Consider the following 64,978-nt stretch of genomic DNA (forward strand, 5'->3'; position numbering starts at 1 on the left):
ATATCTCTCCCTATTTCCTGCCACTAATGGAATATTCCAACACCAGAACAGCAGGTATTTATAACCCTCCCTTCTCATTCCTCTCTTTGTATTTGCATCTTTCAGTAAGGACCACATTTCTGTCCATCTCACCTGGACAATCCTGAGTCACTCTTCAAGACTAAGCTCAGACAAGCTAACGACAGGCCCCCGAAAGGTAGAGGTGGCTAGCCCCATGGCAGGAGAGGGCTTAGAGGCTGTGATGAAAGATTCAAAGCCACTAGGACCTTGGTTTTAATGTTAAGGGACCACTTAAACTTTCCTGAAGATGAGGCTAATTCTGGCTGAGGGAAAACAAAAGCAGCCAGGAAGCTTCTCAGGACATGAAACTGAGGAACAGAGCTCGAATCTGACTCAAGAAAGCGAGTTTGAAGAGACAGAACACAAATAAGTTCCTTGAAAACAGATTCCAAACAAATGATAGGAGGTGGGGTTCAGGAGAAGGTCCAGGCAGCCTCTCCTCTTTTCTTTCTTTTTCTTTGAGATGGAGTCTTGCTCTTGTCGCCCAGGCTGGAATGCAGAGACACGATCTAGACTCACTGCAACCTCCACCTTCTGGTTTCAAGAGATTCTCCTGCCTCAGCCTCCCGAGTAGCTGGGATAACAGGTGCCCACCACCACACCTGGCTAATTTATGTATTTTTAGTAGAGACAGGATTTCACCATGTTGGCTAAGCAGGTCTCGAACTCCTGACCTCGTGATCTGCCCCTCTTGGCCTCCCAAAGTGTTGGGATTACAGGTGTGAGCCACCGGACCTGGCCACCTCCCTTATCTTAACAGACAAACTCCTCAGATTGCAGGGTTTTTTTCATTTTGTTTTTTTGTTTTTGAGACGGGAGTCTCGCTCTGTCGCCCAGGCTGGAGTGCAGTGGCGTGATCTTGGCTCACTGCAATCTCTGCCTCCCAGGTTCAAGTGATTCTCCTGCCTCAGCCTCCCGAGTAGCTGGGACTACAGGCGCGTGTCACCATGCCCAGCTAATTTTTGTATTTTTAGTAGAGAGGGGTTTCACCATGTTGGCCAGGCTGGTCTCAAACTCCTAACCTCAGGTAATCCACCCGCCTCAGCCTCCCAAAATGCTGAGATTACAGGCATGAGCCACCATGCCCAGCCTGTTTTGTTTTGTTTTGTTTTTGAGATGGAGTCTCCCTCTGTCGCCCAGGCTGGAGTGCAGTGGTGCGATCTTGACTCACTGCAACCTCTGCCCTCTGGGTTCAAGCAATCTCCTGCCTCAGTCTTCCAAGTAGCTGGGATTACAGGCATGAGCCACCATGCCCAGCTGGTTTTCTTTTTTTCTTTCTTTTTTTTTTTTTTTTTGGAGACGTAGTCTCGCTCTGTCGCCCAGGCTGGAGTGCAGTGGCTGGATCTCAGCTCACTGCAAGCTCTGCCTCCCGGGTTCACGCCATTCTCCTGCCTCAACCTCCCAAGTAGCTGGGACTACAGGCATCCGCCACCTCGCCTGGCTAGTTTTTTGTATTTTTTAGTAGAGACGGGGTTTCACCGTTTTAGCCAGGATGGTCTCGATCTCCTGACCTCGTGATCCGCCCGTCTCGGCCTCCCAAAGTGCTGGGATTACAGGCTTGAGCCACCGCGCCCGGCCTGTTTTTCTTTTTTTCTTTTTTTTTTGAGATGGAGTCTGGCTCTGTCGCCCAGACTGGAGTGCAGTGGCATGATCTTGGTTCACTGCAACCTCCGCCTCCCGGGTTCAAGCAATTCTCCTGCCTCAGCCTCCCGAGTAGCTAGGATTACAGGTCCCCACTACCAAGCCTGACTAATTTTTTTTTTTTTTTGAGACGGAGTCTCGCTCTGTTGCCCAGGTTGGAGTGCAGTGGCCGGATCTCGGCTCACTGCAAGCTCCGCCTCCCGGGTTCACGCCATTCTCCTGCCTCAGCCTCCCGAGTAGCTGGGACTACAGGCGCCCGCCACCTCGCCCGGCTAGTTTTTTGTATTTTTTTTTAGTAGAGATGGGGTTTCACCATGTTAGCCAGGATGGTCTCGATCTCCTGACCTCGTGATCCACCCGTCTCGGCCTCCCAAAGTGCTGGGATTACAGGCTTGAGCCACCGTGCCCGGCCCCAAGCCTGACTAATTTTTGTATTTTTAGTTGAGACGGGGTTTCACCATGTTGGCCACGCTGGTCTTGAACTCCTGACCTCAAGTGATCCGCCCACTTCAGCCTCCCAAAGTGCTGAGCTTACACGAGTAAGCCACCGTGCCTGACTTCCAACCTCCACTTTTTAAAAAATAATTTCTTCTCATCTAGTTTCTGTTTTGGGCACTCCTGTTCATAAAATCTTGAAACTCCTGGACTGATAGTCTTTGCTTATTTTCCATTCCTTACATTTTTTGTTCTACTTTGTATATTTTCTCAACTTTATGTTGTACCCATTCTTCGGAATGTGCTATATTTCTGTGATTATATTTTTTTTAAAGTCTAAGAGCTTTATTTTCTGAATATCCTTCCCCCCGCAACCCCCCTCTTTTTATGAGATAGAATTTCACTATGTTACTCAATCTGAACTCCAACTCCTAGGCTTGAGCAAGCCTCTCACCTCAGCCTCCCGTGTACCTGGGATTAGAGGTACACACCGTCACGCCTGGCTTGAATATCCCTTTTTATGCTTTTTTGCTCCTGTGTGTTAAATGAAAAATCTGCTCCCTGGGCCGGGCGCAGTGGCTCACGCCTGTAATCCCAGCACTTTGGAAGGCCGAGGCGGGTGGAGCACCTGAGGTCGGTAGTTCGAGACCAGCCTGACCAATGTGGAGAAACCCCATCTCTACTAAAAATACAACGTTAGCCGGGCATGGTGGCACATGCCTGTAATCCCAGCTACTAGGGAGGCTGAGACAGGAGAATCGCTTAAACCTGGGAGGCAGAGATTGTGGTGAGCCGAGGTCGTGCCATTGTACTCCAACCTGGGCAACAAGAGTGAAACTCCATCTCAAAAAAAAAAAAAATCTGCTCCCTGAATATAGTGTATTAATCTTAATCTTTTATTTATTTATTTATTTATTTATTTGGGACAGAGTCTTGCCCTGTCACCTAGGCTGGAGTGCAGTGGCACAATCTCAGCTCTGCCTCTCAGGTTCAAGTGATTCTCCTGCCTCGGTCTACGGAGTAGCTGGGATTACAGGCACCTGCTACCAAGCCCAGCTAAATTTTGTATTTTTAGTGGAGACAGGGTTTTACCATGTTGACCAGTCTGGTCTCAAACTCCTGACCTCAAGTGATCCACCCGCCTTGGCCTCCCAAGGTGCTGGAATTACAGGCATGAGCCACCACGCCCGGCCTAATTGTTCTCTCTCTCTCTTTTTTTTTTTTTTTTTTTTTTGAGACGGAGTCTCGCTTTGTTGCCCAGGCTGGAGTGCAGTGGCGCGATCTCTGCTCACTGCAACCTCTGCCTCCCAGGTTCAAGTGATTCTTCTGTCTCAGGCTCCTGAGTAGCTGGGACTACAGGCACCCACCACCACACTGGCTAATTTTTCTATTTTTAGTAGAGACGGGGTTTCACCATGTTGGCCAGGCTGATCTTGAACTCCTGACCTCAGGTGATCCGCCCACCTCAGCCTCCCAAAGTGTTGGGATTACAGGCGTCAGCCACTGCCCCCAGCCCTGATCATTCTTAATAAGTTATATTATTATATTATTAGTAGTCTAGTTATATAAATTATATTTTTATATTCCCTGTATTTACCTGTTTTCCTCCCCACCACCATTTATGTCTTTATTTTGGTTTCTGTCTTTCATAGAAGAGACTTACCTCCAATCCTGGTTTGCTCCTTCATATTTGAGCACAGGCACTTAAAGGCCAACTGAATGCTCTCTAAAACTCAATGATTTGCATCTTCCCTGCAGGGGGAGGTGGCAGAGACAACCGTTGTGTTGAGATCCCTCAATGCCCAGAGAATTTTTAGGCTGCTCGGTTCTCCCAAAGAAGAACCCTGCAGCCTCCAGCCTGGGGACCATGAACCTGGCTGCCAGTGCTCTACAGCCAGGAGAAAGAAGCTGCAGTTTCTCTCCCTCTCTACCTTCAGCTGCCCTGAAGCCCAGGGCCCCACTGGTTCATTCTCTCCAGAGAGCCCATGTACCTCCTGCCTTTCCTGGGGCGGGGGCAGTGGGAGAGGGGCAGTCACCCAGCTGCCCAGGCTGAAGGAGGGAACATGGGGGTCTAACTGCTCCTTATGTCGACTTTAAACTCACCCTTCATTTCCAGCCTCCTCCTTCCACCCCCACCTTTGGAAAGCTTGATGCTCCCAGTCCCAAGCTTTTCAGCGGCTCCAAAGTCAACACTGGCCTGCTGATTGTTGTTCGCACCGTTTCAACTTCCTCGGACCCCAGTCAGTTTTTCTTCTTCCATCAGCTTTTTAGCTCCCAAAATGTTTTTGTCATATCTTCATGTATTGTTTTCGCTTCTGTTCTCCTTATTGTTTTACTGTTATTTCGGTGGGCTTTGGGAAGGAAGCAAACATAAAATCATATGCATTCATTTTACCACATTTTACAGAGTCTGTCTTTCACCTCTCGCCTCTTGCACCCTCAGACTCCTCTAAGCTCTACGTGAAGGTCATCCATAACCTTTGCGCTGCTCTCCCCAGGCCCGCCTCTGGCTGGAGTGCATTTTGCATCTTGTCTGCCTGGAGCACTCTTACTTTGCCTCTCCAGCCTCACTCTTGGCCATTACTGGCTCCCATTTCCGTGTCCCGCACCTTCCCATTAGAGTATGGGTTTCAAACTTGGAGTTATGAAATTAGTGGGCTGTGAAATCAATTCGGTGCAGCTTAAACAACATTGATTTTATATTTATATACATTGGGAGGAGATGTAAGATATATTTCTTACTGTGGGTCAAAGTTGAAATACTTGGAAAGCCACTGTATTTGGTCCTTCTCATTTTGAACTAGTTGCTGCATCTAAGACCTGATAACTCCAGTTGGTATTTAGCTGGAGTTAAAAAAAAAATATATATATATATATATATACACACACACACACACACACACACACACGCACACACATTTATATATTTTAGTGGATTGAATATATATGAAATCACTTTAAAACCTGTAAAGTTCTATGAATCTGAACTATTTGTCTAAACTAGGCATCTAAAATGAGCTCACGGGAGAGCTAGTACACCTAAGGACAAATGGCTGAGTATTGTCACAAAGATTGTGTATCACACATCCAAGGGAGCAAGGCAGCTCAGGGAAGGCAGTCATGCCAGCCAACTAATCTCCTAGGATCTGAAACCAGCTTCAATCAAACAGCTTCCCCATCTTGGTTCTCTCACTTAGATATTTAAATACCTTGCACTGATAAGGTGTTTGCTTTTTGATAACCCATGGAGAGATTTGGGATTTTCTACAAACACTCTGAGAAAAATCATCACTTAAGATTCCTTTTTTCGGGTCGGGCATGGTGGCTCATGCCTGTAATCCCAACACTTTGGGAGGCAGAGGTGGGTGGATCACAAGGTCAGGAGTTCTAGACCAGCCTGGCCAAAATGGTGAAAACCCATCTCTACTAAAAATTAGCTGAGTGTGGTGGCGGGCACCTATAGTCCCAGCTACTCAGAAAGCTGAGGCAGAAGAGTTACTTGAACCCAGGAGGCAGAGGTTGCAGTGAGCCAAGATCATGACACTGCACTCCAGCCTGGGCAACAGAGCTATACTCCATCTCAAAAAATAAAAATAAAAAAACCAAATTCCTTTTTTAATTTGTTAAGGAGGGGCCAGCAGTAGATTTTTGGGAGGCAAATTTGTATGATGGAAAGAACATAGAACTGAAGACAATACAAAAATTTGGGCCCAGATTCTGACTTCATAGCAAGTAATGTAATCTCTCTCAACTTCAGTTTTTTTATCTGCAAAATGGGGATACATGATATCTACTTCAAAAGGTTTCACAGGGGATTAAATAAGCTAACACATGAGGAAGAGCAGGACTCAACAATAAGTGCTAGTTTTTCTTTCCATTTCTTTTTTTTTTTTTCCTATTTATTTATTTATTGAGACATAGTCTTGCTCTTTTGCCACCATGTCTGGCTGATTTTTGTATTTTTAGTAAAGACAGGGTTTCACCATGTTGGTCAGGCTGGTCTTGAACTCCTGGCCTCTGGTGATCCTCCTGCCTCAGCCTCCCAAAGTGTTGGGATTACAGGCATGAGCCATCTTGCCTGACCTTTTCTTTCCATTTCTATATGCACTGTTTCACTAAGGGTCAATTGAGAGGAGAAAAACCATTGAGACAAATACCATTAAACTAATATTCAAGTAGAATTGGAGCCAAGACACCTTTTCTGACTATCCTCACTTTGACCTTGTCTGCTTTAGACCTGCTAAAGCTAAGATAACTGGTATCTGGCTATAACTATGCCTGCGAATTTATAGGGAACCTATGTCTACTATCCCAGTGAGAGGCTGCAGCTCATAGTTACCCACAGCTAAAGTGCAAGGCTGCTTAGCAGGTCTGTGTATGCTTTGTTGGTCTACAATAAAAGAGACTTAAGCAATGCTCAGTTGTTAATTGATACCTCCTGAAACAGCTTATTCAAGTTGCAAAATGTTATTTGATTTCTCTCTCAGTGTTCTCCTGGATTATTTTATTCAGGAAGCAAGGAGGCTACATCCAAACTGTGTATTGGGGAATAGTGACTTTGGTTTGTGCAGGCACTCTTTTTAAATCGTGGGACGACAGCATCACCCAATGAGAAGACCCCTGGGCTGGTAATCAGCACAGAGAGCTTAGTCAGGACTATAACCCATCAGTCAGAAAAATGTTTGCCTGGGAAGAGAGAGAGTACTGTGAGAGCTTCATTCACTTTCATTGTGGTCGCTGGGGTCTCTGAGGTAAGTCTGTTATGGCATGGTATGGTCTTGATATGTGTCCCCTCCAAATCTCATGTTGAAATGTATTCCCAATGTTAGAGGTAGGACCTGGCAGGAGATGATTGGAACCTGAGGGTGGATCCCTCATAAATGGCTTAGTGCCATCCTCTTGGTGATGAGTGAGTTCTAACTCAGTTAGTTCACATGAGATCTGGTTTCTAAAAGACTCAGGGACCTCCCTCTTCTCTCTCTTGCTCCCATTCTTGCCATGTGACATGCCTGTTCCCCCTAGGCCTTCTGCCATGATTAGAAGCTTCCTGAGGCCTTACCAGAAGCTGAGCAGATGCTGGCACTATGCTTCCTATACAGTCTGCAGAACCATCAGTAAATTAAACCTCTTTTCTTTATAAATCAACCAGCCTCAGATTTTCTTTTTTTTTTAAAGACAGGGTCTCACTTTGTCATCCAGCTGAAGTACAGTGGTACAATCATAGCTCACAGCAACTTCGACCTCCTGGGCTCAAGTAATCCTCCCACCAAAGGCTCTCGAGTAGTTGGGACAACAGGTGGATGCCACCATGCCCAGCTTTTAAATTTTTAAAAAAATTTTCATTTATGTATGTATGGATGGATGGATGGATTTATTTATTTATTTTGAGATGGAGTCTCACTCTGTCGCCCAGGCTGGAGAGCAGTGGTAAGATTTCGGCTCACAGTCGGGCGCGGTGGCTCAAGCCTGTAATCCCAGCACTTTGGGAGGCCGAGACGGGCGGATCACAAGGTCAGGAGATCGAGACCATCCTGGCTAACACGGCGAAACCCCGTCTCTACTAAAAACACAAAAAAATTAGCCGGGCGAGGTGGCGGCGCCTGTGGTCCCAGCTACTCGGGAGGCTGAGGCAGGAGAATGGCGTGAACCCGGGAGGCGGAGCTTGCAGTGAGCTGAGATCTGGCCACTGCACTCCAGCCTGGGCGACAGAGCGAGACTCCGTCTCAAAAAAAAATAAATAAATAAAAATAAAAATAAAAAAGATTTCGGCTCACTGCAAGCTCCGCCTCCCAGGTTCATGCCATTCTCCTGCCTCAGCCTCCGGAGTAGCTGGGACTACAGGCATCTGCCACCACCACTGGCTAATTTTTTGTATTTTTTTTTTTTCCCAAGATGAAGTCTCGCTCTGTCATCCAGGCTGGAGTGCAGAGGTGCCATCTCGGCTCACTACAAGCTCTGCCTCCCGGGTTCACACCATTCTCCTGCCTCAGCCTCCCGAGTAGCTGGGACTACAGGTGCCTGCCACTATGCCCGACTTATTTCACCATGTTAGCCAGGATGGTCTTGATTTCCTGACCCCGTGATCCGCCCGCCTCAGCCTCCCAGAGTGCTGGGATTACAGGCATGAGTCACTGCACCCGGCCAACTTTTTTATTTTTTGTAGAGAGGGAGGCCTTGCTATGTTGCCCAAGTTGGTTTCAAACTCCTGGGCTCAAGTGACCCTCCCACCTTGGCCTCCAAGGGATGGGATTACAGGCATGAGCCACTGTGCCTAGCGAGGTATTTCTTTATAGCAACATAAGAACAAATGACTACATGGCACTTCAAGCATTCTGGCTCATGCTCAAAAATGAGATCCGAAGATTTTTATTTTTTGAGTTCCACAAGGCTTTGGTTATCTGAGCATTTGTAAAGTGGGAGTGGGGAGAGCAGCAGTGTTTATCTTTGCTTAGTCTGCTCCATACACGTTTCTCCAAACTGAAAGCCTACAATTCTTTTTATTTTTGTAGAGACAGGGTCTCACTATGTTGCCCAGGCTGGAACTCCTAGGCTCAAGTGATCCTCCTGCCTCAGCCTCCCAAAGTGCTGAGATTACAGGCATCAGCCACCATGCTGGGACTGGAAGCCTACAATTCTAAATTGTACTGATTAATATATAGAGAGAAAAAAAGGAATAAATGAAATTTAGAATCAAATGATTATAATGAGACTGGAAAACAATTATTTGAAATCTGACAGTTTATATATTGAAACAAAATAAAAGCATTTATAAAGTCCTGGAAGTAATTTAAAATAAAAAGAATATTGGCCGGGTGCGGTGGCTCAAGCCTGTAATGCCAGCGCTTTGGGAGGCCAAGGCGGGTGGATCACTAGGTCAGGAGTTCGAGACCAGCCTGGGTAACATGGTGAAACCCCGTGCACCTGTAGTCCCAACTACTTGGGAGGCTGAGGCAGGAGAATCGCTTGAACCCAGGAAGCAGAGGTTGCAGTGAGCCAAGATCGCACCACTGCACTCCAGCCTGGGCGACGGAGTGAGACTCTGTCTCAAAAAAAAAAAAAATATATATATATATATATATAGGTCAGGTGTAGTGCCTCACGTCTGTAATACCAGCACTTTGGGAGGCCAAGGCAGGAGGATCACTTAAGGCCAGGAGTTCAAGACAAATCTGGGCAACAAAGTGAGACCTCCATTTCTACAAAATAAAAATTTAAAAATTAGCTGGGCATAGTGGCTTGTGCCTGTAGTCCTGACTACATTTATTTAATGATCACTGAGAATATTCTAGGCTAGTGTTGAGTGTGGTGCATGGGCAATCTGTGTCAGAATTCCTTTAGGTGCTTCCGACTGAATTAGAAGCTCCAGGGCCCGGAAATCCGCATTTTAAACTTGCTCTGTAGGCGATTTGGATTCACACTAAAGACTGAGGACCACACTGTTCTAGGCACTGTTAGGTGCTGGGACCTAACACGAAACAAGGTAGACGTGGTTCCTGACTTCCCAGTATACTTATATAGGGGCTGGGGGACAGCTCATTAGTGATATGGGTGCTAGAATGGAAGAAGGAAGATCACATAGCAGGTGCACCTAGTTCAGACTGAGGAGGGTACCAAAGTCGAAACTGGAGGAGGGATCTGCAGCTCTAGAGATATCTGTACTTCAGGGAAATATGGGAGCTGTCAGCTGGTGGAGACGAAGGGCAGCCGTGACCGTGAACAAAATGGCCAGGAGGAAGGCATCGTGTGTGAAGCGGGCTAAGGACCGAATTGTGAAAGACCCCAAACCACCCAGCCTTCCATCCCCTAAGATATCTGTCTTTGCCTTCGCTGGCCCTTTCGCCCGTCCCTGATCCCTCAGAGAGACCCTCTGCGGAATACGCCCTCGCCCAGGGTCGCGGAGCAGCGCACTAACATCCTGTCGCTTCGGGACAGTCTTCCGGCTCTCAGCCTCCCCAAGCAAGGCGGGGTTAAGCTCGACCCAGGCGCTTCCCGGCTGCCAGGAGACAGCGCCGGACGCGCCAGCCCTGCGTGATGACGTCAGCGCGCCGCGCGCGCCGAGGGAGGAGCGGGCGCCGTGGGCCGGCTGGCGCGGGGGCTCCGGTAATACGGGCTGGGCGGGGGAGAGGAAGGGGCGGGGCAGGGAGCCCGCCAGAGTGCGGGGTCGCGGTCCGGACCCGGAGCACGAGCCCTAGAGCCTCTCAGCACTCGTCGCTTCTCCTAGCAGACCCCACCCGGCCTGGCGATGGAGTTTCCGGACCTCGGGGCTCACTGTTCGGAGCCGAGCTGTCAGCGCTTGGGTGAGGGGCGGAGCGTGCGGGGGGCGCGGCCCAGCGGAAAGGGACTTTGAACCGCAGGTGGGGAGGGAAGGGTGGGTTCCCAGGCTGGCAATGCCGGGGGGCGGGGCTTGAAGTTGGGGGGGGGTCGGGGCAGAGGGGGCGGGGCCAAGGAGGTAATGGACTTGGGAAGGGGCGGTGTGTCGCAAATAGGATGGTGTTTTCCTTCCGCTGAGTGGAAGGCTTGAGTGAGAGAGAAGGACATCGAGGTCCCCCTGTACCTGCAATCCGACCAACTCTCTGCAGATTTTCTGCCGCTTAAGTGTGATGCCTGCTTAGGCATCTTCTGCGCAGACCATGTGGCCTACGCCCAGCATCACTGTGGATCTGCTTACCAAAAGGTGAGGGGGCGATCCTCAGGGTGAAAACGGGCAGATGGAGAATGCGTGCAGAATCCCCCAAATCCGTGTCTTACATTTCTTCTCCCTTTTGTCTTTCTGAGGCTGTCAGTGCTGGGAAACACTGTTTTTTTGAGTGTTTGTGTTGGGTCCTATCCAAGTTCTTTCAGGACCAGAGATTTGTTGGACTGGGGTGGGCCACACACTGACCCTTGCTCCTTGACTATAGGATATCCAGGTACCTGTGTGCCCTCTCTGTAATGTGCCTGTGCCTGTGGCCAGAGGGGAGCCCCCTGACCGTGCTGTGGGAGAGCACATTGACAGAGACTGTCGCTCTGATCCAGCACAGCAAAAACGTAAGGTAAACATTGTAGGGGTCGGAACTACGGATGCCTGGAAACCCAAACAGCTAGTCAGAGTCTCAGCAGGGACAACCTTCTCACTTCACCTCAGATCTTTACCAATAAGTGTGAGCGCACTGGCTGCCGGCAGCGAGAAATGATGAAACTGACCTGTGAACGGTGTAGCCGAAACTTCTGCATCAAGCACCGGCACCCACTGGACCATGATTGCTCTGGGGAGGGGCACCCAACCAGCCGGGCAGGGTAATTGCAGCCAAGTCTTCTACTTGCCTTTGGGACTATTGCATTCTTTTGGAACTGACTCAAGCTCTGTCGTTACAAATTGGGGAGCTTCAACCATATCCCTGTCGGCTAGGGGAGTCTTTTAGCTTCCTTTTCAAGTGCATGTTTTTCCAGAATTCCCCTCCTGAATTCCTGGGTAAGGCTGGTTCTTGGAGACATGCCAACAATATCTTTCCCTACAGACTTGCTGCCATCTCCAGAGCACAAAATATGGCTTCTACAAGCACTGTCCCCAGCCCAAGTCGAACCATTCCTTCCTGTCCCTCTCCCAGCAGGTAGGCCTGCCCGTTTCCCTGCTCCCTGTTTTTCCCTTTCACACCTCTGACCTCCACCTCTTCAATGTTTGGTCATAGAGCCACAACCCAGTCTCCATCCTGGACAGCCCCTCCAGTGATTGCTTTGCAGAATGGCCTGGTGAGTTGGGCAGAGGTTGGATGGACAGAAACAAACACACAGAGAGTGAAGTCCAAGGACACTGGTCTTCTTTCTCCCTTTGCAGAGTGAGGATGAAGCTCTGCAGCGGGCCCTGGAAATGTCCCTGGCAGAGACCAAACCCCAGGTTCCAAGGTATGCTACCCTCTTGAGAAAGGGCAAGCTGTGGGCAAGGGTTTGATCTGGAGGGAGGTAGGTGGGACCACTCTGACACAATGCAAGATAATTGCTGGCAACTTGGGCTCAAAATTAAGATGAACTGTATCATCCTTGACAAGTTATTTAACCCATGGAGCCTTCATTTCCTCTATAAAAACGGGGACAATACTAACACCCACCTTGTAGTGTTGCTATGAAGATTGAGATAATCCCCAGCAGTGCTCGGCACCGTGAGGCCCGACACACACAGAGCAGATGTTCAAATTTTAGATCCTACCATCATCCAACTTAAACTGTTCCTCCCTCCCTCCCAGTTGTCAGGAGGAAGAAGACCTAGCTTTAGCACAAGCACTGTCAGCCAGTGAGGCAGAATACCAGCAGCAGCAGGTATGAGGCTGGGGTGAAGATGGGTGCTGCAGTGGGAGGGAGGAAGAAGTCAGGGATGGGGGTTCTTCTGAGTGGTGCAGAGTTTTGGAATGGTGGTTGTCCTTTGGTTTTCAGTATGACTCCAGCCTGTGCTGAGCTCTGAAATGAGGGTCGTCCCCTCATTTCCTTGACGTTGCACCCTGTCTTCCCTTCCTTCCCCTCTCCTTGCTCCAGGCCCAGAGCCGCAGCTCGAAGCCATCCAACTGCAGCCTGTGCTAGGGCCCTGGGCTTGGGGAGGGAGGTTCACCTGAGGAGGACTGTGGCCCTCACACCTCTAGGGTACACAGGGAGAGGCGGCCCGGAGTAGCCTGGAGGGCAGAGACAAGCGAGAGTGATGTGGAGGTCGCCCTGGGAGCCTCTGGAAGGCCTTGCTAGTGTTCCAGCTGCATGGGAGAGAGCAGCTAGCAACTGTTGCCTGGTTGGGCCCTCGGTGGATGCTGGCCAGGCCCTGCTCTCAGTCCTATCATCATGTCATCTCCCTTTTGCTGGAGCTGCCCTGACATGGAGTGGGCAGGAAGGGTCCTGGAGAAAATAAAGGATCTTGGCAGTTGATAGGATATACAAGTGGTGTGTTTCTCTCTCCTCTCTAACCTCAAACAGAAAAGCCGCATCAACAGTGCTCACCTGACATACGGGTAGAGGCCCACTGCAGTACCCCACCCCACAAAGCCACAGTGATCCTCACACAGGCCACATTTTTATTTCCCCAAAAGGTGTTTTTCTGAAAGGTCCCTTTCCCTTACTATAGCTAGCACCGCACCCCAAGACCAGGATGAAATAAGCTAGGGAAGGGGCGTACATCTTATTCCCTTCTGGGTTAGTCTTTGAGAGGGAAGTGGCCAAACTTTTGTCATCGTTCCATGGTCTGAGGCATAGTGTCTTCAGAGGTTTCTTCCTGTCCCTGCTGCTGCAGCTGCCACATGTCAGCATACACCCCACCTCGGGACAACAGAGCCTCATGCCTGGGGTGAGGAGGAAAGTGAGTCCCAACCATCAGTTTTACCCCAAGGGTCCTTGCCGCCAGCCCGCAGAGAGGATGGGATGGGCAAGGGAGGTCCCCTCCAGAAGCCTCTGGGACTTCACGCCCCCTTTCCTGGAGCTCTCAATTCAGAAGACCTGTCCTTTTGATCTATGTCTCTTACCGTCCCCTCTCCACGATGCAGCCATCCTTGATGACGAGGATCTGGTCAGCATTGACCACAGTTGAGAGCCTGAGAAGTCAAAGATCAGTTGCCTACTACCCCACCCAAAGCGGCCACACTGCCAGCCGCCCCAGGCCTGTAGTCCTGTACCTGTGTGCCACTACGATGGTAGTGCGGTTGGCACAGACTTTGGCCAGAGAAGCCTGGATGGCCCTCTCATTAGATGTATCCAGCGCTGACGTTGCCTGTAGAGAGGGTCCAGGTAAAACTGTTCCTGCCACTCAAAACCCCAATGGAAGGAGGAGGCAGGCTGCTGGCTGAGGCCTCAAGAATATACAAGAGCCTTGTTTGGGCTTGAGAACTGTAAAGTGTGTTTTGTGAGACGTGGATTCATGATATCTGTTCTAGGTGGGGACAGTGCCCAGCAGGAATGGCTTGAGCATACATAAGGGAGGAAGGAGGGGAGGAGACCCAGGGCGCACCTCATCCAGCAGAATGATGTCCGGAGCCTTGAGGATGGTGCGGGCAATGGCGACGCGCTGCTTCTCCCCACCGCTCAGCTTCAGTCCCCGCTCACCCACCTGTGTCCTGTACCCTGTGGATATTACCCACCACACGTTTCTTACGTGGAAGAAACAAGAAACGGAGGGAACAGGGGTCAGAGATTAACAGGACAACACCAGGAGGGGAGGGGACTCTCTGCAAAGGAATCTTACCTTCAGGGAAAGCCATAATGGCATCATGGATGCCTGCAGCCTGAGCAGCAGCCTCCACTTCATCATTCCCAGCTGTGACACGGCCGTAACGGATATTGTCAGCGATGGTGTCATTAAAGAGAACAGTATCTTGGGGCACAACTCCAATGTGAGACCGGAGAGAGGCCTGGGTCACCTAGGGCCAAAAGACCACACAATCTGCCTTGTGAGATACCCCCAGGGCCTGGGAGGTAGGGTGGGCTGGCCAGAAGCACATGGGATAAGAGGCCCTGTTAAGAATCCCACCATCACTGCCCCAGACCTTAGCCGTGTGGGCAAATCACTCCTCTGTGTTTCCCCATCTTCTCTTCCTGCTTCACCAGATTGCTGCCAATGTTTGGTTTGGTTTTGGGATAGAGTCTCACTCTGTCACCCAGGCTGGATTGCTGTGGCAAAATCTCGGCTCACTGCAGCCTTGACCTCCTGGGCTCACGCAATCCTTCCACCTCAGCTTCCTGAGTAGCTAAGACCACAGGTGCTTGCCACTATGTCAAGCTAATTTTTAATTTTTTGTTGAGATGGGGTTGTCGGGATATGCTGCCCAGCCTGGTCTCAAAATCCTGGACTCAAATGATCCTGCTGCCTTGACCTCCCAAAGTGTTGGGATTACGGGTGTAAGCCACCACACTTGGCTACAGAAGATCTTTGTACCTTTGTTTTTGTGTGTGTGTGTTTGTTTTTTGTTTTGAGACAGGGCATTGCTCTGTCACCTAGGCTGGAGTGCAGTGGCATGATCACAGCTCACTACAGCCTCCTGGTGGGACTACATGTGTGCGCCAGCATGGCCAGCTAATTTTTGTATTTTTTGTAGAGAGGGTGTTGTGCCATGTTGCCCAGGCTGGTCTTGAACTCCTGGGCTCAAGTGATCCACCTGCCTCGGCCTCCCAAAGTGCTGAGATTACAGGCATGAGCCACCTTTGTAGCTTTTATGGCACCATACAAATCCTTCATAGGACTACTTTACTTGTGTGACTGTAGGTTATATCATGCTAGAATGGCCCTATTTTGTTACAAGGGTGACATCTACTCTCTCTGGACACCCAGCCCTTATCATTCCTCCACACACAGACCCCTAAACTACAGTCTTCTCCTGAGCAACCTTACCTGTGAAATGTCCTGCCCGTCTATTCGGATGCAGCCAGAGCTGATGTCATAGAAGCGAAACAGCAGGCGCAAAATTGTGCTCTTCCCTGCCCCAGATGGGCCCACCTGTTGCAATGGAAACAGTGGAAAAAATCTCAGGGCCACTGGCTTTTTTTTCTTTTTTTTTGAGATCAAATCTCACTGTCACCCAGGCTGGAGTGCAATGGCACAATCTCAGCTCACTGGAACCTCCGACTCCCAGGTTCAAGTGATTCTCCTGCCTCAGCCTCCCGAGTAGTGGGATTATAGGCGCTCACCACCACGCCCAGCTAATTTTTGCATTTTTAGTAGAGATGGGGTTTCACCATGTTGGTCAGGCTGGTCTCAAGCTCCTGACCTTAGGTGATCTGGCCACTTAAGCCTCCCAAAGTCCTGGGATTACAGGCGTGTGCCACCACACCCGGCTGAGGCCCACTGGCTTTTAAGGTTCCCTCTCCAAGAGGTCACCGATGTCCGTGGAGGCTGCACCATTCAATCCTGTTGCCTGTCGTGACTGGGCTCTCTGACTCCACACCCTGGGTCACGAGCTACCATGGGCACTGAATGAGGGAAGCTTGAGGCATCTGGGCCAAGTGGCTGAGTCTCCTCTCACCAGGGCCAGTGTCTGTCCAGGCATCACAGTGAAAGACACGTCCTGCAGAGTCTCCCGCCTACAAGGAAGGGTGGTTGCTCAGCAGGCGCCTTCCATCACCAGAGCTGCTAGTAGGCCCTGCCCCTCCCCTGCCCAGGCTCTTTTCCAAAAGCAGGGATTCAGAGCAGTGAGAGGCAGGAAGGCAGTGTGCAGAAAAGCACAGAAAAGCAAAGGAAGGCCTCACCCATCGGCGTAGCTGAAGTGCACGTTCTCAAACTCAATTCGGCCCTTCTGAAAGCGAAGGGGCCCTGCTCCAGGAAGGTCCTTCACCTGGAAGGGCACCACCCATGTGTGCTGAGGTTCTCAGCTTTGTATTTTCCAAGCACAAGAAACACCACACAGCTCCTCCTTCCCCAAATCCTACTCCTCTCCCTTCACTCACTTCTGTCTCCTCTTTAAGCAAGTCAAACATGTTCTCCATGTCAATGAAGTTGGTCTGGATCATCCTGCAAAAAGGTGCTGGTTAGGACTTCTCTGAGTAGCCAGGAAATAGTAATGTGCCCTGGACAGGTGAGGGCCAGGGCTCAGATTACCTGTAGTAGGTGCCAAACCAATTGAGGGGCATGTACAGCTGGATGATGTAGGTACCAAAGAGCACATAGTCCCCAACCTGTGGCGATCAAGGAAGCGGACCACGTCACGGGAGGCCTGCAGGCTGCTCTTCTTGTGTCACCCTGCCCACTTCCTAGCCAAGAGCCTGGTGGCCCAGACACAGGCCCCAGGCCCCCTTTTCCTTGTGCCCCACTCTCTCATCCAAGATCCTGCCTCACCTGTAGTTTCTGCTCACTGACAAAGTATGCACAAAGCAGGGAGCCGGCGAGGAGCCCAAGCCCAATCACCAGGTTCTGGGTCTGATTTAGTAAAACCAGTGAAGCGCTGGACTTCCACTCCAAACCCTGAGGGCAATAACACAGGAAGAGGAATGTCCTATACACGATGGCCATCAGTGAGTCCAAACCTGGGCCCAGGCCCCTTCCACCCCAACACTCGACTATTACTCCTGGCCCTGAAAATTCTACCAGGCCAGGGCATTATTCTCTGGAGGCCTCAAACTAGCATCCTCACCTGATATTTGATGATGGCCTCTCGATAGCGTTCCACTTCATAACTCTCGGCGTTGTAATACTTCACCTGATGAATTCAAACCAAAATTATTTGGTATGGGCACAACACATGGCACTTGGGTCATTCCCCCCAACTCTCAGTCCTCCTTCCTTATTTCAAACATCACACAAACATCACACCCCCAGCTCTCTGTCAGCCCCAGTGGTCCTAGCCACACTCCTCCACATCTCCACACCTTACACCACTGCCACTGGGGCCTCTGTTACCGTCTCAAAGTTTAGCAGAGAGTCCACTGCTCGTGCCCGGGTAGCATTTTCCTGTGTGTTCATAGCGCGGCGAAACTTGGTTCTCCACTCAGTGACCACAATGGTCAGGGCTGGCGGGTGACAGGATGGGGAACAGAATAGGACATCATCCCCAAAAGCAGAGACCAAATGTCAACGTCCACTACCTGCCATGTACACACTAAACCTATGCTCAAGCCCAGAGACCCAGATTCCACAGGGAGGCATCTCTGCAACCTGCACAAAGCCTCATGTGTAGAAAACGCTTTTGGTAAACAAATGAAAGCAAGCTGCATCTTGTTACACAAATGAAGCTTCCTTGACCTGTGTCCACAGTGCAGACTTAACGTGACAAGAATGTCCTTCCCCAGCCCCCTCAGCTAGATTGAGCTAAGGTTTGATTTGATAGAAGAGACCCGCCCATCACATGAGGAGCACCAGGAGCCCGTTCAAGTCCACCAATCCAACACCTCCCATAGGTGGGTCACTTGAGTGGGGACAGAGCTCATGGCCAAGGGAGTCTCTGGATAGTTCACGGAGATGGTGTCACCCAGCAGCACTCACTGAGGTAAAGACTCATGCACAGGAACACAATGAGGCCAAACCAGGCGTTGAAGAACATGCTGAAGTAGATGATGCCAATGACGATGTCAGCCAGCGTGGGGATGACATTGAACACCAGGTAGCTAGGAGGGCAGGTCAAGTGAATAAGAAAGGTTTGGGGGCTTAAACCCAGCAACCCTGCCTCTAGACATTTCAGGGTAGTGTTTTATTTTCAAGCAACAGACTGGAACCAGTCTTAATTGATTCTACCCTCAAGAGGTGGGTGGCTAAATCAACCATGCCCAAACTACAGAATTCTCTGTATCAATTACAATGAATGAAGGAGACCTTCAGGCATGAAAGAAAAACATATCTCCATAATGTTCTGGTAATAAGCAACTCTGAGAATGATGGCTATGTCACAATACCATTTGTTTTAGCAAAAACCTCCACGATACCATATTAGTTATGTGAGTCTGCATATATAGTATGTATGTAAAAATGCAAAAAAGCAGAACCCAGCCGGGCACGATGGCTCACAGCTGTAGTCCCAGCACTTTGGAAGGCCAGGTGGGCAGATCACGAGGCCAGGAGTTCAAGGCCAGCCTGGCCAACATGGTGAAACCCCGTCTCTACTAAAAATACAACAATTAGCCAGGCACGTTGGTGCACATCCGTAATTCCAGCTATTCAGGAGGCTGAGGCAGGAGAATTGCTTGAACTTGGGAGGCAGACATTGCAGTGAGCAGAGATTACACCACTGTACTCCAGCTTGGGTGACAGAGCGTGACTCTGTCTCAAAAAAAGAGCAGAACCCAACATACTAAACAGTGGGAAGCTCTGAAGAAGTGAGGGCAGCTCGAAAGAGATTTGCCCTCTGCCTGCATTACCTGAGTTATTAGGAGGGCATGTATACAATAATCCTATGATTTAAAAAACACTAAGGTGGGAGGGGCAGCTCCTCAGGCAAGGTCTGTTCTCTTCCTCCTACAGGCTCCTCTCCCTGCTTCTCTGGCTCCACCCTCCCACATGCCCTTTCCACTGGGGTGGCACCTGAGCAGCCCTGTGACACTGGATGTGCCCCGATCCGCGATCCGCAGCACCTCCCCTGTGCGGCGCCCCAGGTGCCAGCGCAGTGAGAGCTCGTGCAGGTGGGAGAAGATGCGCAGCTCCATCCGCCGAGACGTGAACTGCTGCACCCGGATCCACAAGAAGGTGCGCAGGTTGCTCACGAAGCCTGTAGGGAGCCAGGGGAGGCCTCAGTAGGGCCTGGGAGCTGAGGGATGTCAGCCCAGCACCAGGAAGTGAAAGGTCTGAGAGCACATGGGGGCTGGGGAGGAATGCTGACGGAGGTGGATGGTGAGGGAATGCCTGTGGGAAGGGACTGTACCTAGCAGGGTGAGGGCGGAGTCTCTCATACCTGTACTGCCAGTGCCACCCCCCTGGAGGAACTTGAGGAAGACGTAGCTGGTAACAGTCCAGGCCAGAGAGCTCCAAGGTGCCTTCTCAGTCAGCAAGTTCACTGTGGAGAAAATGGGTCAGAGCCCACTTATGGCACCCAGGACTCTCTTCAGGCAAAATGGCCCCAGGTACCAGCCACAGCCTCTTTCTGACCACCCAGCTCTGTCCCACCTCCCTAGGTAAGGACCACCCCAGCCACCAAACTGATGAAGGACCAGCACACTGAGCTGGTGCTCCTCCTGCTCACCAATGTTCCTATAGAATATAGGCACCAACACGTTGAGTGCCCTTTCCAAACCCATGAGCCCCAGGCAGATGAGCACCACCAGCTGCAGAGCTGGACTCCCTCGAGGCCACAGGTAGCCACTCAGGAGGCGGAGCTTCCTGCCAAAATCTCGCCAGGTAGACTGTTGGGCTGTTGACTGAACCTAGGATGGTGAAACACATAGGAGGGGAGCTCAGAAATCAAGCAAGTGCACTAGCCAGAAACCCATTAGGGAAAAACATATTGGGTTATAGCTCCCAGGTATCTCAGACCCACAAGTGATCCTTGATGGGGTCAGAAAAACTAAGTTGCAAACTGATATTTGGAAAAGAAGCATTTCATTTTGCAGGGAAGGAATGATGACAGGGAATAAAATGAAGAGACTCTAGGATTCAGAAACTGAGGTGAGGCCTGGTGCAGTGGCTCATGCCTGTAATCCCAGCACTTTGGGAGGACGAGGCAGGTGGATCACCTGAGGTCAGGAGTTCAAGACCAGCCTGGCCAACACGATGAAACCCCATCTCTACTAAAAATACAAAAATTAGCTGGGTGTGGTGGTACACACCCGTAATCCCAGCTACTTGGGAGGCTGAGGCACGAGAATTGTTTGAACCCAGGAGGCAGAGGGTGCAGTGAGCCGAGATTGCGCCACTACACTCCAGTCTGGGCGACAGAGCAAGATTCTGTCTTAAAAACAAAAAGAGGCTGGGTGCGGTGGCTCACGCCTATAATCCCAGCACTTTGGGAAGCTGAGGCAGGCGGAACACGAGGTTAAGAGATCAAGACCATCCTGGCCAACGCTGTGAAACCCTGTCTCTACTAAAAATACAAAAATTAGCTGGGCATGGCGGCATGCGCCTGTAGTCCCAGCTACTCAGGAGGCTGAGGCAGGAGAATCGCTTGAACCTGGGAGGCAGAGGTTGCAGTGAGCCGAGATTACGCCACTGCACTCCAGCCTGGTGACAGAGCAAGACCCTGTCTCCAAAAAAAAAAGAAACTGAGGTGTACCTGGCTCCTTTCCACATCTTGGTCCTCTTCATGAACCTGCAATGTATAGGACTGGGGACGAAGTCCAGGGGCCCAGAGACCCAGGACAAACAGCCCTCCAGAGACCACATACCGCAGCACCCACAGGCTAAACTGAACCTAGAAGGAAATATAAGTGGAGAGAGTATCATTGAGAATAAAATTTCATTGTATTACTACTTATAATAGGGCCAGGGACTGGTGTCAGGAACACATGCAGCACTTACAGGCTTAAAAAAAAAAAAAAAAAAAAGCAAAACCACAGTGACTCAGCAAAGGCACACCCCACCAGCTGGCTATCAGCTCCCCGCAGGACTCAGCCCCTCCCTTCTCCCTTTGCTTAGAGGCATCCTAAAGCCTGGAAGCAGTGTGACTGGACAGGCAGTGCTTTCTCCCAGGCCCGGCCTGCAGAGGCTTCCCCCTCCCTACAGAGTCCCTCACCTGCTGGCCCAAGTCCGCCCTTGCCCACCACCACTGTGGGCTGTTCCAAGACACCAGTGCCAAGTTCTCGGCTGCAAACGCCACAGTCCAGAGAAGCAGGAGACCCGGGCTGTGCCTGAACTTGATCCAAATGCCCATTGCCAGACGCTGCCGTGCCTGGCTCCGCTCCACGACGAGCAGCCACAGGCCACAGGCGCCGGCCAGACTCTCCAGCACGGAGGCCAGCAGTAGGTAGCTTGGCAGTGGGGCCCCCCGGGCAGTGCCCACCCGGCCAGCCAGGCCGGCCAGGGGCAGCGCCACCTGAAATGTGGCCAGAAGCAGCTGCAGCACGTAGGGAGAGACGCGAGGGCCGGCCCCCCAAGACAGCGAATCAGTACCAGCGGGCCGCTCCCGGGGTCTGCAGGGAAGAGCCAGCACCAAGGCCAGAGCCCCCAGCGCCATCCGCGTCGAGGGCACCAGCGTGAAGAAGAAGCAGGGGCTCAGGCCATCCTGCATCCAGGCCGGACCCACGGGCCCTTCGGCCTCGCAGTAGTTGCCCACAGTCACCATGGCAATGCGTGGACGCCGGCCAGGGCTAAGGGCACTGCGGGACCAAAGGACGGGACTGATCACTCGGAGAGGGGCGAGGACATCCGGGTGCTCGGCTCACGTAGCCGCTGGGCGCTAAGCTGCGGGGGTCCCGGGAAGGGACGCACGTGGACCAGGCCTCACTGCCCACTCCCCTCGCGCACGCGCCGCCGCCACGCACTCACGCAGGGCACGTACGCCGTCTGAGCCCAGCCCCGCTCGCTCTGGGCCTGGGACCCTTCCGCCGACTGCAGGCCCACGGGAATGCTCGGTTTTGGACTCGCACCGAGCTCCACAGCTGTAGCCCCGCCCACATGACCGCCTCCAGCCCCTACCAGGGTTCCCATTGGCCAAATGTCTCCGAAGGGGGGCGGGGGAAATGGTGCACGCGAGGAATGCAAAATAGAGGGGCAGAGCCGGCTTGTTTACGTGCTCAGAGAGGGAAATCTGACCACCACGTTCGGCTGGAAACCTCCACGGAATCGTGGCTTGGGGCTGGAAACAGACCTCCACAGAACCGGGGGTCGGAAGCTGCCCTTCCGCCAGCCGCCTAGCTCAGCGTATCTGAGCAACGGCCTAAACATAACTTTCTTCTAGACCCCGGCCGAGTCCATCCCATTTCTCTTGTTCCCAGGATTCTAACCGCGCGAGACAAGAAGAAGTCTGGTCAAACTCCCTTTTTATTAAGGGTTATCAAGCTGTACACGGTCCGTACCCTGCTCCGCTCCGAGTTCGGGCAGCGCAATTCACCACTCTCCCAAAGCCGGACCACAGCTGGGTGAGGGGTGGGACAGAGTAGGAGCAGTCCCAGCATGCAGTGCAGCAGCCCAAAGCCTCGGGCGAGGCATCGCCCTTCATCCCCCTCCAGGGGACAGCGAGATGCGGGCCAGAGCTCTCTTGCTGGGACGTACACAGCTGAGGTCACCCTCCAGCCCGGTATGTCCCATGTGCAGGTGATGGGGGGTACGATAAGCAGCAATGAGGGCCCAGGAAGACCTTAGTCTCCTGGGGGCCCATCCTAAAAGTTGGAAAGGGCAGCAAAGTATTTCCATCCTGCTCCTACAATTTAGAAACCTTCTTTCTTAGTGTCAAAAGATAGCGTTGAGTGGAGCTGGAAGCTAGGGCCTTCACCCCAACGCAAAGCAAAAGCCGAACGGAATGGGAGCAAGCAAACAGAACAGGAGCAAGCAGCACACACAGGCCAGTGATGTGCAGGAAGCGGAGAGAGGTGAGCCGGTTGCAGCACTGGGCGAGAACTGCGGGTGAGGTAAGGGCCACAGCCTGACCTGCTCATCTATTGAGGGGGCTAGGGAAGGTTGCAGGGGTTGAGGGTCCAGGCCCAACCTCCCCACTCCACAGTTGGCACAGGTTCTCCCTGCTTGGCAGCTTCTGTGGTGGGCAGCCCTCTGGAGACTTGCAGGGGTAGGTGTAAAGGTGGCAGTACTGGGGCTGGGCTGGGGACCGGTTTCTAGCACCACACTCTGAGCCAAGGGGGTCCTGGGGATGAGGCTAGAGTCCTGTGTGCCCTCGGTTCCTAGGCCCCAAATTCCTCTCCTGGGGCTGTGGCAAGCGCCCAGTGTTGGCACCTCCATTGGCCAGGCACAGACACACAAACACCACACACGTGGGGCCAGGCAACACTCAGAGGAGCCCTCCCATGGCGGAAAGACGGGATGGGATGGCAGGGCAGCGGTGGCCTCCATCCTGGGCCATAGGAACCCTGCTCAGCTTTGTCTATACCTGTGGAGAGAAAGGGTTGGTAACAGAGATAGTCTTCAGCTACTGGTTGATACCTGCTAGCCCCATAGAAACCTAGAGATAAAGGGACAGGAAAGGTTGATTCCTGGGGAGGTAAGGAAAGGAAAAACCAAGCCCTGCAGAGCAGCTGAGAAAAGAAGGGGTAGTGTATTTTGGAGGGGAGGGTACAGAATCTCTGCGTGGGGGTGGGGCATACCTTCCTTCCCCTGAAAGGCTGTTACCTCACCCTGTAAGTTACTACTTCTGGCACTTGTTCCTAGGCCCTGGGGCCCTTACCTTGTGCACCTGAGGGGGTAGCTCATCCTCCGAGCCCTCTTCGGGCACGGGCTCAGGGTGCCTTGATGCCGACTGCCCATCTTCCGCCCACCCTCCAAGAGGCAGCCGAGAGAAATGAGAGGGAGCCCGGGGCACTGTGCCAGGATCTGGAGACAAGTAAGAGTAAGTATACTCACAGAAGGAACACAAGAATGAGGAACAGGCTGGGGGCTGCTTGGGGGGGTGAGTCTTTGGGCCTGGTCCCTCAGACCACTTTCCTCCCCATGAGAGGCCCTGGAAGAACTACTCTTCCCTGCAGCCTGTTTCCTTCTATACCCCCAACTAGATACCTGTGATGCCACCGTAGCGCCTCTGGAAGCCCCCGTGCAGGGCGGTGGTCTCGGGAGCTCCAGGCCGGGGTGCTGCACAGGGATAGCTGGCAGAGCGAGGGATAGACTGGGGGGCCCGGGCGCCCTCGCCCCCTTCATCAGGGGCACTTTCTCCACTCTCATCACTCTCCCGGCGGTGCCATACATGCCGCTCAGGTTCGGCCTGGGCCTGCTGCTTGTGGAGCTGGAGAAATGGGGGGCTCATTAGTGGGGGACAGAAGGATGTCCATCTGAAACAGCTGCCCTCCAACCTGCTATCAGTCAGTTCCTGCTTTATCCCTTCCCTGAGAATCCTTGCCTCAGAGCACCTATTATGTTAATAGTGTGTAATATACCTCTCATCTTTGCAGGTTACATTCACAGCAGATCCCCCGAAGAAGCTTGTGTTGTAATGGCCCTCATTTTACCTATTCATTTGATTCAAGAACAAACCGACTGATGGTCTAAGGGCCAGGCACTCTTTTAGGTGTGCGGAGACAGCAGTGAACAAAACAGACAGAAATGCCAGCCCTTGTGAGGCTTATATACTGGTAGAGGGGATATAGAATAAGTAAATAAATAAGGAAAAAGCACGGTATGTCACATGGTGCTAAATGCTATGGAGAAAACTAAGACAGGAAGACTCAGAAGGGTAGGCAAGGAAGCCTACTGAGAGTGATCAGAGAAAGTCTCAGGGAAACGGCAGCTGCAGAGACCTGCGAAGAAGAAGGAGGAGGCCATCTGGATATCCCAGGGAAGTGGATTCTAGGCAGGGGAAACTGCAAGCGTGTGAAGGCCCTGGATGAGAGCACGCTTAGCTAAAAAGAATATTAAGAAAGTAGATACGGGATTGGGGGTGGCAGAGCAGGTAAATGGCAGAGAAGGGTTTGGAACCCCCGTCTTACTTCTCCGCATCTAAACCCTCCACTCTGTTTTTCAGCTGCGTACTCACCTGGTGCATATAGAGGGCATGCAGGCTCATCTCTGTGGACGCGTATTCCGACAGCATCAGGCTCTGCAGCTGTCCTTCCCACACGCTGCTCCCGGAGCTGGCTGTCCTGGCATCCACCCTGTCTCTCCCAGTACAGACAGACAGCAGCTGTGAACTTTTCCAAGACCCACACAAGCTGCTGAGGGCTGCCATGCCCTCCCATCTTGGCCCCCATTTACTCACCCAGAGCCTGTCATGGTGCTGTGCGCCCGGCCTGTGGGCGCCTGCACGGGTTGCAGCGGGGAGAAGGAGCGCAGGGCAGAGGCCACTTCAGCCCTGTGCCTGGAGCCCTGCAGGTCTCTGGGCAGTGGAGGGCCCCGGCAGGATGAGCCAGCTACTACATTTGCAATAAGGCTCAGGGGCTATGAAAGAAAGAGGTAGGTAGAATTCTTAAGGAACGAAAAAGGCCTCCGGGGTCCCGTAGTATTCTGTATCTCAGGCCCCAGTGGTGCATACTGAAGAGACAGAAGGAAGCCTTCCACCCCATGCCCGGTCCTCAACTCCCAGCTCCTGAAGTCCACTCTGCCCATCATCTCCCAGGCCCCAGGAACACACCTCAGACTCAGATTGTAAGGACTGGATAGACGTAAAGAGGGCATTTTCAGGGAGCAGACCCCCTTGGGCGAGGCTAGCAGCTGCTCCATCCCGCTGAACCTGCTCCTTGAGGAAGCCTAGGAAGGCTGTGCTCTCACGCGGTGGCTGCCAGCCAGGGTTGGTGATGGCAAAGTGCATGAGTGACAACTCTGTCTTTCCATCCTCGGCTTGCTGGTACACTGAGGCCTCTGTCTGCCCAGCAGACAGCCACTGCACAAGGAAGAGCAGAGTAAGCAGGACTGTTCTCTGCCAGGAGCCTTCCTGCACCTTTCCTGTTAGTGGAGAGGCCTTACCCTTGGAGGATGGAAACCACAGTGCATTGTCAATCTTTCCCAGGGGCCCTGGTGCCCCCCACCCCAGGCGGGGCCGCATGCTGAGCAGTTACTTGTGTTGTGCCTTTCTTAAGGGAGCTTGGCCAAGGGTGCAAATTGGCTGAAATCCAGCCCAGGCTCCCAAGCAGTGTGCCCCGGTATAGGATTGCCTTTGTGTAACTCAGAAGAGGTGTCTTTTTGCGGTTTTCCCAAAGACACTGTATGTTCCAGCATTATCCCTGGCCACCTGGCTCCCCCCTCTCCCAGTACCTGGGGATGACCATGCTGGCGAACATCCATCTGAGCAAAGGAGCAGGTATCTCCCACACCAACGACCTCCACGGTGAAGTTTCGGAAGAAGTCTATAATCTCCAGGGCCCGTGGGCGCAGGCAGAAGATGAGGATGAGGGGTGTGACAATGGGGCTCAGCAACTCTTCCAAAATGAACACCTAAAAGGGCGGGACCAAGGTCACAAGCGAGCAGGAGAGAGCCCAGCCCTCACCACCAAGCTACCAGCCAGTCTCTAGCAGGCCCTAACTCCAACTCCACTCACTGCCTTGTACTGGAAGAGCTGGGCAAACTCGTCCCGGGTCTGTGAGCGGTGGGCATTACCCTGCCAGTGGTCAGGCATGTAGTGGATGTGAGCGAGGATCACGCGGAGCAGCTGCTCAGGGCAGAACACCATGTGCTGGTCCGGGATAAAGGACCTAGTGGGATCAGGGTCATGGTGAGATGTAAGCGTTTCCCAGGAATGCTAGATGGCTTGCTCCCCACCGCGGCCCTGGCCCACCTGCACACGGTCACGGTGACCCCCAGGAGTGTGACGGTGGTCAGGACGTGTTCCACAGCCAACACATCTTCGTCATAAATGGTGAGCGCAATAAGCACAGCCAGGATGGAGCCAGCGAAGAAGGCTCCATTCTTGGCCAGCAGTGTCAAAAGAGGTGACAAGAAGCAATTCATATACTTGGAGGCGGGCTTGTAGCCACGGTTGAGGCGGGACTGCAGCTCGTGCTCCAGCTCGTTGAAGTGGCGGAGGTAGCAGCGGCCATAGAGTGACCAGCAGCGTGCTCCCAGGGCCCCCGGCTCCCGCTTCAGCACCTCAGCATAGCTGAAGAAGGCATAGAGGATTTGCCATATGAGGATGAGGGGGCACAGCAGGAAGTTAGCGATGCCAATCCACAGGATGCGGTTGCTGAGGCGCTGGGCCAGCTCTAGCCGTTGCCCCCCACGTTTGTACTCGGCCTTGAGGCTCCATTCATTGAGAAACAGAGAGCCAGGTCCCCAGAAGAGGATCAGCTCAAAATTGTACTTGAGGCCACGGGTGAAGAAGACGGCCTCCCCGAGGCCAGGCAGGCGGAAGCGCAGAGGCAGGAGGGATTTGTTAACCAGTGCCACCATGTAGTTCTGGAAACGGAGGATGCGGTGGTAGATGTCCAGTTCTGTCAGCTCACGTTTGTGGATGCAGATCTGGTGCTCCTTCTGAGTCTGCACGATCCGGGCCTGCACTTCCTGCCACGTGCAATACGGAAGGGCAGACTGCAGGGTGAGGTGGGGAAGAGACAAAGTATGGAAGGTGGAGTTGTTGCCTCGACCCCTTTGCCCTGTATTAGAAGTGAGGTTCAGGGGTTGTGAGCTTAAGAGACACTTCCTGACCTGCCAATGACAGATAAGGACAACTGATGCCCAGGTATACACCCATACCTCCCAATACATCTTAGACTATGGGCTAAGTGCCCAACTTCCCAGTCTTACCATAGGGATGCGCAGAGCATGCAGGTAGAAGGAGTGGATCTCCCAGTAGCAGCAAATGTTATAGATGAACTTGATAAGCCGGTGGATCCAGAAGACACCAGCAATGAACAGGATGGTGATAAGGGAGCCATTTTCCTGAATCCTGGTGGGAAAAAAGAAGGGGAGGAGAGGTGGCCCTTGAGGAAGGAGTCTTGGCAGAGACGCTGCTATCCTGAAGTATTTTTGCAAGACTGAGCTTGAGTCAGTTCTGGAGTATGAGTTGCTGCCTCAGACTCCACTCTATTACCCACCTGCTAGCAGAACTCAAGGCTATGGTGTCCTCTTGACTTGCAGCCCTTACCTGGCACTACAGACCTGAGCAGGCAAAAAGGCGTCTGGCAGAGTGACCTTGACAGGTTCAGTAGGGTGAAGACTGTGGTTCACCATCTTGTTGGCAAATAGGATGTCATAGTCCACGCAGCTGACCAGGAAGGTAGTGAAGGCAACCACAAAGAGGAACTGCCTGGAGAGTTGGAAAGAAGGAGTGCAGTCTGAGAGCCAGAGAGGACCCAGTGAAACCCAGTGGAAAGAGAAGAGTCTGGAGGTAGCAGAACAAGACTGGGAACTGGAAGGGCCTGGAGAACTCCCAGTGGGCCCTCTCTGCTCCTCAGCCCCACAGAACTGTCTCAGGCCCACTCTTTGCTCTTAGCCTCAGCTGCCACAGCTGCAGCCTGCTTTCCTCACCTCATGGTAACCTCAGCCACCACTTCTGGACTCTTGAAGGTTTCATCCTGTGGGTCTCTGATCTCCAGTCCCTGATTGCCTTTTGAGGTTGTAGTTAAAAGCCCTTGGGGGAGTTTTCTGATTGAAGGAGGGCTTCTTAGCCCCTTCCCCTTTGGCAATGCTATATGGCTTCTCTCTCCCAGGAGGCTCTCTGCCTAGGAGCAGGCCATGGTACAGCCAAGGCAGAACAGAGGCTTTTCTCTGTGGCTGGCATCTCTGAGACCTCCTGACTGAACAATGTAATTTCCACTGGAGCGTTGAGATGATCAAGGTCAAGACCTGAGTTCTTTTTTCTTTTCCTTTTTTTTTTTTTTTTTTTTGAGAGAGAATCTCACTCCGTCACCTGGGCTGGAGTGCAGTGGCACAATCTCAGCTCACTGCAACCTCCACCTCCCAGGTTCAAGTGATTCTTGTGCCTCAGCCTCCCAAGTAGCTGGGACTACAGGCGTGCGCTACCACACGCCTGGCTAATTTTTGTATTTTTAGGGCCTCCCAAAGTGCTGGGATTATAGGTGTGAGCTGCCGCGCCCAACCAAGGCCTGGGTTCTCTTCATGGAAGAGATAAGCCTTGGAAAGCTTTTCTTGTGAGAAAGCTTGGCCGGGCATGGTGGCTCATGCCTGTAATCCCTGCACTTTGGGAGGCCGAGGTAGGTGAATAACCTAACCTGAGGTCAGGAGTTCGAGACCAGCCTGGCCAACTTGGTGAACTCCCATCTCTACTAAAAATACAAAAACAATTAGCCAGGCATGGTGGCACATACCTGTTGTCCCAGCTACTAAGGAGGCTGAGGCAGGAGAATCACTTGAACCTGGGAGGCAGAGACTGCACCGAGCCAAGATCGCACCACTGCACTCCTGCCTGGGCGACAGAGTGAGACTCACTCCATCTCAAAAAAAAAGAAAGGTGAAGCTGTAAGTTTTGGTGCCACACCCAGTCCCTGAACTACAGAGGTTTACAAAGTTTTAGCCTAGGACTGAGTTGTACTGGCAGGTTGGGCCAGGTGTGAGTGCAAGGAGAGGAAAGACTAAGACGTATTCTTTCACCACATCATCTGTCCCTTCTTATACTTACATGAGCTCAAAGATCTCCCCGATGAGCATACATGTGAAGCCATTCTTCTGGTGCAGATTATAAACGTATAATTGTTAAGAAAAAGTGGTCAGTAAAGATAGCAGGTAAGAGCACAGACTTTGGTATCAACACACTCAAGCTTAAGTCCTGGCTCTGTGACTTTCTAGCTGTGTGACTTTACCAAGTTACTTAACCTCTCAACTTTTGTCTGTCCACAGTGGCACATTAGGAATGAATAACACTTATCTCATAGGAGTATTAGGTCTGAGATAATGCATGTAAAGTATTTAACACAGAGCTGACACAGAATGAGTCAAAAGATGTTACTTTTTACGATTATTAACATCCCATCAAAAATGAGGCTCGGCTGGGTGTGGTGGCTCACGCCTGTAATCCTAACACTTTGGGAGGCCGAGGGGAGTGGATCACTTGAGGTCAGGAGGTTCAAGACCAGCCTTGCCAACAATGGTGAAACCCTGTCTCTATGAAAAATACAAAAAATAGCCAGGCATCGTGGTAGGTGCCTGTAATCCCAGCTACGTGGGAGAGTGAGTGATGCAGGAGAATCGCTTGAACCCGGCAGGTGGAGGTTGCAGTGAGCTGAGATTGCCCCTGGACTCTAGCAGCAACAGAGACTCCATCTCAAAAAAAAAAAAAAAAAAAATGGAGGCTTACCCTTAGAAAGGCTCCACAAATTAACACCACAAAGTAGACACGGGCACACGGATCTTGGTAAATGTGGGCTATCATTACTTAACGATGATTTTACCAGCCTCTTTCAGCCTCAGGATGAGCTCCATTCCCCATTCCAGGTATTAGAGTCAAACCTACCCCCACCTTCCACCAGAGACCCGGCTTAGAGAGACATTAACGGTCCCAGAGCTCCAACTCAGAAACACAAAGGATATTCGAGAGAAGAAGAGGTCAAGGTTTTCAATATGGTGCCACGGTGCTGTGGGATAGGAACAGAGATGTCAGAGCTCTGGGAGAACACATGCCCCTTGCTCCCTCCATGGTCTTCCATCAGCTCTCCCTATGGCTGTCATGTCCAAGAACTCACACTTGCTCCCCTCAGCGACGTGCACCAACAGGTCCTCCTCCCCTGGGGGTGAATCACTGTAGGAGGCCTCTAGGCGCTGGTATTCAGTGTCAAACTGCGCCATCACCACCACCCCCTGTCCACCTTGACCACCTGCCAATGAGGAAGAAGAGACCCTGATTCAGTTCTAGCTGCTGCCCACGAGCTGCCCTGCCTAGTGCAAAAAGGAGTAAGAAAGTACCCTTGGGCTTTGTCTCCACTACCAGCCTGCTTGGCTCAGAGGCAGAGAAGTAGTAACACAAGGAAGGCAGTAAGCTCAGGGCTGGGGGGGCCTTAACTCTGGCCAGTCTGGGCGTCTACTGCTACCTTCCTGGCCCAAAGCCAGAATCTGCCCCTTTGTTGGGGGCTGTTTCATCTTCTATTTAATGGACAGAAAAGTCCCTCCCCCACCCATCCTGGAAACCCTGGTCTCCCAAGAGACTAGCAGGTTGGAAGCACTTTGCAAACAAATGTTTGAGAAAAGCACATGGCCCTACCAGCTCCATGGACAGTATGTGCTCCACTCCAGCCCTCGATGCTCTGCAGCTGCTGGAGGAGAAGATGTCAGGCCCCAGAGAGTGGGGAGTGGGGATATAAAGGAACCCAACCCTCCCACCCATCCACACCCCATGAAGAGGAGGCCAAGCATGGGGCAGGAAGGCTGCAGTGAGGAAGAAGCACCCTTCCAGCCCAGGACTACGAGCACTTCCTCCGGCTGCGCTAAACAGGGCCACTCTTCCAACTCCAGAGTCTCAAGAAATAACTTAGGGACCCCATGGAGAATGAATGGGTACAGACCTGAGGCCAGGGGCCCCTCTGGACTATTTCTTCATTGCCCCACCTTAGCCTCAGAAATGACATACTTCTCAAGGTCCACAAAACCCCAAGAGAGTCTTTCCTGAAGAGGACCTTTCTGGTCCCCCTTTTCTTACTTCCCTAGCACCAAAGATCCAGCCGGTGAGCAAACCTGCTGGATGGGAAACCTTGACTGGGTCAGTGTAGACCCCAGATCCTAGGTGAATTTGTGGGTTCCCTAGGTCCTGGGAGCCAGGCATGGTCGTGGTACTCACCTGTCCGTGCAGCCCCTGGGGGCCGTGGATCTTGGCCCAGCCTGGCCCCGGTGGGATTCCCTGGGCTAGTGAGAGTCCTGGCCCTCAGGGAAGTCACCACTCACAGGGTCCGTGTGGACCAGGGCCCGTGGAGCCCCGGCCGGCTGGGCCTGGGCTCAGGGGTTCCTGCGGATGTTGCAGGGATCGAATCAGCCCTACAGCTGATAGCCCGGGTGGGCTGGCTTGCCTCCCCACATCCAGCCGCGGCGACCGTGGACCGGAGTCCACCTAGCCCCAGGGTCGCCCGGCCCCAGGCCAAGGGCTGGCAGCTCCCAACAGCGGACAACCTCGCGCGCGGCCCCGGCGCCCGCGCGCGCCCTCGTCTGCGCGCGCCCGCAATCAAAACATTCCGGCTGCACGCCCCCGCCCCGCCGGCGGCGCCCCTTCCCCCGTTACCTGCCGCGAGCTCACTTAGGGCTCCGCAGGCACCCCGAGCAAGGCCAGACACGGGCCCTGGGATTCCAATAACCGTCTCACGTCTCACCTCAGAAACAGCGACCCGTGTGATTCCAGAGGCTCCGCCGGCTCGGCTCGGCTCGGCCCGGCCCGATCCGGAGCGCTAGGCCCGGTGTCTGCCACTCACTGTCACCCGCAGCCAGGCTGGCCAATAAGCACGGGGGGTGGAGACACAACTGCCAATTCTTGGCTTCAGGGATGAGACTAAAGGCTCGAGGCGGGTCTTGGACAGTCAGCGGCCCAATAGTGTGCTGTACGTGGGGCGGGGCTCAGGTGCGGACGCCGCCGGTTGTCCTCTTCGCTGCTCCGTAGTGACGGGGATTGTTGTGCTGCAGAAATCCGGCTGTCGACTTGAGGACTTGCGTGCCGCTCAGCTCCCGGGACGTTTGGTGCGGCTTGTAAGGGCGTGGGCGAGTTTACGTGGGCCAGTCATTGCTGGTCGCATGGGTAACGAAGACAGTTCGGCTAGGCAACCTCAGTGATTTTTAACTCTGTTGGACTCGATTTGGGAGCTGGATGCCCATTTCATTCTTTTGTGGGCCGAGCCTGGGGGTTTGAGAAACCGGACTGGGGTCAAGATATTCATCTCACCGCTGGTAGCAGGATGAGGGACGAGAATACTTGCGGTGCAGGAGAAACGAAGTCAGGCAGGCAGGAGACGCAGCAGTAGGATCTCATTTGCAGGAGCTCTGTTTCTGACACGCTTTCTACTCCAGGAGCTGCTGCTAAGTAATTTCTGCTCAGCCATGTCGCCGGCTCCAGATGCAGCCCAGGCTCCTGCGTCGATCTCCCTGTTTGACCTCAGCGCGGATGCTCCGATCCTTCAGGGCCTGAGCCTGGTGAGCCACGCGCCTGGGGAGGCTCTGGCCCGGGCTCCGCGTACTTCCTGTTCAGGTATCCGGGAAGGTTTCAGTGAAACGTGACAGGGCTCCTTAGAGCGTATTGCTCGTTCAGGGAACACATTCTTATTGGTATTCCCGAATTTAGGAGGCCAGTTGATTTTTCTGCTTGATTAAATTAACTTAATCTCTGGGTAATTTCCAGCACAGCCCTTGTTTTCAAACAAGTCTTTTTGCCATCGCATATGTCTTCTCACGTTAACACCATTCCTTTCAAAAACATTTTAAACTTTGTAGAGATAAAGTTCTCAGATATATTCCACATTTAACCGGGCGCCACTCAAATTATTCCTTTTTGCTGAATATAAAACAATGTATTATTGTTTTGTATAGCTTTATTTTTTGAGAGTCTTGTTCTGTCGCCCAGGCTGGAGTGCAGTGGCACGATTTCCGCCCACTGTAATCTCTGCCTCCCGGGTTCAAGTGATTCTCCTGCCTCAGCCTCCCGAGTAGCTGGGACTACAGGCCCGCACCACCACGCCCGGCTAATTATTGTATTTTCAGTAGAGACGGGGTTTCACCATGTTGGCCAGGCTGGTCTCAAACTCCTGACCTCAAGTGATCTGCCTGTGTCAGCCTCCCGCAGTGCTGAGATTACAGGCCTGAGCCACCGTGTCGGGCCTGTTTTGTGTAACTCTAGTTTGGCTAAATCTTTTCTTGCACCTCTTCTTAGACAAACTGTACACTAATTGGAAATGTAAACTTTAAAAAATAGCATTTGGGAAGTGGTTTTTGTACAGTTAAAAATAATTTTAAACCGAACCGAAATTATTTTCTTTAGGATTCGCCTAAACAATCTGTTTGGCTAATTTAAATTAGAGAAGACGGCCGGGCGCGGTGGCTCAAGCCTGTAATCCCAGCACTTTGGGAGGCCGAGACGGGTGGATCACAAGGTCAGGAGATCGAGACCATCCTGGCTAACCCGGTGAAACCCCGTCTCTACTAAAAAATACAAAAAACTAGCCGGGCGAGGTGGCGGGCGCCTGTAGTCCCAGCTACTCGGGAGGCTGAGGCAGGAGAATGGCGTGAACCCGGGAGGCGGAGCTTACAGTGAGCTGAGATCCGGCCACTGCACTCCAGCCTGGGTGACAGAGCGAGACCGCGTCTCAAAAAAAAAAAAAAAAAAAAAAAAATTAGAGAAGACTCAGACTCAGACTCAGCCAGTGGGGAGGACTTGCATTGGCTGGATCTCGGGAGAGGGCTGCATTTGAGAAGTTTAACCCACCCCAAGGCTTTTACCCTCATCGGGTTCTTTTCCAGAATGCCCAGGGCCAGCTTTTATTTACATTCATTTTACTTTATTTTTTATGTATTTATTTTTTTTGAGACAGAGTCTCACTCCTGCCTCAGCCTGCTGAGTAGCTGGGACTGCAGGCGCCTGCCACTAAGCCCGGCTAATTTTTTGTATTTTTAGTAGAGACGGACGGGGTTTCACTGTGTTAGCCAGGATGGTCTCGATCTCCTGACTTCGTGATCTGTCCGCCTCGGCCTCCCAAAGTGCTGGGATTACAGGCATGAGCCACTGCGTCTGGCCAATTTTATTTCCATTCATTTTACATACATCTTTTCAGAAGCATGTTTATTGCATTAAGTGATTGCTGTACTGTTTATTTCATGACTACTAGAATGTAAATTCCTTGAAGGCAGTATCATTCCATCTCTTGTATCCTCCTCTGCTTTGTATATCACACACTGAATATAATTCTTGCCACTGTGGATTTGGGCTCCCTTTCTATGTCTAATTCCTCTTCCCTTATTTAGGCTCAGGGGAGAGAGAAAGCCCAGAAATAAAGCTACTCCAGGGTCCTGTGGATATTTCAGACAAGTTATTCTGTTCATCCTGTGACCAAACCTTCCAGAACCACCAAGAACAGGTAATAGGTCAGGTGCAGAGCTAGATGTTAGAAGCAAAAGTGTAATGGTGGGTGCGGAGAGGTAGACATTTGATTTGTCTTCATAAAGGTCCATGCTTTGACTGAGGCAGTCGGTGTTACCTGGTCGTACTTCCTAGAATTCTATAACTGGTCTTGGCCAGTACACAAGGCCAGGCTGGGGCATATTTCTACCTTTATCTCACTCTTTGTCTTTGTACTAGAGGGAACATTATAAGCTTGACTGGCATCGGTTTAACCTAAAGCAACGTCTCAAGGACAAGCCTCTCCTGTCTGCCCTGGACTTTGAAAAGCAGAGCTCCGCAGGTGATGATTGGTAGGGGGCCTATGTAGGAGTAGGACATGGAGGTATAAGAAAGCACTAGTTTAGAGTTTGAGGAAAGAACAAAGATGGGGTACCAAACTTTGTATCTTGTGTTGTCTGTCCTCAGGATATCTTTCCAGCATCTCGGGATCAGAAGACTCAGACTCAGCCAGTGAGGAGGACTTGCAGACACTGGATCAGGAGAGGGCTACATTTGAGAAGTTTAGCCAACCCCAAGGCTATTACCCTCATCGTGTTCTTTTCCAGAATGCCCAGGGCCAGTTTCTTTATGCCTACCGCTGTGTCCTAGGCCCTCATCAGGCAAGTGACAGTACAGGTTGTATGGCTAACCCCAGCTTTTTGTACACCCAGCCTAGATTTCCCTTAGCCTAGTGCATTTCTCCCTGCTTCTCTTCCTTCCTGTTGGGTGTGGGTATCACGCTTGACAACATAGTTTTGGATTGAAACTGGCCTGAATTGTGGAAGGATTAAGTTTAAGGGAATTAAGTTTGGAAACAAACCAATTTAGTTTGAATTGTGATTCTACCACTTCATCTTAACTACCTCTCCAAGCCTCAAATTTCCTTGCTTGTCAAATGGAAACAAGTCTCAGAGTGGTAATATTAAACGAGATAATGTTTGTGAATATTGGCCCTTCGTTTCTTGCTCTCAGTGAATGCAACAGATATGTTTCTGATGCTTCTCTGTCATCAAGGATCCCCCAGGAGAGGCAGAACTGTTGCTACAGAACCTGCAAAGTAGAGGTCCCAGAGACTGCGTGGTGCTCATGGCTGCAGCTGGGCACTTTGCTGGTGCCATATTTCAAGGGTGAGAGGGTGCTGCATGGGGGTAAGGATGGAGTGGATCCTGTTAGCTAGGGAGCACCAGCTGGTCTCCAGTACTGAGTCTGTGCTGTCTACAGAAGAGAAGTGGTGACACACAAAACCTTTCACCGCTATACGGTGCGGGCCAAGCGGGGCACAGCCCAGGGGCTTCGGGATGCCCGGGGTGGGCCATCACGCTCTGCTGGAGCCAGCCTGAGGCGCTACAATGAAGCCACACTATATAAGGTGAGTTAAGCCTTTTAGATCGGGTGGTACGGATCCATACTCTTTGCATCTCAGTTCAACTCATTTGTTAAGTAGGAAGGTTTTTGACTCATATCCTTCCAATTTTCATTATAGGTAGACAAAGGTAGATGAGGGATTCCCCAGGAGCCTTAGTCCTCTCATTGTTTCTCCGTGTTATTCTCTACTTTCCACTCCTTGCACTTCTGTGGGCCATTTTTTTAGTTGGAGATTTAAAAATACCAAGTGAAGGTATGCAGGACTGAGTTACTCTCTTCTCTAGGATGTTCGTGACATGCTGGCAGGGCCAGGCTGGGCTAAGGCACTGGAGGAGGCTGGTACAATACTGTTGCGTGCTCCCCGCTCTGGCCGGTCTTTGTTCTTTGGAGGCAAGGGGGCACCCCTGCAAAGGGGGGATCCCCGACTTTGGGATATCCCCCTCGCCACCCGCAGACCCACCTTCCAAGAGCTACAGCGTGTGCTCCATAAGCTGACCACTTTGCATATCTATGGTGAGCCTTTGCTCCAGATCCCAATTCCCTAGACCTTCCTGTTCTCTCCAACCTAAGCCTCCATTCTCATTGGTATATCCAGAGGACTTTCTAAGCCTTGCACTGCAGCCCAGCTACATCTGCATTGAGAGAAATCTGCACTAGCTTCTCCTCAGATAAGGCTGAGAAAGATCTTTTGTTTTATGGCAGAAGACGACCCTCGGGAAGCAGTCAGACTGCACTTACCTCAGACACACTGGAAAACAGTAAGAGAGGAGAGAAAGAAGCCTACTGAGGAAGAAATAAGAAAGATCTGCAGTGATGAAAAGGAAGCACTTGGGCAGAATGAGGAATCTCCCAAACAGGGTTTGATTACTATCTGGCAACTGTCAGATCTGAGTTTCTGTCCTAAAAATGCAGTGGCAAATTCTCTACTCTCATAACTGACCCATTTCCTTATTTAAACACACACCCACACAGTGTCTATATCTTAGCAATTACTGAGACATGTTTAGTGACCTTTCCAAATCTATTTTCTCTTTTTTTTTTTTTTTTTTGAGACGGAGTCTCGCTCTGTCGCCCAGGCTGGAGTGCAGTGGCGCGATCTCTGCTCACTGCAAGCTCCGCCTCCCGGGTTCACGTGATTCTCCTGCCTCAGCCTCTGAGTAGCTGGGACTACAGGCGCCCGCCACCATGCCCGGCTAATTTTTTGTATTTTTAGTAGAGACGGGGTTTCACTGTGTTAACCAGGATGGTCTCGATCTCCTGACCTCGTGATCCGCCCGCCTTGGCCTCCCAAAGTGCTGGGATTACAGGCTTGAGCCACCTCGCCTGGCCTATTATCTCTTTTGTTATGGATGTTTCCCCAGAGCTAAGAAAGTCTTCGAGTGGAGCAGATGCGTGCATGTGTTGCATGGATCTCACATAGTTTATCTTTGATTGGATGCTGTGGTTTGAGGCTGAGGGCTGCTTCCATGTTTTCCTCTATTGTGTAGCATCCTAAGGCTGCTCACAGGGAGAGTCCAGCGACTTGTTCTTGTCTGGGCTGAGAGTCTCATTTCTGCATGTGATATAATGGACTCAACTCTTGATGTGCTACTTTATCTGGGTGACAAAAACAATTTCATTTCAGGCTTTCATTCTTATGCATCTGCTTCCACCCTCTGAGAACTCCCTAGATGGATTTCACATGTCAGGTTTTTCCCTAGGTTCAGGGTCAGAGGGAGAAGATGGCTTTCAGGTAGAGTTGGAGTTAGTAGAGTTGACTGTGGGGACTCTGGATCTTCGTGAGTCTGAAGTATTGCCCAAGCGGAGAAGGAGAAAAAGGAATAAGAAGGAGAAAAGCCGAGACCAGGAGGCTGGGGCACATCGGACTCTTCTCCAGCAACCTCAAGAAGATGAGCCTTCTGCACAGTCATCCCAGGCAGTTGCAGCCCCCTTGGGTCCTTTGCTGGATGAGGCCAAAGCCCCTGGTCAGCCAGAGCTCTGGGATGCACTGCTTGCCGCTTGCCGAGCTGGAGATGTTGGAGTGCTGAAGCTCCAGCTAACACCCAGCCCTGCAGACCCTGGAATTCTGTCTCTGCTCAGTGCCCCCTTGGGCTCTGGTGGCTTTACTCTCCTGCATGCAGCAGCTGCAGCTGGCAGAGGCTCAGTGGTTCGTCTGCTGCTGGAAGCAGGTGCCGACCCCACTGTGCAGTGAGTAAAGGTCCCCATCCTGAGTCATTTTGGGTATAGAGAGGATAATTTGGAGGTTAAAGTTGGCACTGGCTACTTGACAATATTCTCTTGGTCTGGTTGGGTGATGTTAGGAAAGGCAGGAGGCAAGTTAAACCCATTTTTGGAGTTTTTGCGCCTAGGGACTCTCGGGCCCAGCCACCTTACACTGTTGCGGCTGACAAATCAACACGTAATGAGTTCCGAAGGTTCATGGAGAAGAATCCAGATGCCTATGATTACAACAAGGCTCAGGTCAGCTGGAATAGGAGGGACAAGCAGAGTGGGAACGCATCACCATTCCTGGCTAGATCCTTTCTACTTCTTGCAGTTTTACCAAGGATAGCTTATAGGGTCTTATATTTGAAATCCTCCAGGTGCCAGGACCATTGACACCAGAAATGGAGGCACGGCAGGCTACACGGAAAAGGGAGCAGAAGGTAGCCCGGCGGCAACGGGAGGAACAGCAGCGGAGGCAGCAGGAGCAGGAGGAGCGTGAACGAGAAGAGCAGCGGCGATTTGCCGCCCTCAATGACCAAGAGAAAGTGAGACTGGAGGTTCTCTTGTCCATGGAAAGGCTTCCTTTGGTCTAGCCCCTTCCCCAGCGTGCAGCTCTCACCTCTTGGTGCCCTACTCACCACTGGGGCCTTGTCCTTAACACAACTTGTCTCCCTCAGAGAGCTCTGGCTGCAGATCGCCGACTCGCTGCCCAGTTGGGAGCCCCTACCCCTCCAATCCCTGACTCTGCAATCGTCAATACTCGGTATGGGGTGGGGGATGAGGGAGTGGGTGTACTGTAATGTTGCAGGGACCATTGGGAGCAGGTGAAATGAGTGCCTGCACAGTATTCAGAAGGCTTTTTTTTTTTTTTTTTTTTTTTTTTGAGACGGAGTCTCGCTCTGTCGCCCAGGCTGGAGTGCAGTGGCCGGGTCTCAGCTCACTGCAAGCTCCGCCTCCCGGGTTCGGGCCATTCTCCTGCCTCAGCCTCCTGAGTAGCTGGGACTACAGGCGCCCGCCACCTCGCCCGGCTAGTTTTTTGTATTTTTTAGTAGAGACGGGGTTTCACCGTGTTAGCCAGGATGGTCTCGATCTCCTGACCTAGTGATCCGCCCGTCTCGGCCTCCCAAAGTGCTGGGATTACAGGCTTGAGCCACCGCGCCCGGCCTCAGAAGGCTTTTTGAGATTTGAGATGTTCTGGCAGATGCTGCAGTGAAAATAGAAATGGCAGGAGGAGGGATTGGGAGAGCGTGGATTGGAAAGTTTCTGGGGTACCTGTCCAGCCATTTTTCTTCCTCTTGTTCAGACGCTGCTGGAGTTGTGGGGCATCCCTCCAAGGCCTCACTCCCTTTCACTACCTCGACTTCTCTTTCTGCTCCACACGTTGCCTCCAGGATCATCGCCGTCAGGCAGGGAGGCCCTCTTCCTGATCTCTTACAGCTCGAGGGCACATTCACAACAGCCCTAGGTTTTCTCATCCCCATGAAACCAGAGGTTATTTGGAAGATGGGGGTGAAGGACACTCGGGAACCAGGACAAAGACAGGGCCACAGAGGCATGTGGAGCTGGTACTGTCTCTGGAACTTTAATCACAATAAAGTTTGGCAAGGAATGTGTACTTGTACTTACATTCAGAGGCATTGTGGCCTTTAGTTCCTTATGGTCACCATGGCCAGCACCAAGGGATCCTGCCCACTCCATGTCCCAGGTCCAAGGGTTACCTTTCTTTTTTTTTTTTTTTTTTTTTTGAGATGGAGTCTCACTGTCACCCAGGCTGGAGTGCAGTGGCACGATCTCCACTCGCTGCAACCTCCACCTCCTGGGTTCAAGCAATTCTCCTGCCTCAGCCTCCCAAGTAGCTGGGATTACAAACAGCCCACCATCACACCCGGCTAATTTTTGTATTTTTAGTGGAGACGGGGTTTCATCATGTTGGCCAGGCTGGTCTTGAACTCCTGACCTCAGGTGATCCACCCGTCTCAGCCTCCCAAAGTGCTGGGATTACAGGCGTGAGCCACCACACCCGGCCTACCTTTCTTTCAGTGCCCACTTAACTCCATTGGTTCAGAGGCACTCAGTGTATCAGCTGAAAGGGAATTGATATGTGTCCTGTGCAAAGTACTAGTGCTATTGAGGATAGGCTTATCCAAAAATTGGACTTGGGGCTGGAGAGGTACATTTTCTAGTTCTAGCAATGTGATTTTGTTGAGGGCTCCCCTAGGAAACAGCAGGAATCTTGGCACGTAGAGGGTCTGTTGTGGCCCCCGCTTTGTCCAGTACCGGCCCAAGTTAAACCCATTGATCCAGACTTGGCCCTGGGGAATAGGGAGCAGGAAAGAGGGGAAAAGAAAGGGTCAGCTCTCCAGGGGTAGAATCATACCCTTTTGGGTTTCTAATCAGAGGATACTTTCTGCTCCCCTCCTGTGATTTTTCTCTTTTACCTCCCCGCTACCCAAACCACCACCATTAGCAATACCTTGGTCCATCCAGGTAGATGTAGAAATGTGTCCCCAACTGAGCCTAAAATTGGAAATGTTTTGGAGTAGAATGTGGGGCCAGAAGGAGCTTGAGGATATGGCCATTTTGGCAACTGGAGGAGAAACCACCACTTTACAAGGTTATCAATTTTCAGAGGGAACATCATCCACTGGGTAAGGATTGTTTGCCCCAGAATTGGTGGCTCCAACAGGCCCTGTAGGGAAGGAAAATGAAAAGTCATCATTCACTAAGCTTTGAGGCCAAGCTATCCTTAATCAAGCCCTGGGATGTAACTAGGCAAAGCTAGCTCACCTTGAAGTCACTGCTGTTAGACCCAAAACTGAGCCTCCCCATGTTCTCCACCAAGATATCCAGTTTGGACCCCACTTTCCCCATCAAAAATAGTTTGTCTCTCATATTCCGCTCCAAAACACCCTGGAACACCTGTGGATAGGAGATAGGATAGCAAGGCTCAGCGTTAGCTCTTAGCCACTGCATAGGAAACCACATTAGGATACTTATTTGGAGGGCAGAGAGAATGTAGCCATTTATCACCCATCTATTCTAGAACTCTATCCTTAAACTCTTCCTCATCCCAGCTTATCCCTGGAACCCTCTGCAAATGTGAGCAGGCAGATGGAAAAGTGTAAATATGGGGAACTTAAGGCTAATGCTTCCTGGGGAAGGGAGGAGTTTGGGGCTTACGGCCTGGAATTAGGTTCTCACCCCATCCACCATCACATAGGCACGGTCATGGACTCCATTATTTGGCACCCAGAATGGTGTTGGTTCAAAAATGGTATGGGTCATATAGGTTCGGTACAACATGAAGCCACGGTCCTGGGTGTGGAAGAATGAGTACTTCAGACAAACAAAAGAGGACACTGTGGCTATAGCCAAGGAACTTTTGGCTGTAGCTGTTGAGGGAGGTTGTCATCTCCACCAGATGTGGGTTTATGCCTTACCTGCTTGACAGCCTCAAAGGTCATTGGCAAGATTGAACGAATGGGCCCACTGGGGCATAACAAGTCTAGGAAAGCCAGCAAATGCCCAACCTATTAGAATAAGGGAGAAGAATCAGAATATCAGGGAAGTTTCTGGATAGAGGACAAAAAAGAATAGGCTACCTAGAAAAAAAAAAGGTGTGATACTAGAGAAAAGATGTGGAGGAACTTACCAGGTGCAGAGTCAAAGGTCCAACCATCATCTTGGGGCTGGGGGGAGGTAAAGGTCCCAAAGGAACTTCCTGGAACTGAGCCCAAATTCTCTCAGGAGCCATAGGAAAACCACAGAAAACAATACCTATTCCAAGACTCTAGGGCAGAGTTCCTAACCTGGGGCCTAGGGAAGGGCTTCAGGGGTCATGGAGGCTCAGTAATTTTGCACACCTGTGTGTCTTCACACATAGTTCCATTTGGGTGAATGGGAAATGCTTCAGTGGGATGCTCAGAGGGCTCTGTGGCCCAGACAATAACCACCAATTTATGGGATCCCTTTACAATGTGGGCACTCCCTTCCTCCAAATTAATAAAAGCCTTTGGAGCTTAATGAAGTGGTAGGGTACCTTGCTGATGACATCTCGAAGAGCAAAAAGCTTAGGTGTGGGGTCCCCTGCTTCAGATATAGGTGCATCATAGTCATAGCTGGTAGTAATTGAAAGGAAGCGTCCCTTCTTATCGGCACCTGAAGTTGAGCCAATTTAATTCAACATCTATTTCAGATGACAGGCACTACTAAGCATGCTTCATGCAGAGAATTTTGCCATCAGAGGGGGCAGTGGTGGCCATATTCAGCTTCTAGACATCCTAATCCATCTGGCCCTTAGATTCTAATTCCTTCTTACCTCCCTGCTTCCATCCCAGGGACCATCTGGACTCACCATTCCAATATCCAAAGTTGGTACCTCCATGGAACATGTACCTGAAGTGAGAGAGGGTGGGGGAACAGGTAAAAGCTGACTCACTGAATCTTAACTTTCATCCCCAACTCCCAGCTACAGATTCATATTGCCCCCAGTGTCTTTACTTACATGTTCACACTGGCTCCCAACTTGAGCATGTTCTCTAGTCCTTTGGTTACAGCTGACACAGACCGTGTGGAGTGATTCTGGCCCCAGTAATCCAGCCAGCCTGTGTAGTACTCAGAGTTTACCTAGAGTGTGAAATGAAAGAAGCTGTGAGTGAGATGGAACTAAGCTGGACCCATTCCTATCCCTGATTCACTGATTCCCCTCTGGCCCCTCACCAATGGCCCATGGGGTTCATACTTCCGAAGCAGGGTAAAGATTTTGGTCATGTTGTCAGCTGTGAAAAGGAGGCAAAAGAAAAAGATAAATATCATGGAAGAGGTGTCCCCTCCCCAGACTCCACTCCCAGCCCTTGCATGAGACCTGGGCCAAAATCTACAGTGGTATAGAGTCCCTGGAGGGAGCCACACTTGAGTCCTTCAGGCCCATCTGTGGTGAAGAGCAAGATCTTTTCTCCTAGTAGTGCACGGAAGAGTCCAGCCAAGTGCCTCATGTAACTGAAGTCACAGGCTCCATAGCTACCGTATTCATTCTCCACCTGCCAAAGGGGAGGGAAAGTGGAACCCAGCTATGGGATTGAGGTCAAGGACCCCTTGTACCTCTTTCCCCTGCCCCAGTCACTTCCCCTTTGTACCTGAATGCTAATGATGTTGCCCCCATTGTGGTAAAGCCATGGATATATCTTGGGCAGCAAGACCTTGAACCAGGAGTCTACTGCGGCAAGGAAGTCTAAAAGAAGGAGCAGAGCTTCTGCGTTAGGGGCTACCATCACACTTGCTCACCACTAAATATGGGAAGCAATGACTCTTGTCAAGAAATTCCTAACCCTAAGCACCTTGTATGTTTGCCTGTCAATGAAATTTGAACATAGGAAACCTTAAAGTAGTGTCTCTTAAAAACAAATGTAGGCTGGGCGTGGTTGCTCATGCCTGTAATCCCAACACTTTGGGAGGCCGAAGCGGGCGGATCACGAGATCAGGAGTTCAAGACCAGCCTGGCCAACATAGTGAAACCCCGTCTCTACTAAAAATATAACAAAAAATTAGCCGGGTGTGGTGGTGGGCACCTGTAATCCCGGCTACTCTGGAGGCTGAGGCAGGAGAATCACTTGAACCTGGGAGGTGGAGGTTGCAGTGAGCGGGGATTGCACCACTGCACTCCAGCCTGGGCGACAGAGAAAAAAAGTAAGATGCTTATGTGAATTTAATGGTATCTACACAAAAAATAAACATAAGAAAAATGTTAAATACATAGCCTAGAGCTCTTATTATGTAATCAACTTATACCTGAGATTGGTACAAAGTAGCATGGGAGTTCACAGAAATGTAGAATGTCTGACCTGTACCCTGATGTAACTGACAATGCGGGTGATTTAAATAAGCAATTAAAACATTATTATATAGGTTGAGTACCCTTAATCTGAAATTTTAAATGCTCCAAAATTTGAAATTTTTGAGCATCAACATGATACTACAAGTGGAAAATTCCACATCTGACCCTTTAACTTCTGATGGTTCAATGTACACAAACTTTGCTTCATGCACACAATAATTTAAAATATTCTATTCCTGGCTGAGTGTGGTGGCTCACACCTGCAATCCCAGCACTCTGGGACTCTGAGGCAGGTGGATCACTTGAGCCCAGGAGTTTGAGACCAGTGGGACAACGTGGTGAAACCCTGTCTCTTAAAAAAAAAAAAAAAAAAAGACATGGCCTGGCATGGTGGCTTATGCCTGGAATCCCAGTATTTTGGGAGGCTGAGGTGGACGGATCACCTGAGGTCAGGAGTTTGAGACCAGCCTGGCCAAAATGGCAAAATGCCGTCTCTACTAAAAATATAAAAGTTGGCTGGGCATGGTGGGCATGCACCTGTAGCCCCAGCCACTCAGGAGGCTGAGACAAGCAAATTGCTTAAATCTGGGAGGCGGAGGCTGCTGTGAGGTTACATCATGCCACCGCACTCGAGCCTGGGTGACAAAGCAAGACTCCATCTCAAAAAGATAAAATAATAAAACATAAAATATTGTATTCCCTAGCAAGGAAGGAGGATAAAATACAGTGGTAAGGCTGGGCGCAGCGGCTCATGCCTGTAATCCCAGCACTTTGGGAGGCTGAGGCAGGCAGATCACAAGGTCAACAGATTGAGGCCATCCTGGCCAACATGGTGAAACCCTGTCTCTACTAAAAATACAAAAAAATTAGCTGGGCGTGGTGGCGCGTGCCTGTAATCCCAGCTACTCAGGAGGCTGAGGCAGGAGAATCACTTGAACCCGGAAGGCAGAGGTTGTAGTGAGCTGACACTGCACCACTGCACTCCATCCTGGGCAACAAGAGCGAAACTCCATCTCAAAACAAACAAACAAGAATGGTGGTATATGGGGAGCCTAAAATATAGAGAGAGTGGCCAGGTGTGGTGGCTCATGCCTGTAATTCCAGCACTTTCGGAGGCCAAGGTGGGGGTGGATGACCTGAAGTCAGGAGTTTGAGACACTCCTGGCCAACATGGCGAAAACCTGTCTCTACTAAAAACACAAAAAATTAGCCAGGCAAGGTAGTAGGTGCCTGCAATCCCAGTTACTTGGGAGGCTGAGGCAGGAGAATCACTTGAAACTGGCAGTCGGAGATTGCAGAGAGCCAGGGTCACGTGACTGCACTCCAGCCTGGGCAACAGAGCAAGACTCCGTCTCAAAAAAAATAAAAATTTTATATATATATGTGTGTGTGTGTGTATATATATATACACATACATATATACATATATATATGTATGTATATAGAGAGAAAAGAGAAACCAGGAAGGCCTCCCCAAGGTAACTTCTGCAGGAAGCTTGTGGTGAAGGAGCACCACATGCAAAGGCCTCAAAGCCCAAGGCCTGGTGGGTCTGAAGAACAGCAATGAGGCCACTGTGGCTGGAGCAGAGTGAACATGGGGGAGAAACGCAATAATGTCGAGGAGGTGACTGGGGCCAATTGTGTAGGACCTACCACATTAAGGAATTTATGGTTCATATTCAGAATGAGATGAGAATCTACTGGAGAGGTTTAAGCAGAGAAATGACAAGATCTGAGATGTATCTTTAAACTTATATTTGAACAGGATCACACTGGCTGCTCTACTGAGAACAGATTGTATGGGAGAGAGGGCAAACAAGGGAAACCAGTTAGGAAGCTATAAAATAAGCCAGCTGAGAGAGATGGTTTGGACCAGGGTGGAGGCAATGGGAGTGATAAAAAGCACTTAAATTTAATGTTTGTGATGATACAGCTGATAGGATTTTCTATTTTTTGAGACAAAGTCTCTTTGATCTGTCACCCAGGCTGGAATGTAGTTGCTCCATCTCGACTCAGTGCAACCTCCAATCCCTGGGCCCAAGCGATTCTCCTGCCTCAGCCTCCCAAGTAGCTGGAATTACAGGCGCCCACCACCTCGCCCAGCCAATTTTTTGTATTTTTAGTAGAGATGGCATTTTGCCATGTTGGCCAGGTGGGTCTCAAACTCCTGACCTCAGGTCATCCACCCGCCTTGGCCTCCGAAAGTGCTGGGATTACAGGCATAAGCCACCGCCCCCAGCCGTTTTTTGTTTTTTTTTAAATCAGTTTCTTCCACTATATTATAAGCTCTACAGCACAGGATGGGGGTCTGTCTGGTCCCCCAGTTTCTAGCATCCTGCTGGGTATGACGGAAACACTTGGTAGATGAATGATGACCTCCAATTTGGGAATGGTGTCTTCTGCTTTTGGCACCCAAATGGCCCTTTTTACTTACTTGCTTCTGTGTTAAATCTTTTGTCTCAACTCACCTGGATCTGAGGTTCTCAGACGAATTTCAGGTTTTCGAAGCAACCAGGATGGGAGACCCCCCTGAGACAAACATAAAGAGAACAAAGAAGCATGTAGGTTTTGTTGTGGGGTGTGGTGGGGAAGGTAGGAAGCGAAGGAATTGAGTATAGTGCTGGAGATGGCCCTAGGGTGTGGGCAGATGGGAGTAGTCTAGGAACTGCACAAGGATAACTGGTTCTATCCCTTCTCCAGCTAACTCACCATCTCCCACTCTGCACAGATGTAAGGTCCTGGTCTCAGTATGACCAAAAGGTTCGCTAGAGCTGCCTCATTCAGAAAGGCAATGAGGTCCCGGCTGCCATTAAAGTTATAGACCCCAGGCTGTGGCTCGTGGTAGTTCCAGGGCACATAACTGAGAAAGGAAAAGGTTAATAGGGCCCAAGGTGGAGAGATGCCAGGGAGGCCTAAGGGCTCAGGCCTTGCAGGGAATCTCCAGGAAGCCGTTGGAAGGAGGTCTTGGCCTGCCCTTTCCCACCCTTGGCCTAGGAGTCCTGGCAGTCTTCCTGTCCCGACCTCCTTTCTAAGGGGGCGGTAGAAAGAGTAGGTCCCATCCCTCCACGGCTCTTGCGAGCACTTCTTACAACTGTATGGCGTTGAGGCCGCTCCATCGCATCTTCAAAAGCCGGTCGGCCCAAAGCACCCGCGGTACCCGAAAGTAGTGCAGGCTGCCAGATACATAGCGGAACGGGGCCCCGTCTAGGAGAAACCTGTCATGATCCCGATCCACTATGAACGACCGAGTGTCTGCCTACAAAGAGAAAGAGACGCTGCTCAGCAGAGGCCTGGGTCGAGGGAGCGTCCAGGGTCAGCGCCTGCCAAGAGCAGAGGAGATGGAACTACCCCTGCCGGTTGTTTGGTTGTTACTTTGGACTTTCTCTCATCCGCCGTATCTGATCCCACGTCACCACAACCGGCCGGCTGGTTCGCCGCCTCATCTTACCTGGGGCAGCAGTAGCGTCAGGCTGAGCGGCAGCAGCAGGGAGCGAAGGCAGGACGGCTTCTTGGGAGCCATGGCGCTTACAGCTCTCCTCTAGACTGAGACGGCGGACAGACCGTCACGTGTCGGATTCCTGGGAGGGAACCTCAGCGAACAAGGGGGCGGAGATCACCTCAAGTTGCCAGGCGGTTAGCCTGGACTTCCTCTCCAGCCTGCAGCCACCCCCTTACTCTACTAGTTTGTAAAATCCTCTACATCATGTTAAAGTGCAGTTCACGAACCAGCTTCATCAACGTCACCTGGGAGCTTGTTAGAACTGGAGAATCTGGCTGGGCACGATGGCTCACGCCTGTAATCCCAAAACTTTGGGAGGCTGAGGCGGGTGGATCACTTGAGGTCCGGAGTTCAAGACCAGCTTGGCCAACAGGGCGAAACCCTGTCTCTACTAAAAATACAAAAATTAGCTGGGCCTGGTGGCGCGCGCCTGTATTCCCAGCTACTCCGAGGGTGGGGGTGGGGGTGGGGGTGGGGGTGGGGGCTGAGGCAGGAGAATTGCTTGAACCCGGAAGGCGGAGGTTGCAGTGAACCGAGATCCTGCCACTGCACTCCAGCCTGGGCAACAGAGCGAGACTCCATCTCAAAAAAACAAACAAACAAAAAAGAAATGCAAAACCTCAGATCCTACCTCAGACCTATAGAATCAGAACTTGTATTTTAACAAGATTCCCAGGTTATCCTAAGCACCTTTGAAATCGAGAAGCATGGCTTTACTTGACTGGGGGCCCTGAAGACAGGGAGTGCCCTGTTCATCTCAAATCCTCAGCTTCTAGCACAGGGTCTGGCACAGAGTAGGTTAAATCTGGATGAATGAATGTCAGAACCAAAGGGCTAAAACAGGTTCAGAATCAAGGGAAACTGTTGGAAAATCTTCAGGGTGATCCGGGGTGTGGAAGGAAGGAACCAGGTCACGAGAAGGACCTCTTTCCTGGAGAGCACCGTTTCAGCAAAACAGCAATTCCCTCCTGGCCATTCCACCTTCTTTGGAAGTGCACCCCTCTCCAGCTTACCCTGCCTGCCTCAGCAACAGATGTTAAGGACAACTGCTTTGTGCCAAGGCTTGGAAACTTGTGAATTTCCTTTTCTTTTGACTTTACAATCTCAAGAATGGGATGTGAAGATCAGGGTAATAATAATTACTGTTTATTGACATGTACTGAAGGCTATGTGTCAGATATTGTATTAAACACTGTACATCTAATTTAATCTTCAAACAACTCCATGAAGTAGATAATTATCATTTCCATTTTACAGAGGAGGAGAGGAATGGAGGGAAACATTAAGTAGCCTGTCCAAGGTCACACAACTACGTTAACAGAGCTGGCGTTTGAACTAGTCAGTCTGGCCTCACAGTTAAGCTACTTAACATTAGGTACTATTATACCTATTTTACAGCTACTAAAAGTAAGGATCCGAGAGGTTAAGTAACTTGCCCGAGGTTACACACCTAGTATGCTATTAACACTCAATTTAGAAACTGAAAGTCTGGTTCACAAGCCTGAGCTCTTAACCACTGAGAGTAGAGGTAGTGGGATACAGGCCAGAGCCCGGAAGGTTGTAAGGGATCAGGAGACCAGGCCACCAGACCCGCCCCTACCTGGAATCCCCTCCGGGCTGCAGTGTAGTAGCCGCTTTCTGCCCCAGAGCGCCGGAGGTATGAAGCCTCCTACCTCCAACATTGGGAGATGGAGGTCCTGGGGGCCTCGGGCCGAGCCCGGCTTTGCTCCCCTTTGGCGCAGATGCCTGCGTCTTGACCCCCACTGAAGGCCAAGTAGAGAACCCTCACCAGGGTCCTGGGACCCGTCCACCCCTAGACCTAGCTCGCCCTGGGCCTCTCAGCTCCGCGCCCCCACATCCTCCAGATGCCCAGCGGTTGCTAAGATACCGCGGGCCGTTACGCCGCCGCGGACTGATGATGTCAGCACTGCTTCCGGTCGGTGGCGCTTCGCTCTGTCCCGAGCCAGGTCAGTCGGGGAGTGCAGGCTGGCCCATTCCAGACTCTGGGCTCCTAGGCCGGGGGTGGGCCCTGCCAGGAGTGGGCGTGAGCTTCGCACGTCCTCTGAAACTACGCTGTGCTCTGTCTTTGCGGCGCGACGGGTGTGGGAGCGGGGCCTGCCCAAAGGTGGGCTGGGGTTGGAGGAAGTGGCCCGGTAGCCGCTGTGTATCCTGAGGCCATAAGGCCCCTGACCCCCGCCGCTTGAAGCTGGCGAAGGAGCAAGGCCCATTTTCTCTAGACAATAGTGTAGGTTCCAGAGACCTGGGCCTGAGCTCTCCGCCTTGGTACTTCATGAGTCGTCTAGATTGTGCCGGACCTGTGTGAGACCGTGCCGTTGTTTTCTTTCCAGCATGATCCGCTTGGCCCCCAGCGCATCTCCTGGAAGAGCCCACTCACCCTGGACGAGCTCTTCGGTAGCCTCAGACTGTCCTTGAAGAGGATGACTGAAACATTATGGGCCACGCGCTGTGTGTCTGCTCTCGGGGAACTGTCATCATTGACAATAAGCGCTACCTCTTCATCCAGAAACTGGGGGAGGGGTGAGTGTTTGGAAGTCAGTTAACTAGGCCTCAAGGTTGTGGTCATTGAAGGAAAGCGGTGTGCACGTGCTTGGGGCACAAGGGTTTTATCCCTATCCCTATCTTCTCTCACCTGACAGAGCCTAGCTACACAGCATCAAGAAGGTGGATTCTGGAGCCAGGCCTGCTAAATCCACCTCATGTGACCTTGATAAACGATGTTTTTTTCATATGTTTAATAGAGATGATTATCATCCCTCACTGATGGAGTTGTGAGGATTAAATGAGATAATGTGTATAAACTGTCTCACCCAGTGCGTGGTTCTTAAGTACTTGATAAGTGTTGGCTATTATGGGCCGGGCGCGGTGGCTCAAGCCTGTAATCCCAGCACTTTGGGAGGCCGAGACGGGCGGATCACGAGGTCAGGAGATCGAGACCATCCTGGCTAACACGGTGAAACCCCATCTCTACTAAAAAATACAAAAAACTAGCCGGGCGAAGTGGCAGGCGCCTGTGGTCCCAGCTACTCGGGAGGCTGAGGCAGGAGAATGGCGTAAACCCGGGAGGCGGAGCTTGCAGTGAGCTGAGATCCGGCCACTGCACTCCAGCCTGGGTGACAGAGCCAGACTCAGTCTCAAAAAAAAAAAAAAAAAAAAAAAGTGTTGGCTATTATTTATTTAGCATCTGTCACGTGCAGAGGTCTCTATTACGACCATAGGACCTCAAAGATTTCTGTATCTCTGCTCCTGAGGAGCTCACAGTGTAATATTCTTCAGATTTCTCTTAGAGCCACATCTTGGGAGGGTTTCTGCTAAATGGGAAGGACACCCCACTCCCCACCAGGAAGTTTCGCTAGGTCTTAGCCATGTGGGAGATGACCATGACCCTTCATTGACCCCTTTGGCCCACAGTGGGTTCAGCTATGTGGACCTAGTGGAAGGGTTACATGATGGACACTTCTACGCCCTGAAGCGAATCCTGTGTCACGAGCAGCAGGACCGGGAGGAGGCCCAGCGAGAAGCCGACATGCATCGCCTCTTCAGTCACCCAAACATCCTTCGCCTCGTGGCTTACTGTCTGAGGGAGCGGGGTGCTAAGCATGAGGCCTGGCTGCTGCTACCGTTCTTCAAGGTCAGAAAGACTCCCGGTTATGGAGGGGGTTGCAACAGAGCCACCTACCCATGGGCTATGTGAGCAGTCCAGCATGTTAGGAAGCAGGGACCATGTCCTGGGTTTGGCCACTTTAGATTTTGAGTTTGAGGTGTGTATCATGAAAGGGCTGATAGGCTTTGACATAGGGAAGGGATCAGGCCTAAGGAGCAGAGGCTCCAAAAACATCTCCAACTGTAGGGAAACTTGTGTTGCAGAGAGGTACGCTGTGGAATGAGATAGAAAGGCTGAAGGACAAAGGCAACTTCCTGACTGAGGATCAAATCCTTTGGCTGCTGCTGGGGATCTGCAGAGGCCTTGAGGCCATTCATGCCAAGGGTTATGCCCACAGGTCAGTGGGAGGACCCTGTATGCTTGCTGGGGCCCAGAGGAAGAGCCTTACCAAGAGAAATGGGAGGTTTCTGTTCTCCCAAGAAACAGCCTGTATGATTCTTTTGCTTGCTGGGATTCCAGCCTTCCTGTCCAGAGATGCTCATAGGTCACTTCTACTTCCCTACAGGGACTTGAAGCCCACCAATATATTGCTCGGAGATGAGGGGCAGCCAGTTTTAATGGACTTGGGTTCTATGAATCAAGCATGCATCAATGTGGAGGGCTCCCGCCAGGCTCTGACCCTGCAGGTAAAAGAATCTCCAGGTTCCTTTTCTCACCTGTTCCCCATTCCCACCCCTTCTGGTGCATGCCCCAGTTTGGTCACATGACCATGACGAGTGCCCCACTTTTGAGCTCTGGGATCACTGTTCCAGGACTGGGCAGCCCAGCGGTGCACCATCTCCTACCGAGCCCCAGAGCTCTTCTCTGTGCAGAGTCACTGTGTCATCGATGAGCGGACTGATGTCTGGGTGAGGAGCATGTGGGTGGGTATCTGGGTAGGGAGGGCTGTGACTCTGTACCTGCTGTGGAGTAGAGTAGGTCGTTGGTTTCTGTTGCATGGGGCCCCAGGAACCACAGTATGTCCCCATCCACTTCAACTTCCTTCCTGGGAACTGTCACTGATACTGTACCCAGTTGCACCGGATGTGGTATAATCCCTGCCCCGAACAAGGTGAGTACAGCTCAGTATCAGTACTGAAGAGCAGGAGCTAAGCTAAGCAGGGGCTGCGGAGGCCTCCAACCGACTGGCAGTTTCTCTGTGCCCTGGTGGTGCCATGTGGCTGAGGTCAGCTTATTCTTTTTAGCTTATGTAGTCTTTTACCACAGAAGTAAGGGGAGCGATGTTATCTCCATTGGTCCCCTTCTAGGGACTAACCAAGTTATGCTCAGTCCCTAGGCTGCGTGCTATATGCCATGATGTTTGGAGAAGGCCCTTATGACATGGTGTTCCAAAAGGGTGACAGTGTGGCCCTTGCTGTGCAGAACCAACTCAGCATCCCACAAAGCCCCAGGTGAGCAAGCAACGAATGGGGCATCAAGTACTTCAGACTGCCCCCTGGTATTAGCTGGGTTGACAGATAGGTGTCATCCAGTCCCCCTGCACTCCTCCCTCCACAGGCATTCTTCAGCATTGCGGCAGCTCCTGGCCTCGATGATGACCGTGGACCCGCATCAGCGTCCTCACATTCCTCTCCTCCTCAGTCAGCTGGAGGCGCTGCAGCCCCCAGCTCCTGGCCAGCATACTACCCAAATCTGAAAAAGCAGCAGGTTGAGAAGATGGCCCCTCGTGCCTCAGAAAGAGGGTTCCCATCCCTCATTGGAATCTCTACCCATTCCATCCAGGACTGCTCTTACACTTGGGGGTAGCGGGGTCAGGACAATCATCTTAGTCCTGCATCTGCTCTTCTGCTTTCTTCCAAGAGCAAAACCTGGGCAAGGGGCCTTACTGAGTGGGAGTGGGTGGGGGTTGGGAAAAGGGAAATGGTGGGATACAGAGCATGGCTCTGAGCAGGACTGTTGAGCTCACATAGTGTTCTGCCTCCAAATCTGGGAGCAGGAGAATGTATAAACAAGAATAAAGTGGAAGCAGATTGGTGTGGATCTTAGTCTCAGTGTTCCTAGAGTAAGAGAAGAGGTGCAAGGGGCCCAAAGTCTGGTTGCCATTTCCAGGAGAACTGCCTGGGAAGGAGGAGGACTGCTGCAGAGTCAGCAATGGTGTGACTTCATTCCACAGGAGGTTGGTTAGCCGTGGACAGTTCTAGCTCGTCTTAGATCAAAACTTAAAGCTGCTTGGGCTCAAGCTGGCATTTGCCTGTGTCAAGAACCAGGGCCCCCTAAAAGCACTCAACTAGTTCTTTCCTTCCTTCACTCCTGGGGTGAGTAGCTTAGAGCAGCCCAGCCGGTTTGCCAGGCAAGGGCCTCTGGGTGGAGACACCTGAGGAAGCTTTGGTACGGGGAGATTACAGGTCTCCCATCCTCAGCCTAGGGGCAAGGGGAGTGGAGGTGGCAGCAGCAACTGTTTTTGGCCCATGTCTCCCTGATCGTTCAAGCTCATACATGGTTAATGATTAATGAGGCAGTGTGGTGTGGCAGTATCCAGCTGCCACTTCCTGCCTACTCTGCTGAGTAAACAGGGGCCCTGTCTTAGCTGGGCTTCAAACCTGTTCCCTAGGGAAGAGCACTGTTCCCTGAAACACCAGGGAAGAAAGGCAAGGGCAGGGTTGGCATCTCCTGCTCTTTTGCGATCCAAGCCTCCTCCCCCCAACCATGTCTACCCCAAAGGCTGACATCAGCATGGGGCCTGGGGCTCCTGTTAGCAAAGTTGAAGCTTTCCCCAGGGCCCTAGCAGGAGTCTCCCACCAGCTAGCACGGAGGCTGAGGCCAGAAAGAAATCACAAACAGAGGGGAGATGACCTGACTTTTAATGGCACAGCCCCAGCTCCAGCAAAGCAGCAAGACAGGAAGCTATGCAAAGCTGCTCAGAGGTGCAGTGGCACAAACAACTCTAGGAGATTGCCTGTGTTCCCTCCCATCCCCCAAGCTTATGATGTGGCTCCATGCCCAGGAACTCTGGGCCAGCCCAGCCCCACTCCCAAACCCTCATAATGCACAGAGGAGTCTGGGCCAAGCCTTGCTTCCAGAGTTGGTAAATGTAGAGGCAGCAGGAAGAACAGGGTAGCAGTCTAACTTTCAAAGACAGAAACCACTGGATTAAACTCCTACTTGAAAAGGAACTGAAGACTCATCCTTCAACAGTTTGTGCCTGGATTTGGTCCTCATTTCCTCCCTATACTGAATACCCCTAGGGCTTCGATTTAAAGTCCCTGGGGTTATGCTTCCTGGGCCTGGCAAGGGCCCCTTTGCAGGTCTCACGTTCGACGGAAGGGATAAGGGTCATGAACAGCAAACAGTGAGAGCAGCAGCAGCATGAAGGGGAAGGCAGCAGAAGCTCAAGCACTCAGAGGGGACAAGAAACCGTGCAAGGAAACTGTTTATTTCGAAAGGATTTTGCAATAAACATAGTGAACAGGCTCCAGGCAGCTGGTTTATTCTTCTCCCTCATCCTCGTCCTCATAGGAGTCGATGCCCACCTCCTCGTAATCCTTCTCCAGAGCAGCCATATCCTCACGGGCCTCGGAGAACTCACCCTCCTCCATGCCCTCACCCACGTACCAGTGCACAAACGCCCTCTTGGCATACATCAGGTCGAACTTGTGGTCCAGGCGGGCCCAGGCCTCAGCGATGGCTGTCGTGTTGCTCAGCATGCACACGGCACGCTGCACTTTGGCCAGGTCGCCCCCAGGCACCACAGTGGGAGGCTGGTAGTTGATACCAACCTTGAAGCCTGTGGGGCACCAGTCCACAAACTGAATGCTGCGCTTGGTCTTGATGGCAGCGATGGCAGCGTTGACATCCTTGGGCACCACATCTCCACGGTACAGCAGGCAGCAGGCCATGTACTTGCCGTGCCGGGGATCACACTTCACCATCTGGTTGGCAGGCTCAAAACAGGCATTGGTGATCTCTGCCACCGACAGCTGCTCGTGGTATGCCTTTTCTGCAGAGATGACTGGTGCATAGGTGGCCAGGGGGAAGTGGATGCGAGGGTAGGGCACCAGGTTGGTCTGGAACTCTGTCAGGTCCACATTGAGGGCCCCGTCAAAGCGCAGAGAAGCCGTGATGGAGGAGACGATTTGGCTAATGAGGCGATTGAGGTTGGTGTAGGTTGGGCGCTCGATGTCTAGGTTGCGGCGGCAGATGTCATAAATTGCTTCGTTGTCCACCATGAAGGCACAGTCTGAGTGCTCCAGGGTGGTGTGGGTGGTCAGGATAGAGTTGTAGGGCTCGACCACGGCTGTAGACACCTGGGGGGCTGGGTAGATGGAGAATTCCAGCTTGGATTTCTTGCCATAGTCAACAGAGAGCCGTTCCATCAGGAGTGAGGTGAAGCCAGAGCCAGTGCCCCCGCCAAAGCTGTGGAACACTAGGAAGCCCTGAAGTCCTGTGCACTGGTCAGACTGAAAGGCAAAAATGAGAAATAACTGTTTAGGTAGGGGAGGGGCCTGAGGGACTCTTATTACCCGGCTGCATAAAGTGCAAGATACATCAGCAGTCAGGGCAAATACTGAGGATGCCATAGCAGCACCACATTTGAGACCATGTACAGTTAGAGATGACTCCCTGAAAGGGATCTGAAAAAAATACTCCTGACCATTAGCACAGTCTCAAAAGTTCCCTCCCTCCCAAGACAAATTCTCACCAGCTTCCGGATCCGATCCAGCACTGGGTCAATGATCTCCTTGCCAATGGTATAGTGACCACGGGCATAGTTGTTGGCAGCATCCTCTTTCCCAGTGATGAGCTGCTCTGGGTGGAAGAGCTGTCGGTATGGGCCATTTCGGATCTCATCTGGAAGAGCAAAAACCACAAAACTATGCTCAGCAGGGACCTTCCTCCCCCAGGGTGGTAGCTGTGGCCAGATGCATGGAGGACTCATCCTCCTGCCAGCCTGAGATATCAGTGTGTGAGAGAAACCCAGACCGGCTGCCCAGGCCAGTCTGAGATCAGCTTGCCTTCTGCAGCTTCAAATACGGCTAGGAATTTTCAGGGCCAGGAATGCCTGGTCTAAATACCCTCTCTGTCCAGGGAGAAGCTTTGAGTCATGCTCCACCCCCTTCAGTTTTGTCTCCACTTTCTCTCACCAATGACTGTAGGCTCCAGATCCACAAAAACTGCCCGTGGCACGTGTTTTCCAGCACCAGTTTCACAGAAGAAGGTGGTGAAGGAGTCGTCCCCTCCACCAATGGTCTTGTCACTGGGCATCTGCCCATCAGGCTGAATCCCATGTTCCAAGCAATAGAGCTCCCAGCAGGCATTGCCCATCTGGACACCTGCCTGCCCCACGTGGACTGAGATGCATTCACGCTGAGGGATAGAGAGAGGGGACGCAGCATGAGCCCCACATCCACAAGTCCTCACCTCACCTCGCAAGTCTCTCTTCCACCCTATTGCCTACCAGCTAGGATGACTCAGTTGGCAAAAGTGGAGGCTTGGGGCTGGGCAGAGGTGAGAAGAGGCTAGCAGCCTGCCCGGGCTCCCAGGTACAGGACTCCCCACCTGGATGCACCCAGCAGGGCAGGCCAACCTCTTAGCCCACTTCTCAGTGGGGAATCTGTCAAGTGAGCTCTGTGGCTCCACATGAAAAAAGGTTTCCTAGAGGTATGGGTTTACAGCTAGAGGCCTCCCCATTTGATTCTTTGCTTTGAGTATGAACAGCTAGACTTCATAGAACCCTTTCCCTCTTTCTTTCCTGTAAGCTGCAGAGGTGTCTCAACCATCCAATCTGGCATCAACTGACCACATGCCATCAGGATGCCCTCCTCTCTCACCTTTAAATCCTATCTGGCTCTGGGGATCAATCCCATCTGGTTCCTCTCCCCACCTCCACCCCCACACCCTGGGTGTCTTCACCACTTTCATCTCCCGTGTCAGCCCGCACGGAAATAGCGACGGTAATGCTTGTAAGCTCAGACAGCAGGGGCCAGCAACAAGGTTTGAGGGTACTGGGACACTCACTGCCTTAGGCTCCGTCCCTGTCAGCCCCAAATTAACCCCTAAAGCACTAAAGTCCGGCAGGTCCCGCGCGCCCTTCCCACACCGAAATGGCGGGGTGACGGTTTCCAAATACCCAGAAAAGGAAGTGGAACCTGTGGTTAGGCCCCAGAGGTAACCCGCCTTGTCCAGGGCAGGGTGGGCGCCATCCTGCAGCCCAGCCCTACATCCGCTCTCCCGGTGGAGTCTTTCCAGTTATTTCCCAGCCCAAAGCGGGGATTGGGTTTCGGCCCCCGCTCCTGGGCTATAAATACCACCCCCTACATGCACCTCTTCCCCCTCCCCCCCAACCTGGCCTCGGCCCGCGCAGTGCTCAGCGCCAGCTGTCTCTGCCCATCCGCGCACCCGGGCTCCGCGCACCCGGGCTCCGGCTGGAGAGGGCCAGCTCGCTTCAGGAGGCTGAACTCCGTTCCCACCACCCCTCTCAGCTCAGAAGCGGGGTGCTGAGTCACGAGTGGGGGGTGATTCTGTGGATAGTTGGAATGCACACACAGAGGAAAGGGGGATGTGGCACCAGGTAACCCGACCCCCTTCCACCTTCTAATGCCAAGCACGTGCTCGGTCAGTGCTGGGGACCGGGGACTGGGGATGCAAGAGGGCAGCCAAGCGCGTCTTCTTTCGCCCGCGGAAAGGACGGGGCGCAGGCCCGTGTGACTCTCATACAGAGTCGGGACACAAATGCTCGGTAAGGCAGGAGCAGAGTGCCAGAAGGGTTCCTCTCTGTTACTGAAGAGTTGCACTCCACCCCAAGCCCCAACCCCAGCCACCGAAGGTGAACTACACGGCTCGGCCAAAGTCACCAGGAGGGGGTTGGGGAGGGAGGATGCAAAACCCTCGCACCTCCTGGAGACCTGGAACGCCTGGTGGAGGTCCCCGAGCATGCCTGGAAGGAAAGTTCCCCAAAGGAGAGGGGCAATTAGGGGACTGGCGCGACCCCGGCGGGGCCGCACTCACCATGGTGAGTCCGGGCGGTGCGTCTCACGTTGAGTCGGGGTGACGGGTCTCTGTGAGAACTGCGCTAGCTGCAGTGCCGCACCGCCCTTATAGGCGGGAGGCGGGGCCCGCGTTCCCCGCTCGCCCACTAAGGGCTGGGCGGCCGGCAGGCCACGCCTCCCAGGAGGGGTAAGAGGCCCCCCGAGGGGAGGAGCCTGGCCGCGTACCCTACCCAAGCTGCGCACTGGTTCCTCACCTGTCGGGCTGGGATTAAGAGTCGCGACTCGGGCTTTAACCATTCTTTCTTCGTTTTAAGCCTACCCGCTGGGCTCCCTAGGGCCTCCGCGGAGACGCAGGGTGCTGTGGCAGGGCGAGTCTCACCTGCACCTGCGTCCTGGAGGCACCGGTCATCCAGATGTTCCGACTTAGGTCGGGAGCAGGCGAGGCTGTCCTTCCCAAGCGGCCTCAACTGGCCTTCACCCATACCCTTCCAGCCCCGCCTCCCAGGAGACTCGGGCCGGCTGTGAGGCTGTGGCGCGTCCCCGGGGAACCCTTGCCAGCTGCCTGACGCTTCCTGGTCCCCGGCCCGGGCGGCAGGCTTTCGCCGACGCCTGTGGGCGGCCGAGGACCCAGAACTGCACAGCCTGAGCCCCAGAGTGCCGATGCCTTAGGCCCTCCCGCAGAGTCGAGCCCCGCAGCCTGTCTGCCCGGGCCGACCCCGGAATCTGCCGCGGCTTGCCGGCGGCTCGCGGGTTAGTGGCCCCGTCATCAGCGCTGTCACTATGATGCCCTCGCTGCGGGCACCTGCCCGCTCACCTGCTGCCAAACTGTGGGAGTGCTGACCCGGAGACCTCAGGACCTGGATTCTCTTCCAGGCTACCCTGTGTGACCTTGGGCAAGTGACTTAACCTCACTGAGTCCTTGACATTTTCGTGGGTGAAAAGGAGACAGTGATGTCATAGTGGAAACATTGTTGTAAGCTATCAAAATATCTGTTGACTCTGAAGAGAAAAGAAGAAAATCGAGATTCTCATATCTTGGATGATTCTTTCGCGGTGTCTTCTGTCTCTAAGCCAAGAGCAGGATATGCAACCTGCACGTTAATGGTCTCAGCACTCTGCCCCAGGTCTCCGCAGAAGCACTTCTTTCTACATTTCATTCCATTCTCCCTACCCTATCTTTTCAAGCTACTTCTGCTTTCCCGCTCTCTCTCTCTCTCTCTTTTTTTTTTTTTTTTTTTTTTTTTGTCCGTGTCTTGCTGTGTCACCGAGGCTAGAGTGCAGTGGTGCAATCTCAGCTCATTGCAACCTCCATCTCCCGGCTCAAGGCCATCCTTCTACCACATCCTTCCACCCCAGCCTCCTCGGTAGCTGGGACCACAGGCGTGCACCACCATGCCCAGCTTATTATTATTATTGTTATTTTTGAAATGGAATTTCGCTCTTGTTGCCCAGGCTGGAGTGCAATGGCATGATCTTGGCTCACCGCAACACCCGCCTCCCGGGTTCTAGCAATTCTCCTGCCTCAGCCTCCCGAGTGGCTGGGATTACTGGCATGCACCACCACGCCTGGCTAATTTTTGTATTTTTAGTAGAGACAGGGTTTCACCACGTTGGTCAGGCTGGTCTCCAACGCCCGACCTTAGATGATCCGCCCTCTTTGGCCTCCCAAAGTGCTGGGATTACAGGTGTGAGCCACCACGCCCAGACTTTTTTTTTTTTTAATTTTTAGTAGAGACAAAATCTCGCCATATTGTCCAGATTTGTCTCAAACTCCTGAGCTCAAGCGATCCACCCACCTCAACCTCCCAAAGTGCTGAGATTACAGGCCTGAGCAACCACCCCGGCCTGCCTTGCCTTTTCTAATTGTCTCCCTTTACTGGGGAAAGTCATCTGGCAGTGCCCCAGGTGCTGCTGGTTTGCAGATCTTAAGAAACCTGTCTTCCCGGCTCTACATCGCTTGGAAAGGATTCACCCGACCCTCCCCCATCACCTGACAACACAACACAATACCATGAAAGAACTTGTGATGGCAACTCTCTAGCAACAAAATAGGCAAGGCATGGAAAGGAATATAGTGAAATATGACAAGGTCTCTCTTCCCAGTAGACTTGCCTTCTGGTTGGGAGAACAAGACTCATTCATAAAAAGCAAACTGACAGGGGCATATAATGAGGCTGCTTTGGGGAATAAGGTCATGGTCTCTACAAAGGAAGCATCCGTGGTGACTACAGGACACATGGCAGTAGGTTGCACACCTTCCCTGAACCTCTTTTTCCTTGTGCTCTCCTATCCTAGCAGAATGAATGTAGTAAGAGACTTGAGCTATCTTAGGAAAAACCCTAAACCTCTTTGACCTTCAGGTGCAGATTCTTCATTTGGAAAACTGGGATAACAACTTCAGATTGTGAGTATCAGATGAATTTAGAGATGTACATATTCTCATCAAGGCACTGTGTAAGTACCTGTGACATTTATTTTAGTGCATATAGCACATCATGCTGTAGTTATTTGTGTACATGTCCATCTTGCTATTATAGATAGCAAACTATTGCAAGTAAGGACTGTGTCTTATTCATCTTTGTTTCTAGTGCCTACCATAGTGCTTAGCACATCTGGTTAGCATTTGCTAAATGTGTGTCAGAAGAATTGTTTCACTTCAGAGATGGTAGGCAGAAGAACGTCCCCCCCCCCAAAGATATCCACATCCTAATCTCTAGGACCTGTGACTGTTACCTTACATGGCAAAAGACTTTGAAGATGTTATTAAGGTAAAGATCTTGAGATATGGAAATGATCCTGGATTATCCCAGGTGGGCCCAGTGTAATCTCAAGGGTCCTTATAAATGAAAGAGGGAGGCAGAAGGGTCAGAGTCAAAGAAGAAGAGGTCAGACCTAGTGTGGTGGCTCATGCCAGTAATCCCAACACTTTAGGAGGCTGAGGTGGGAGAATCACTTGAGGTTAGCAGTTTGAGACCAGCTTGGGCAACATGGTGAGACCCTGTCTCTACCAAAAAATTAAAATTAAGAAATAAAGAAGAGGTCAAAAGTAAGTAGAGGTCAGAATGATGTGATTGTTGGCTTTCAAGAGGGATAGGGGCCATGAGTAAAAGAATATGGGCAGCCTGTAGAAGATGGAAAAGTCAAGGAATAGATTCTCCCCTAGAATTTTCAGAAGGAAGGCAACCCAGCCAACACCTTAATTTTAGTTCTGTAAGACCCTTTTTTTTTTTTTTTTTTGAGACAGGATCTTGCTCTCTTGCCCAGGCTGGATTGCTGTGCAATCATGGCTTACTGCAATGTTGCTCTCAAATTCCCAGGCTCAAGCAATCTTCCCACCTCAGCCTCCCTAGTAGCTGGGACTACAGACAGGCACCAGCACACTCAGCTATATATATACATATATATACATATATGTGTGTGTGTGTGTGTGTGTGTGTGTATATATATACAGATAGATAGATAGATATAGATATATATATTATGGCTGGGTTCAGTAGCTCACACCTATAATCCCAGCACTTTGGGAGGCCAAGGTGGGAAGATCACTTGAGGTCAGGAGTTCGAGGCTAGCCTGGCCAACATGGTAAAACCCTGTCTCTACTAAAAATACAAAAGTAGGCAAGCATTGTGGTAGGAGCCTATAATTCCCAGCTACTCAGGAGGCTGAGGCAGGAGAATTGCTTGAAACCAGGAGGTGGAGGTTGCAGTGAGCTGAGATGGAGCCACTGCACTCCAGCCTGGGTAACAGAGTAAAACTCTCTCTCAAAAAAATATACATACAGCCAGGCGCAGTGGCTCACGCCTGTAATCCCAACACTTTGGGAGGCCGAGGCAGGCAGATCACTGGAGGTCAGGAGTTCAAGACCAGTCTGGCGAACATGGTGAAACTCGGTCTCTACTAAAAATACAAAATTAGCCAGGTGCGGTGGCACATGCCTGTAATCCCAGCTACTCAGGAGGCTGAGGCAGGAGAATTGCTTGAACCCAGGAGGCAGAAGTTACGGTGAACCGAGATTGTGCCATTGCACTTCAGCCTGGGCAACAAGAACGAAACTCTGTCTCAAAAAAAAAAAAAAAAAAAAAAAAAAGAAACACTACACACACACTGTATATATTTTATAGATATGGAGTCTTGCTGGTCTAGACCAGCCCAAGCTGGTCTAGAGCTTCTAGCTGTAAGCTCTCTCCTGCCTCAGCCTTCCAAACTGCTGAGATAGGCATGAGTCACTGCACTTGGCCCATTTTGGGCTTTTTTTTTTTTTCTTTTTTTTTTTGAGATGGAGTCTCTCTGTGTCACCCAGGCTGGAGTGCAGTAGTGTGATCTCAGCTCTCAGTGCACTGCAACCTCCACCTACCAGGTTCAAGCAATTCTCCTGCCTCAACCTCCCGAGTAGCTGGGATTACAGGTGTGCACCACCATGCCCGGCTAATTTTTGTATTTTTAGTACAGACAGAATTTCACCATGTTGGCCAGGCTTGTCTCGAACTCCTGACCTCAGGTAATCCACCTGCCTTGGCCTCCCAAAGTGCTGGGATTACAGGCATGAGCCACCATACCCAGCCCAATTTTGTTTTGTTTTGTTTTGTTTTGTTTTTGTTTTTGTTTTTGTTTTTGTTTTTGTTTTTGTTGGACACGAGGTCTGGCTCTATCACCCAGGCTGGAGTGCTGTGGCACAATCTTGGCTCACTGCAACATCCACCTCCCGTCCTCTAGCCATCCTTCCACCACAGCCTCCTGAGTAGCTGGGACTACAGGTGTGCACCACCACGCCTGGCTAGTTTTTTTTTTTCTTCTTCTTCTTTTTGTATTAGTAGAGATGGGATTTCACCATGTTGCACAGGCTGGTCTTGAACTCATGAGCTCAAATGATCTGCCTGCCTCAGCCTCCCTGAGCGCTGGCATTACAGGCATGATTCACTGTGCCCAGCCCACCTGGCTCATTTTGGACTTTGGAACTCCTGCCCTGGCAGATAACAAATTTGTGTTGTTTTAAGCTATGATTTTTATTATAATTTGTTACAGTAACAGTAGGAAAATAATATGACAACAACAGAGGTGTGCAGAAGCTACCATCTTAAGATGGATAACAAGCTCCCTCCAGTTTGCCACAGTCCTCATCACTCTCTGTGTCTCCCTGACACAGAACACACGTGTCTGTTGTCCTTTAACTTCATACGATCAGCCCACGTTACACATTTATGATACCCTGGCCACTGTAGCTAAGAGTTTACAACCCTTGAGCATGCTTTCTAGCTGACAAAATGGAGAAGACATGGGTGCAGGAAGAAATGCTCAAGGTGGCCAGGAGTGGTGGCTCCCACCTGAAATCCCAGCACTTTGGGAGGCCGAGGCAGGCAGATCGCGAGGTCAGGAGTTTGAGACCAGCCTGGCCAACATGGTGAAACCCCGTCTCTACCAAAAAAAAAAAAAAATTAGCTAGGTATGGTGGCAGGCACCTGTAATCCCAGCAACTCAGAAGGCTGATGCAGGAGAATTGCTTGAACCCGGCAGCAGAGGTTGTAGTGAGCCGAGATCGTGCCACTGCACTCCAGCGAGGGCAACAAGAGCGAGACTCCATCTGGAAAAAAGAAAGAAAGAAAGAAATGCCCAGGGCATGTTAGTGAAATACAGATTCTGCTTCTGATTTTGTGTGTGTGTGTGTGTGTGTGTGTGTGTGTGTGTGTGTGTCCTCAGGATGTATACAGATCCCCAGAATTAGGGCCATAAACTCTGGGTGAGTATGCAGGTAATGGTTCATTTTACCAGATTAAAAACTTTTAGACATTCACAGACATGTACAGAATCTAGAAAATGCTGCCAGATGTTGAATTACTTTTCTAATTCACTCTCCTGTTGAATTACTTTTCAGCCCATCTACCTACATGTGTACTCTCCCTCTGCGTCTCTCTCCGTCTTCTCCCTTCCCATTATCATCTCCATCTTTTCTGACCCCTTCCCAGCGTCTCATCTTTATCTTGGAGCACAGCAGCAAGGTATTCAAAGTTTAAAATGTTTGCACTGACTCCATCTGGGAGAGGTAGAGTCACAGCCTTAGTGATGTTCACCCTTCAGTTTTTCCAGACTGGAACGTCTCCCAGCCATCCTCCTTCTCACAGCACAGCCTTTACAAAACGGGTAGCCCTATTCAACACATATCCATGAATTCACCCCTCAATACTCTCCCTGCAGACTTGACTCACATGCCCTGCTGAGACGCTTTTGCCAAGGTCTCTAGTGGCCTGCCTCTTGCCAAATCCAAAGGCCACACATCTCCATCTTCATCTTTCTCAGCCACTCACAGCAGCATTTCACATGGTCGATTCTTCTTTCCTTCTTGAAATTCTTTTTTCTTGGTTTCGATGACAGCACT

The 64,978-nt window shown here is 51.5% G+C and overlaps 7 protein-coding genes across 87 annotated transcripts; 3 read left to right on the forward strand and 4 right to left on the reverse strand.

Moving 5' to 3' along the window:
* Positions 1-10,185: 10,185 nt before the first annotated feature.
* ZFAND2B (zinc finger AN1-type containing 2B) lies at positions 10,186-13,027 on the forward strand. Of its 23 annotated transcripts, none has more exons than XM_074010234.1 (10): positions 10,186-10,236; positions 10,361-10,433; positions 10,603-10,810; positions 11,037-11,168; positions 11,261-11,412; positions 11,634-11,726; positions 11,805-11,865; positions 11,951-12,018; positions 12,357-12,429; positions 12,643-13,027. In XM_074010234.1, the coding sequence occupies exons 5-10, from the start codon at positions 11,306-11,308 to the stop codon at positions 12,685-12,687; spliced, it is 447 nt and encodes a 148-aa protein (XP_073866335.1). In that variant the 5' UTR covers positions 10,186-10,236; positions 10,361-10,433; positions 10,603-10,810; positions 11,037-11,168; positions 11,261-11,305; the 3' UTR covers positions 12,688-13,027. The 23 variants fall into 23 exon arrangements, with proteins under 23 accessions (XP_073866335.1, XP_073866329.1, XP_065382201.1 ...); XM_074010228.1 differs by having other exon boundaries at positions 12,747-13,027; XM_065526129.2 differs by having other exon boundaries at positions 11,037-11,163; positions 12,747-13,027.
* Positions 13,028-13,146: 119 nt separating this feature from the next.
* ABCB6 (ATP binding cassette subfamily B member 6 (LAN blood group)) lies at positions 13,147-22,057 on the reverse strand. 2 transcript variants are annotated; one of them, XR_012421494.1, is made up of 19 exons: positions 21,225-22,057; positions 20,766-20,903; positions 19,740-19,920; positions 19,452-19,553; positions 19,085-19,268; positions 18,053-18,174; positions 17,471-17,580; positions 17,205-17,270; positions 16,910-17,035; positions 16,673-16,749; positions 16,522-16,585; positions 16,324-16,409; positions 15,846-16,158; positions 15,470-15,574; positions 14,327-14,501; positions 14,093-14,205; positions 13,761-13,855; positions 13,611-13,679; positions 13,147-13,430 (listed from the first exon to the last, which is right to left on the reverse strand). XR_012421494.1 is itself a non-coding variant. In XM_005574365.5 (19 exons), the coding sequence occupies exons 1-19, from the start codon at positions 21,771-21,773 to the stop codon at positions 13,319-13,321; spliced, it is 2,532 nt and encodes an 843-aa protein (XP_005574422.3). In that variant the 5' UTR covers positions 21,774-22,057; the 3' UTR covers positions 13,147-13,318. The 2 variants fall into 2 exon arrangements, 1 of the variants encoding a protein (XP_005574422.3); XM_005574365.5 differs by having other exon boundaries at positions 16,101-16,158.
* Positions 22,058-22,453: 396 nt separating this feature from the next.
* ATG9A (autophagy related 9A) lies at positions 22,454-32,426 on the reverse strand. 28 transcript variants are annotated; one of them, XR_012421503.1, is made up of 18 exons: positions 32,330-32,426; positions 31,807-31,971; positions 31,234-31,282; positions 30,719-30,850; positions 30,567-30,610; positions 29,659-29,723; positions 29,348-29,473; positions 28,165-28,326; positions 27,825-27,966; positions 26,860-27,608; positions 26,682-26,776; positions 26,339-26,518; positions 25,719-25,967; positions 25,347-25,525; positions 25,125-25,242; positions 24,155-24,377; positions 23,826-23,971; positions 22,454-23,531 (listed from the first exon to the last, which is right to left on the reverse strand). XR_012421503.1 is itself a non-coding variant. In XM_074010196.1 (18 exons), exons 8-18 carry the CDS (start codon positions 28,248-28,250, stop codon positions 23,526-23,528), a joined length of 2,232 nt encoding a protein of 743 aa, XP_073866297.1. In that variant the 5' UTR covers positions 28,251-28,326; positions 29,348-29,473; positions 29,659-29,723; positions 30,567-30,610; positions 30,719-30,850; positions 31,234-31,285; positions 31,807-31,971; positions 32,330-32,426; the 3' UTR covers positions 22,454-23,525. The 28 variants fall into 28 exon arrangements, 19 of the variants coding, with proteins under 19 accessions (XP_073866297.1, XP_073866299.1, XP_073866296.1 ...); XM_074010196.1 differs by having other exon boundaries at positions 26,623-26,776; positions 31,234-31,285; XR_012421502.1 differs by lacking the exon at positions 31,807-31,971 and having other exon boundaries at positions 31,234-31,285.
* A 198-nt stretch (positions 32,427-32,624) lies between these two features.
* On the forward strand, positions 32,625-40,276 carry ANKZF1 (ankyrin repeat and zinc finger peptidyl tRNA hydrolase 1). 8 transcript variants are annotated; one of them, XR_010580102.2, is made up of 14 exons: positions 32,625-32,690; positions 33,018-33,195; positions 34,962-35,074; positions 35,296-35,398; positions 35,524-35,717; positions 36,112-36,224; positions 36,319-36,466; positions 36,747-36,975; positions 37,165-37,320; positions 38,163-38,649; positions 38,811-38,922; positions 39,045-39,212; positions 39,345-39,522; positions 39,840-40,276. XR_010580102.2 is itself a non-coding variant. In XM_045367755.2 (14 exons), the coding sequence occupies exons 2-14, from the start codon at positions 33,048-33,050 to the stop codon at positions 40,092-40,094; spliced, it is 2,181 nt and encodes a 726-aa protein (XP_045223690.2). In that variant the 5' UTR covers positions 32,625-32,699; positions 33,018-33,047; the 3' UTR covers positions 40,095-40,276. The 8 variants fall into 8 exon arrangements, 5 of the variants coding, with proteins under 5 accessions (XP_045223690.2, XP_073866304.1, XP_045223689.2 ...); XM_045367755.2 differs by having other exon boundaries at positions 32,625-32,699; positions 39,345-39,430; positions 39,971-40,276; XM_074010203.1 differs by having other exon boundaries at positions 32,625-32,699; positions 33,018-33,140; positions 39,345-39,430; positions 39,971-40,276.
* Positions 40,225-49,888, reverse strand: GLB1L (galactosidase beta 1 like). Of its 10 annotated transcripts, XM_065526125.2 has the most exons (17): positions 49,600-49,888; positions 47,949-48,043; positions 47,590-47,756; positions 47,210-47,360; positions 46,969-47,029; positions 43,803-43,897; positions 43,532-43,706; positions 43,387-43,445; positions 43,172-43,293; positions 43,022-43,062; positions 42,707-42,825; positions 42,320-42,394; positions 42,108-42,197; positions 41,869-41,982; positions 41,455-41,586; positions 41,141-41,356; positions 40,225-40,979 (listed from the first exon to the last, which is right to left on the reverse strand). In XM_065526125.2, the coding sequence occupies exons 2-17, from the start codon at positions 48,018-48,020 to the stop codon at positions 40,704-40,706; spliced, it is 1,965 nt and encodes a 654-aa protein (XP_065382197.1). In that variant the 5' UTR covers positions 48,021-48,043; positions 49,600-49,888; the 3' UTR covers positions 40,225-40,703. The 10 variants fall into 10 exon arrangements, 7 of the variants coding, with proteins under 7 accessions (XP_065382197.1, XP_073866305.1, XP_005574408.1 ...); XM_074010204.1 differs by lacking the exon at positions 41,455-41,586; XM_005574351.5 differs by lacking the exon at positions 49,600-49,888 and having other exon boundaries at positions 47,949-48,062.
* A 50-nt stretch (positions 49,889-49,938) lies between these two features.
* Positions 49,939-53,661, forward strand: STK16 (serine/threonine kinase 16). 13 transcript variants are annotated; one of them, XM_005574350.3, is made up of 8 exons: positions 49,939-50,244; positions 50,348-50,537; positions 51,429-51,648; positions 51,885-52,018; positions 52,187-52,307; positions 52,434-52,529; positions 52,951-53,072; positions 53,179-53,661. In XM_005574350.3, exons 2-8 carry the CDS (start codon positions 50,452-50,454, stop codon positions 53,315-53,317), a joined length of 918 nt encoding a protein of 305 aa, XP_005574407.2. In that variant the 5' UTR covers positions 49,939-50,244; positions 50,348-50,451; the 3' UTR covers positions 53,318-53,661. The 13 variants fall into 13 exon arrangements, with proteins under 13 accessions (XP_005574407.2, XP_073866311.1, XP_015288329.2 ...); XM_074010210.1 differs by having other exon boundaries at positions 51,490-51,648; XM_015432843.3 differs by having other exon boundaries at positions 49,939-50,124.
* A 1,377-nt stretch (positions 53,662-55,038) lies between these two features.
* TUBA4A (tubulin alpha-4A chain) lies at positions 55,039-58,689 on the reverse strand. Of its 3 annotated transcripts, none has more exons than XM_005574368.5 (4): positions 58,627-58,689; positions 56,763-56,985; positions 56,321-56,469; positions 55,039-56,078 (listed from the first exon to the last, which is right to left on the reverse strand). In XM_005574368.5, exons 1-4 carry the CDS (start codon positions 58,627-58,629, stop codon positions 55,107-55,109), a joined length of 1,347 nt encoding a protein of 448 aa, XP_005574425.1. In that variant the 5' UTR covers positions 58,630-58,689; the 3' UTR covers positions 55,039-55,106. The 3 variants fall into 3 exon arrangements, with proteins under 3 accessions (XP_005574425.1, XP_045223697.1, XP_065382199.1); XM_045367762.3 differs by having other exon boundaries at positions 57,964-58,689; XM_065526127.2 differs by lacking the exon at positions 56,763-56,985 and having other exon boundaries at positions 58,627-58,678.
* Between the last annotated feature and the right edge of the window lie 6,289 nt (positions 58,690-64,978).

This window comes from Macaca fascicularis, chromosome 12 (genome assembly GCF_037993035.2).
Source record: "Macaca fascicularis isolate 582-1 chromosome 12, T2T-MFA8v1.1".
In the NCBI taxonomy this organism is placed as follows: domain Eukaryota; kingdom Metazoa; phylum Chordata; class Mammalia; order Primates; family Cercopithecidae; genus Macaca; species Macaca fascicularis.

Coding starts and splice junctions, on each gene's coding strand:
- GLB1L (XM_065526125.2), bottom strand. CDS start 48,020: ATGGCTCCCAAGAAGCCGTCCTGCCTTCGCTCCCTGCTGCTGCCGCTC. Junction 42,395..42,706: donor TTCGAGATGTCATCAGCAAG/GTACCCTACCAC, acceptor ATTTGGGCTCAG/TTCCAGGAAGTTCCTTTGGG. Junction 41,357..41,454: donor CTAACAGCAGTGACTTCAAG/GTGAGCTAGCTT, acceptor CCTTCCCTACAG/GGCCTGTTGGAGCCACCAAT.
- ZFAND2B (XM_005574345.5), top strand. CDS start 10,379: ATGGAGTTTCCGGACCTCGGGGCTCACTGTTCGGAGCCGAGCTGTCAG. Junction 10,811..11,036: donor GTGGATCTGCTTACCAAAAG/GTGAGGGGGCGA, acceptor CCTTGACTATAG/GATATCCAGGTACCTGTGTG. Junction 11,169..11,260: donor CAGCACAGCAAAAACGTAAG/GTAAACATTGTA, acceptor ACTTCACCTCAG/ATCTTTACCAATAAGTGTGA.
- ANKZF1 (XM_045367755.2), top strand. CDS start 33,048: ATGTCGCCGGCTCCAGATGCAGCCCAGGCTCCTGCGTCGATCTCCCTG. Junction 35,399..35,523: donor TGAAAAGCAGAGCTCCGCAG/GTGATGATTGGT, acceptor GTCTGTCCTCAG/GATATCTTTCCAGCATCTCG. Junction 36,225..36,318: donor GCTGGTGCCATATTTCAAGG/GTGAGAGGGTGC, acceptor TGCTGTCTACAG/AAGAGAAGTGGTGACACACA.
- ABCB6 (XM_005574365.5), bottom strand. CDS start 21,773: ATGGTGACTGTGGGCAACTACTGCGAGGCCGAAGGGCCCGTGGGTCCG. Junction 19,554..19,739: donor TATATTCTATAGGAACATTG/GTGAGCAGGAGG, acceptor TTTTCTCCACAG/TGAACTTGCTGACTGAGAAG. Junction 17,581..18,052: donor GTGCATGAGTCTTTACCTCA/GTGAGTGCTGCT, acceptor GTCACCCGCCAG/CCCTGACCATTGTGGTCACT.
- TUBA4A (XM_005574368.5), bottom strand. Junction 56,470..56,762: donor TCTGGAGCCTACAGTCATTG/GTGAGAGAAAGT, acceptor TTGCTCTTCCAG/ATGAGATCCGAAATGGCCCA. Junction 56,079..56,320: donor TGGATCGGATCCGGAAGCTG/GTGAGAATTTGT, acceptor TTTGCCTTTCAG/TCTGACCAGTGCACAGGACT.
- ATG9A (XM_005574363.4), bottom strand. CDS start 30,821: ATGGCGCAGTTTGACACTGAATACCAGCGCCTAGAGGCCTCCTACAGT. Junction 25,243..25,346: donor AGCACCATGACAGGCTCTGG/GTGAGTAAATGG, acceptor TGGGAGAGACAG/GGTGGATGCCAGGACAGCCA. Junction 24,378..25,124: donor ATGCCCTCTATATGCACCAG/GTGAGTACGCAG, acceptor CCATTTCTCCAG/CTCCACAAGCAGCAGGCCCA.
- STK16 (XM_005574350.3), top strand. CDS start 50,452: ATGGGCCACGCGCTGTGTGTCTGCTCTCGGGGAACTGTCATCATTGAC. Junction 50,538..51,428: donor ATCCAGAAACTGGGGGAGGG/GTGAGTGTTTGG, acceptor TTTGGCCCACAG/TGGGTTCAGCTATGTGGACC. Junction 52,308..52,433: donor GCCAGGCTCTGACCCTGCAG/GTAAAAGAATCT, acceptor TCACTGTTCCAG/GACTGGGCAGCCCAGCGGTG.